Source organism: Lytechinus variegatus, chromosome 3 (assembly GCF_018143015.1).
Source record: "Lytechinus variegatus isolate NC3 chromosome 3, Lvar_3.0, whole genome shotgun sequence".
NCBI lineage: Eukaryota > Metazoa > Echinodermata > Echinoidea > Temnopleuroida > Toxopneustidae > Lytechinus > Lytechinus variegatus.
In genome coordinates, this window is record NC_054742.1 from 35,779,284 (window position 1) to 35,848,206 (window position 68,923).

General features: G+C 35.1%; 1 protein-coding gene across 1 annotated transcript; it reads right to left on the reverse strand.

Annotated features, from left to right (window-relative positions):
* Window positions 1–519: 519 nt before the first annotated feature.
* On the reverse strand, window positions 520–31,496 carry LOC121410886 (motor neuron and pancreas homeobox protein 1-like). The gene is made up of 3 exons (XM_041603244.1): window positions 30,366–31,496; window positions 5,321–5,481; window positions 520–2,311 (listed from the first exon to the last, which is right to left on the reverse strand). Exons 1-3 carry the CDS (start codon window positions 30,943–30,945, stop codon window positions 1,898–1,900), a joined length of 1,155 nt encoding a protein of 384 aa, XP_041459178.1. The 5' UTR covers window positions 30,946–31,496; the 3' UTR covers window positions 520–1,897.
* Window positions 31,497–68,923: the final 37,427 nt, after the last annotated feature.

A 68,923-nucleotide genomic window follows, 5' to 3' on the forward strand; every position in this document is an offset into this window, starting at 1 on the left:
ATCGTACACTCTTCAAATGTTGGGCAACAATATAAAATTGGTTAAAACTTTATCCAATTCTGGTTAGTTTTAAACCAATATGTGCTTTGGGTGAAAACTACACAGTATTGGTTGAAAACTACCCAGAATGTTGAATATTTTTTAACCAATTGTTGTGTGGACAGCCCAACATTTTAAGAGTGTAAATCTGTATTAAATGATTTTAAAAAATGTACGAACGAGAAAAAAGGAAAAAAAGGACAGAAAATGAAAGAAAATAGTAAAATAGGAAATGATCTACTGGATCATGTGAATATTTGTGATTAAATCCGTCACAAAATATTATTTTCATAAAAAAGGGTCAAGTTTTGGCTCACTCGTGATTTAAAATAGTTCCCATGTACTTCATGTTCTGCCCCTGACTATCCACATAATTGCCCAAAAGATTAATAAACATGTTTTTATAACAGCAGTAACCAAATGATATCAGTATTACTTACATAAGTCAAGACACGTGAAATCATGAGCAAATGATTAACGTTGATTGCCACTTTAATTGTCTTTCATAATAGATAATACACCATCACATTTGTTTCATAACAACGAATATATACAATACTTTTACTACCATAAATAGCTCATTCAATTCGTATTATATACAGAAAATTGATACTTATATCAAAGCACACAATAAACAGTGTTTTAACACTAACTTTACATACCTATGAGAAAGTCATAAAACAGCAGAAAAATGACAATGCCTCATGAACGCACCAAGCGTTGAGAATAGTTACATGTATTAAAATCTAACTTCAAAATTATTAACTTGTCTCACGAAAATATTCTATTGTGTTTTAATATTTATTTCTATAGTGTACCATCCGGATATAATATAGGCCTAATAACATAGCGACAGGCCTTTTCGTATTTCTGTTTTAACACCTTCTTTCAATGCCCAGTTGTGGTATTTGACAATGGAGTGAAAAATATTTGCAGTTGTAAACTAATTTAGCGACTTGAAAAAGGATTTCTTGTTGTACATGGACATAAAACACAAGATGCGAAACGAATGAAATGTAAGAGTGTGCATTAAGTCAGAGAATATTACTAATTGCACATAACTAATTACATTGGTGATTATTACACATGTGCATCCAATTCAATTTTTATAAATAATCTTCCACGATAGCACAAAAATAACATTTCCAATGTTTTGTAAACAAGTCATAACACATGTAAAATAAATCACGATGCAGATTTAAAAAGGGATGGCACCTCCATGATTTAAAACTCAAATCAAAACAGTTTCAATGTGTATTCTTTTATAAACGTCCATTCATGAAAACAGTTTCAAATTGACTTAAATTTATCAATCAAGTTCGATTCAGTGGGAATCAAAGTGGATATATAACCCAAATCATGTAATTTGTATTTTATCTTTTCCATTTCCATTTATATTTCATTATTGTTTGTCTACCGGAATAAGGAAAACATTTATCGCAATGAACATGAATGAACAATGAGAAAGCGAAATGATATTAATAAGAAAGAAAAAAATGGAAAAAAAAGAGAAAGGCAAGAATGCAATGAGAGAAACTGAGGGGGGGGGGGGCGTTACTTTTACCACCTTTCCTATGCCAAGATGACTGACTAGTTGAGTTCTAGATACACATTTAAAAATTTGTACGGAGAACCAATAATTGAATTCTAAATTCTGCTCTTCGTAGTTGCTTTCAGTAAACACCATCGACGGCAAATGATCCTTTTGGGGGTTTACTCCATAAAAATGAATATAGCAGAGGGGCCTTAATTGTCAGTTCATAACTTCAGACGTCAGAGTCTTTAAATATAAATACTTAATGTCATAATTCTTCCAGCAGCTTTTTTTGCTTGTAAACATTGAAGTGTTCCATGTATATTAACGAACTATTTCTAGCAAATGACCGTTGACAAGTCTCGGCGGCGATGACGTCATATGGTCTGACGCAAACACATTATGCGACAATTCTCGAGGTTCACACATCCCCGCTATTTTCATGTCATTGCCCAGGTCGTCATCTTCGTCGTCTTCGTCAGCATCTCCCATGCCAAGATCATCTTCATCATCGTATTCTAATTCCTCTCTGTCAATGTCGTGTAAGCGATCACTTTTAAGCAAAACGTTCGAATCAACGTCTGTCGGAGATGGTTCGGCTTTTATCGTAGACAGTTCGGATGACTTAGGGAGTGAATCGGTTGTGTCTTTGACGGCGTTACGGTCTTGTTGTGGCTGGTCCTTAGCCTTCTTGCTTCGCTTCCATTTCATTCTGCGGTTCTGGAACCAAATCTTGACCTATAATCACAAACAAAATGTATATAAAAACATTTATTATGTCACATTTACAGTCCTTTTGAAGATGTCTAATACGGCATGCAATGAATTGAATTATGTTGCCAAGTTGGTTTTCATAAATGCCTAAAATTTGATGGTTTGGTGAAAAAAATATCAAAGCACAATGACTCGTTTATATTTGCTACGATCGTCATACGGAAAATGAGCCCTACTTTCTTTTGGATGGCATCGTATACGTAGACCCTAAGATAATCTTATATCAGAAAAAAAGCGTACCACTCTAAGGAGTTTGTACGATTAGCAGGGTTGGTCATACGATCACACTACGGGCATGCTATCAGATGATCGTAAAGCAAAACAGTTGGTACGTTGATGTTGTGTTTTTTTCTTCGTGTTCCTGTCTGTTGTTTTTTTTTTCTCTCTTTCTCTCCTATTATGTGCATGGTGTTTTTCTGTCTATTTCTTTTGTTTGTTGGTGTTGGTATGTTAGTTTTATTTCATCTTCGGGGTCTGATATAGGAGGGGGGAGGGGGACTCATGGGGCGGGAAAATGCTCAATATACATTCATTCTTTCAGTTTGCGTAGCTGTTACGTAATATTTTTTACTTCCTTAACTGCATATATTACTTGTTAAAATGTTATCTTTGCATGATTTCAGATTATGTCTCTGTTCTGATTTATTTTGTCTGCTATGTCTATTTCTGAAATTTGTGAAATACACAAATCAAATTACACTGAATCAGTGTAATTTGATTTGTGTATTCACAGCTGCAATTATCATTTTGTTTTATATTTTCTTGATCATGTATGTATGAAATTTATTTGAATGAACAATAAAGATTACTACAAAACAAAAATAAAAACAGAAAATAAGCTTGAGTTATGAAATTTCAACATTTTCAGTTTGTGGCGTCACATGCAAGCAGCACACCTATTTTAAAAAATCGATTTATTGTTATTTTCATTTTTTATGGTAGTCTCCAAGAAAATTATGGAAAATAATGTAATTATGAACCAATGGGTAACACTATACGATGACAAACAAACTTGTAGTACCTGGGGTTTTTTTCAGAGTTTCCTATACATATGTGTTTGCTGAATAAAAATGAATTCATTTTAGAATCAATGGATATCTCATTTAGTTGCAAATAAGAAGATAAATCCCTGACTTCCTTTCTTGTCTTAAATCTTGTCAAATTTGTTCAGTCAATTACGAATTAGCAAAGTCAATTTCAAACATTAGTTTTGTGAAAACAAGACGCATGTTTTTAAGAAAGCTGCCTGTTCCCTTGTGATAACTATTAAAAGTGATGGGAAAAGGAAAGTCAATATCAGGCTCGTAAGAGCTATATCGATTTGAAATGGATTGTGAAATACCATATACTTTTGAGAAATCTTAAACCAAATAACACTTTCGCGAATTTGAGGGTTCATTTAAAATAATCAGCGGGCATATCGTTGTCAATTTCGACGAGATAACCAAATAAGTTGGGATAACCTGGGGCAAATTTCATCATCCTCCAAAAGCTGTTAAAGCTTCATCTCTTTCCTTCTTCAAATTGCCCCTTCAAACAAGGAAAAGAACCTCCTAAAATGTCCCCGGCATCTAACACCCAATCAAGTTCCAATATTAGATCTCATCTTTTCGCAGCTAATAATATTTTCTGGGGGAAGCGAACGAGCAATGATTTAATTTCTCCACTGCCAAAGTGAGAGGAAACAATAATAATCAAATTAACAGCTGTCCGCTGGAGGCTAGTGCTTCACCTCCATTTCAAAATTCTTCTATCTATCCATCACTTCCATCACAGTCATGACTTTCTTTATCTTTCTTCTTCTTCTTCTTGGTATTCGTTCCATTTGAGTATCCCACTATCTATTTTTCACAACATAATCATCGTAATGTAGGTTTTTTTTGTTTTATTTCGTCAAGGCAAGTACAACTGATATAATTTTCAAATGATTTTTTTCTCCCCATTTGTTTAAGCAGAGTCATTTCTTACTTCGTTGTATGATTATCTCTCTCCCGACATAAATATAACTGACTGAAAAGAAGAGTAATAATTGATAGTCTCCTGATGGCAAAGAGGGCCAAGCAATTTTGCTAAAGGATATTTGGACTCTCGCCCCCACAATAAATATAATTTTTATCCTCATGATGGTAAATCGGATTTGAGATTTCATAGGAAGCTTCGTTTGACGGGTAGGGATAAGGCGTAATCAGAAAAGGAGAATCGGCGCAATAAACGTTCATTACATCCGGTATCATTTAGATTATTAGTTTCATCAGTGCAAACGGATACAAAAACAGACACCAACGGCGAAAAGGGGAGTTATGCAAACGGAGACAAAAACATACATCACTGACCAGCGAAAAGGGTTTTTTTTTAACAATAACCCCTTTTTTTCGCTGGTGATGTCTATTTAATTTTTTTTTATAATTACCCCTCTTTTTCGCTGGTGATGTATATGTTTTAGTCTCCGTTTAACCCCCTTTTTCGCTGGTGGAAAAACTGGGTTATGCAAACGGAGACAAAAACAGACATCACCAGCGAAAAAAAGGGGGGTGAAAAACCCTTTTTTCCGTTGATGGGTTAAAAAGAACCTCTTTTCGCTGGTGATGTCTTTTTATTGTCTCCGTTTGCATTCAGTTCATGAAACTAATACCGGATGTAATGAACGTTTTTTTGCGCCAATTCTCTTTTTCTGATTACACCTTACCCCTACCCGTCAAACGAAGCTTCCTATGATATCTCAAATCCGATTTACCACCATGAGGATAGAATTATACAACTTAAAACATCGCATGAGACAATTTGTCGTAAAACCTGCTAGAGATTGCAAAGAATACGTGTGTTGCTATCATTTTAGAACTGTCTGTAGATTTGCTACATCGTGTATATGTTTTCGACCATGTGGTTATGGCAATAACTGTTTGGAGACTTCATTACAATGAATTACCCACCACATTTAATAAGTCTAGACCATTGATGTCAATGCTTTCTCACCTGAGTTTCTGTCAACATAAGGGATGTAGCCACTTCGAATCGCTTAGGTCTTGACAGATATTTATTCTTCCGAAACTGTTGCTCCAGTTCGAGGAGTTGTTGACTTGTGAAGGCCGTACGAGGGCGTCGTGTCTTTCCAAGGACTGTAGGAGGGTTTGGACCTACATTGAGGGGAAGAAAAATAAGAATTTTATTAGACTAAAAAAGATGATTTAATAAACATTGAAAACGTGATACTAATGTCTTTTAATGATATATTATCATCCATTAACAGGATTGAGACAATAGAGTAAAACATTCTAACAAATATGGAAATATGACAAGAAGAAATCAACGGAAGATCCTAGGGAGATTAAAAGATTTCAGAGATTGCCGGTGATATATTGTGCGAACGTACTTTTTTTCATTTTGATGACTGAAGATGCTACCATGAATACCGTGTAAGATCATTAGATTCAGACCACAGTACTCTATTGTAAATAATCATAACTCTTAACCTGAATAATATTTGATCTTTGATCAAGACTAAGAAAGTGAGAGGGAGAGAGATGGGGAGCAATAAAGAGAAACATAAATGGCGAAAAAACCGAGAAATTAGAGAGTGCGAGAAAGAGGAGGTGATAACAAGTGAAAGGAAAGTGAATAGAATTTAGATGCAATGATTTCAGATATTCATGACCACAATACATCGCATTCAATTTAACAATTACATGGTGATTTGAGTATTCTATTCCAGTTGCACGTGGAATGGATTAACGTGTCTTTGCGCGTCCTCCAATCTCTCCCCGGTGACCAAGGGCGTCACTCCCCGCCTCATGCATTCTCCCCCGTGAACATAACCAATCGTCGTTTAACCTCAGAACCTCATCCAACCAACAATAAGCGAACTGGTAGGCACCCGTCATCCGTAGACAGACGTACCAGGCGTACCCGCTGTTCATACACCGACCAAAGTTCGCATTATCTTACTTTTCAAAGATAGAGGATGCGCAGTGTTTTAATCCTCAGAGCGCCTATATGAACCTGCTGTAACCGCGTAACACAACACCGTGCACCTCCTCCTTTCAATATAAAAATCGTCAAAGATCACAAATATCAATCATGCATGGAGTTTGAAGTGATTAGGAAAATTGTAATTGATTTTATTTTATTGAATTAATCGAGAAGTTAACCTTTACTCGAGAGTGATCGAAATAGGATATAGTAAGGCATATTCTTCAAAGACAAGGGATTTATATGGGAAAATCTAGACCAAGTATGGTGACGGATTATACAAATAAAGGTCTTTGAGATCATTTTCATAGGCCCTCTTTCTTACTGCGTGGCTAGCTTGGTTTTTTTTAATCCAAACTTCAACAGTTTTTTAATGCTGAAGCCGGTGCATCGTAAATCAAAATATCAAATTTATGCGATGTTATATTCCAATCTTCGGCTTAACACACTTTTAGGTCTTTATGCGTGCCTATCCTCCCAACCTAATAAATTAGCCCCATTATTGAAAAACCTTGACACACTTCCCAGGGCCCCTCCTTAAAAAACAATAGAAATAAAAGATTAACTTTTGATTCAGAGAGATCCATTCAATCCAAAATCTTAACATGACTCACTTCTTCTTTTACTCTAAGTTATCTATCTTCATTATTAAGTTTTCGTAAAATAGTAAAAAATGAAATAAAGTTTAAGTATCAAATATATCGATTGGTCCCCAACTATACAGTCAAGTTTGATTTATTTTAAATCCATGCAATTTATGCTGTATAGGGTATAATTGCATTCTATAACTTAACTTTAAAGACTTTTTCTTTTTAATAACATCCCTTAACTTCATAAAGAACCATGACAACCGGGCAAAAAAATCGCGGTGTTTAATCTTTAATTGCATGTTTTTTACGCCTCTTTCCAAGGATTCAATTTCATTTAGCCATTCAAACGCTAAATTGAGGCTGAAATCAAGGGCCATTTCGAATATCAGATAATACCTTAGAGTCCCCTTCAACTTGCAGCTTATTAGCTCATTATTAGTCTTTTTCAAGTAGTCTGTTTACCCGTCTTTTATTTGGAAAGTAAAAAGATGCTCGTTCTGGGACGAGTTAACTCGACGGAGTCCCAGGGCTATTAGTCGGATTTCCTCCCCGATGAGTAGCGGGGATGGTCTTCAGGAGAGTGCTGGTGGTAATAGGTTCCGTTCAGGGGTGTCGTGAGTCGAACCGAACTGAAAATAATTTCCGCTCGACAGCGAATTTGGGTCTTCATATTTCAAATTCTGTGCGTCACTTTCCTTATATATTCAAATAGTGTAATAAGCTTGTTAATCAAATCTCTGTCTGAAATGTTCAAATCGGGCATGTATGCTCCAAAATAACAGCACTCACAATAAAACTGGGATCAATAATAAACTACCGTGAATAATGAATTTGATAAGTTTTTTCTTTCTGTTTTTTTTTGTCTTATACCATTAATGAAATATCAATGATTTTTTATGTATCATACTTTATTTTGTTGTGATCATTATGATTGCTCAAGAAAATTGTGAAGGAACTCTGAAAACAATTGAAATTGGTATAGCTTCGAAATTACGTCTATTGTTTTGTTTCTTTTTCGTTATACCTATAACTTTCATTGATAATAGCTGATGGCGCAAACTAATATCAAATAGGGCAATGATTATGCCTGCGACAAGTTTGACTTAATGCAGCCTATTCCTTCCTCCACTAAATCAAATCAGGAATACATTATCCCTTCTAACTATCCCATCCCATTAAGTCTAGAAATGAGAACAATCTTAACAAAGTCACGATGTCCTGCCGTCCAATCACGATGATTGAAAGCAAGCGGGGTTAAAGTTTCTCTCCCCCTTTCGAGAAGTTGTGATTTGACAAAACTCCGCACGTTTTTGGTGTGCTTCGGGAATAGAGTCCAACAGCTCTGTCAACTCGAGAGACGGGTCACGTGACTTCACACGTTTGTCACCAATCACTAATAAAACAATCAATGAAAGTAAAGAGTTTCTCGCTGGTATACAACCCACCCTCCAATACAAGCGTGACGTTGAAAGAGATCCGGCGACCCATAAAGCTTACTGTGTTATTAGTTCAGTAATAGTATCCGCGTATTTTTACTACTCATTTTGTTCTCACCAAAATGTTCAATAATGCTTGAGGAAAGTTATGATGAAAAATTTCATTGTCCAAATATTCGGAAGCTTTGGCGACATGAGTATTGCAAAATAAATATTGACAAACAGGGGAAATCTCGCACCTTGTGAGAACTTTAGACTGAAAGTAGATACCCTTAAACGATCTCTTGTGAGATAGATCTCGTATCAAATCAAACAATAGTCATTATTTTCTTCATAAATCAATGGCTATTCAGGAGGAGAGAACGATAATTGATACCATTTGGAAAATATCTTTGTTTTAAGTCTCTAAAATTATTTCATTCATAAAGGAGCTGAACGTTTGCTTTTGGAAAAAGGGGTATACGATGGGCATGGTCTGTTTGCCAGTGAATCTCGTATCCAACCCATCCCGATCTCAGAATCTGCGTTGAATTTAATTTACTACGGGATTTAATTCGCAATCCAATCCCATACTCCATCGGGAATTCCGCTCCCAAATCTAATATCCGCATTCAGAGCTAAGCACGATTTACTTAGATTTCGTGGTCGTCTTTGGATAGAGGAGTCTTCGTTGATTTACCTTCCAATGGTGCCTTCGCACGTACCGTGCGCCTAACCTATCTCTGGCGCACCTAATTAGAGAGGTTAAAAGCCGACGAATAGTCACCTTATATCTGGGTTCTCTCTCTCACTCGGTGATTAGGACCCCACTCGCAGGACCCGATTATTACATTTCTTCTATTTTACGGCAGCGATGATACAATTTTCTACGACGGTGGACATTTTTCAGCACCACTTAGAATCCAATCCAATCAACTAATGCGCTCCGATGTGGCGGTTGGATGCCTGGCCGAGGCATGTAAACCGTTTACCCTCTTGCTCCGTCATTTTTTAGTGTGGCTACATAGGCGTGTCAGCGCACCGTTAGAGCCCCTCTGTTATGACTGATGGGGCTTGTAATCTACCCCTCCAGAAACCAGCTCCTAAATCTCCGCTTGCTCTTTTTGTCGCCTTTCCCGCAGCCCAATTAGTCCCCCAATACCTTCCCGCAAATCGTCGGAGACATTTCAAATTATTGATATTATCGCCACAAGCAAATCTATTGAAGACTTTAATGGATTTAAATCTTCAGCCGCATAATTTATATTTCACTTTCAGTGCCCACCTGAAATGCGTCAGAAAAGATGGCGTCGGGTTGCTTCCACATTCCCTTCTACAAACTGTCTTTTACAACTTGCTTGAGAAAGCACATAGCAACGACTGCATATTAGAAGCGAAGGTCGGTAGGCACGTCTGACTTGTTGGTCTTTTTCACTAGACGCGCGTTAAGTTGAGAGGTGTTTGTAATTAGGAAGCCCAAGCCATTTTCATTAACGTAATTCTATTTGATGGGCCATGGAAAGGAATGGATACCACTCAGACAAGGTTTCCTCACCGTGCCTCTTGTGAGATGGGGCAATGGCAAAATGTGCTCCTAATCTTATTATCCTACCATCTAACATGTTTGTAGCGGATCAAATCATGGGGAAGCTTTATTCCCGCCCACTTTCTCTCAGGTCGCATCAACATTGTCGACTTTTCCTTGCTTAAATCCTAGCTTAAGCCTCTCCTTGGTGATTATAAATTTATTTAACTTTCTATCACCATCAAGAATTAATCATGTTTCAATGAAAAGATTCCCTGCCTGCCCTTTTGATATAATTGCATGTTTCCATCATTTTGAATGATCACGCTCTTTGATTAAATGAAATTATTTTTTTAGGGATCTTTCCACTCTTTCAACTTTCCTGTTTAAAAAAAGATGAATAAAAGGGGATACATCGATTTTAAGCCACATAAGCCATTTGATCAATATTAGTATTTTCAGTGTATCATTAGAATCGCACTGCATACTGTAAATATGAATTTAATTATATTACCAGATTATTCATTTGAATTAAGGTTTATGGTTTCATATTGGCACTGAGTGATGATTTGCTTGGTATTTAAACTAAGTTAAGTAGAACAAACCCAGCTTCAAACAAGCTGTATTTTGAAAAAGTTTCATTGTATATCAAGTTGTGAGATGATGCGTTTAATATAAGATCCTAATACCTTGGTCACATTTGTTCTACCATGTCTACGGCGGCCGTACGGCGAGTCGAAAACAGCCGTTTTATTCATCTTTACTAAAACCACCTTATGTAGCTTGTACAAACAAATGTTAAAAAGGCTGTTTTCGACTCGCCGTACGGCCGCCGTAGAACAAAATGTGACCAAGGTATTAGCCGTTGATGCATTTTCAAAGTGACGTCTCATGCATGCATGGATTTAACTCCTCCCTCTAACGTGCAGCGAGACACGTACAGAAAATGGGTGTACGAGATTTAACGACAAAATAATGAGGTGGTTTTTGTCATTGACAAGATTGTGTATTCAAGATAGTCAGTAAAAATTTTGATCAAAGTCTTCTCAGTAGTTATATGAAGTATAAAATTGTGATAAAAGTTGGAAATAAACTTTTTATTTATGTATGTAAAATCATAAAACAAAAATATACGTTGAGGTTTACAACTTCAGAGTACATGGGACGAATGAGTTGCAGAAAATGTTGCAAATATCGAGATGACGAACTTGTTTTTCAACCTCTGCCGAAGCGCTTTAGGACTCATTTTCTAAGATGTGTTTGAACAAAATTCTTTTCTGCAAAGTGACAGATCCAACATTTCAACACATCTAAAATTCCCTCTTTTCTTTTTTAATTATTGAGGTGCGTAGAGTAGCTCACTAACAATTAATAAATCTCATATGAAAACAGCAAAAAGTATATTTTGATGCTTTCATGCACGAAATGCATTCATTTAAAATGAAGGCTTGATTTTAGCAAAGCATATTCCTAAATCTCTTCTTCTTCATTTTAAATAGATTTGCTCGCACGTGTTGTGTGTCTTGAGTCAATGGTCTTAAAACACTCGTTACATCATAGGGCCAGATAAAGAGAGAAGAAAAGAAGTCAATCGTATTTACCAATCTCATCGTAAAATCATATGGCAATGGCTCAGTTATAGCAGTTAAACAGAGTTAAACAGAACTGGCACGCAGTTCATCGTCTATAATTTCACCTCTATTTGCTGTTCCGTCTCAACTATTGGTTCCATCTATACAAGTTTATGGAGAAGCGATGAACAGAAACTCCCTTAGTGGGACTGCATCATTACCAGTAATTGTGACGTCTTATAGGAGTTATTCAATCATTTATTGATAGAATGAGATCATGGACTATTTCCAGAGAGTGTATTTCTTAAGGGGAGAGTAAGACTCAAAATGACTGATACAAAATATGAGACGAGACAACAATTAAAAGATATATATAATCCGTGAGAATAGAATTAATATTCATGGATAGAAAATACGACATGGATGTTTTTTAACTGAAATAAACAAGATTAAACAAAATTGTATAACCCTAAATGTAGGTGGAAATGGCGAATGAATAAGCCAACAACTGTGAAAATTTGCGAAGAGGACGAAGCATGGCGATGACGATTAGATTAAAATGATGAAAAATAAAAAAGAGACAGAAATACAAAAAAAGTGAAAATGTGGATAAAGCAAAAGACCAGCTTCGTTTGAATTTCGTGCCGATGGAGAAAAAGAAATTAATGGCGGTGATCATCAGATGATTTTCTATTGTTCGGCCAAGATTTTTAATAAACGATTTGAGAAGAAAGGAGAGGAAACGGTTGGTCTCAAATCGCGCGGGGTTGTGTGCCGATGGGAAGCTGATTATTCCGCCAGTGGGCTTTTTGCTTGTCTGAGAAATTATTGGCGGGAAACGGCGGGGGTATAGCCATCACATCGTCTGCATCAAACTGCGTGGTCTTACAGCAAACGTGAGTTTGCTCATTTTCCGCCAAATCGAGTACACAGAGCCTTTGATTGCTTTTGAAAACCTGTTTCTACACAACTTATAGATTTCTCAGTTGCACAGCGAAACTGACATGCCCAACCAAATAGCAATTAAAATCTATAACGGAGTTGAAGACCTGACTTATTAAACATATTGGTGAAGCAATTCACTTGGCATCTACCTGCTTTCTGTGTACATGCAGGTAATATCTATCTGCGCATGCGCAGTTGAGATTTGTTAAGAAACAAAATTGTATCGAGTTTAGTGGGTTTTTTTTATTCTTATAGATGTACTGGCTCTGGGACATTAAGGAACAGTAAACAAAATAATGTTCTTATTTTAACATATTTGATTTATCTAAAAGGTAATAATGATGCAATGTGTCTTACAAATTCAGTTTGGTTGTTCAATTTATTAGAATGGGTGCATAAAACTTCATAACACTCTTAATGATGAACTTTCCAGATTTCGCCAATATAACAGAGAAATAATAGATTGACGTAAAATCCAAGGTTGTTACAGCTATTGCCAATATTACTTTTTCATAAGAATGAACAAACAAGATTGTTTGGCTATTAAATCTCAGACTACATTTCCTACAGAAAGTTTCCTTTTTCCCCCTCTTTACCACTTTGAGAGTCGAGGGCAATTGATTTTATTTTACAAGCCGTTGGTCTCCGAGGCGCTCAGTTAAATTTCGATCGAAACCGCTGCAATAAAGCAATTTTTTTAAGTCATGAACAAAAAAAACTTGATGTCCTCGCTGATTTAACCATCTCTGAAAGGCGATAATGCGAGGAGGGGATGATGTAAAATCAAAGCCAATCAAAGCCATCATACTACGTCAAAAGGCGAATAATATTGAGCAATTTGCTCCAAGAGTGTACCCTTTATGTTGCTCATTTCATGAAATACATGTGCGCTATTTAGGCATGTAGAAGAAAATGCACGCGCGCTTCATTCAAAAATGAAATTTGGCGATTAAATTTACATTCGACGTTCGTTTGTCGTGGAAAAGGTAGGTAATGTGGCAAACAAATCGATAATACGAGGACATCATTGTATTGTGTTCAGCCAATACTTGCATCCTTTGTTTCGCACTCTTATTCATCACAACCATTTCCTCTCTCTCTCCTAGACTCAAGATCCTATATCGTTTTTTTTTATTCTTTCTCCACCGAAAGCAAGAATAAATCCGCATTTATTGGCTATTGCCGCTAATTTTGCGGCTGCGCTTCACGCCTTCGATGAGGAGTGGGCATTGATCCCTTTGAGAAGACGATAGACGAGGGAAGTTTTACCAGCACGCATACTGCTGAGATGTCTTGTGTCGTAGCTTTCATTGATCAATACTCATTCGACATGGTTAAAGTCAAAAGACTAGATGAAAATCCTTCATATTTCAATATTTTTTTTGAGAACGAAGAAGAGGAAAATGGGGAAGAGGGAGAGAAAAATGAAGCTATAAAAGAGATATTTTGTAAAGATGAATACGGAAAATCTCTTTTATAAATGACAAAGATTTCATTTTTGAAAACCATCGTGCAACACACGCTTAATGTAACAATGAAATACCGTTAAAATGAAAGAATCTGTTAAGATGATAGATTGATAGAAAAAAAACACAAGTATGACATGATGAAATGAATAAAAGTTGTAAGTAGAGGGAGTGAACTGTGAATAATTGTATTCTTTTACAAGTGTTAAAAAAGGATTTCAGGATCGTTAAGTGCTGAAATTACGGTCTGTTGAATGGACATCTTTATTGCAATGCACCTTTACAACTAAAGTGTGTATTGAAAGTTTGAGAAATATCTCGAATATCTGACTGGTACTCCTTCAAGAATCCTCCTGCATATTTCTAAATTAAAATCAAACTTGTGAACGAATGATTTCTTACTGACAAATAAAACTGGAAATCACCGCAAAACGATGTTAAAAAGAGAAAAATGGGGGACTAATGCACGAACGATTCGTTTTTACCTCTCATCACTTCCTTCATTTTTTTTTTATTTCAGTCAATATTATTTGCAATATAACATGGACTTCTTCTACTTATATTTCGATTGCATTTGTTAAGCCTAATTATGAAGGATAGGCCCAAACGATCTATCCATCTAACGATGTCTTTATTTATCTTCTTATCTAATTATCAATTTATCTATCTATCTATCTATCTATCTATATATCTATCTATCTATATATCTATCTATCTATCTATCTACAAGATCCGTCTATCTTTTCTTTACATTCATCCCGCCATCTATCCGTGCGTGAAGGCTATCTGTCTGACTTCATTTTTAAAAAGGGTTGCTTTCTCTCTGGCTTTGTTCCTTTTCTGTTGCTTTTCCAATTCCTTTCTTTCTTCTCCAATCTCTTCTTCGTATTCTTGTCCGATGGTCATAGTGACATGCTGCAGTGAGAGTGAGGGAGGGGGGGGGGGGGGGTTGGAGATGCGCAAGGGAGTAGTAGTTCCGTATAGTATACGGTCCGTCCGTTATTTAGTCTCCCTGGGCATATCTCTCGTGTGGGATCAGAGCTGAAATCCGATCAGCCTCAATTTGTAAAATTAAAACTGTCTCCCCGTGTCATCACTATTCTCTAACCTAGTATCGGAATGGCTGACAATGTTATTAGGCTGTATTCTAACTATCACCACCCTCTTCTCTCAGAGGGCATTTACGCCCCTGCCGCGAGCGATAACAACCATTATGATTGCTGTGTGCGCGGCCCTTCCGCCAAAGCATGCAGTAATCAAACCATTTAGAGAGAGTGTATGAGTTGATTAAGGCTCTAATAATCCTTACTAAGTTTACAAGTATCGCTTACAATCACCCTTAAGTCGGAACCCCTAGTCTCTCTCGCGTAGGCGCCCTCGTCGTCCGACGCCATGAAAGCAAGTCTCTTTTCCTTGCTAAACTCTAGAATCAAATTAAGTAAATGGGTTTTTCTTCTGTGTCATGTTTCATGATAATCTATCTTAATCGAGGGTGAGAGATGACTCCGATGCTCTTTTTGGGCTTTGACAGAAGGGCACAAATTATGGGAAAACGGAACTCGTTTAAGTTTATCGAAGGTAGTGCAATCCGCCATCGCAAGGGAAAATATGATCCCTTTAATTTTATTGAGTTTGGTCGGGGCCCCGCGCATTTAGCGGACCAATACTTATAAATTACATTCCACTCGAAACCTCTTAGAGTTCTCTCTTCAAAGCAATATGCACCAGCTAAAAACTAGTAATCTAATAAATTGTAAACTTACCACATTTAACCTCTCCATTATTTGAAATATTCCCCGTAATCCGGCACTAAGGAAGGGCTTCGTTTCACCAGTAAAACGTACACGACCAAGTTGAAGCCCTATCTGTCTAAATGAATTAATCAATCTAGAGGATATACTCTTTTATTTCCCTGATCAACAAATTTATAGTGAATTTGCTTTGGGCTATGGATCTATTTCTTGGGAAATAGTTTCATTAAATGTTTCCATTAAGATGCGTGCAGCTCTCTCTGCACATATTTTTCCGCTGAAATTGTTATTCCTATTCCCCATTAATATTAAGGAAAACAATTCCGTAACATATAAGTGCTGCTCGTCATGTTGGTACTTAATTAATAGCATGTCAATAATTAGTACTATCGAAGTGATCAAAACAATTACTTTCGAGGAAAAATATGAAATAATCTTTATCTGAAAATAAAACAATCAAGATACTTCTAGTACTTCTGAGTCAAAGCAACCTATTCAAGATTTTGCAGCGGAACATGCCATATCCATTAACCGACATTTTGGCAAAGGTGGAAGCATTATAATCATAACAAGCCTCGGATCATATCTAGAAAGTTTAAAGAAATTATTGTTAACGAAAAGGCATATACTGGACCTATTATAAACGAGAATAAACAAATCGTTAGTTCGATAGACGCGCTGGTCTGTGTTTCATCTCTGTCAAATAAACAGAGAAAATTAATTGAGTAATTGAAGAACGTCTAATATCCAAGGCAATGACATTCGAACCCACAAATTGGATATGATTCTCGTTATGCGGTTCTTCCCCCCCCCCTTCAAACCATAGGAGATGTTCCCCCTTTGGAATCTAACAGATGGATGCTGGCAAGCTCTTCATCACAGATTCTCTCTCAGACTTTCTTGAAAATTTATCACCCACCGTCCAGATTGAATCAGCTAATTGGTAGTTATCACAGAAACAATATATCTCCCCGTCCGGGCCAATGAGAAGTAATTAGGACAATGAGAAGAGTCACACTTTCCCCTTATCCATCCTATAAACGACTGAGGAGGAATCGGTGTGGCGGGACAATGTATTTTGAACATACAGGAAAGAAGGGAGGAATTGGTGGACGATAATACCCAAAACATTCACAACTCATTAACCAAATTTAGAAGATCACTATTCATTTAACCACAATTTTCTTGTGTTCTGCAAACGATGATTTATGGAAATATGATCAAAGTAATATAGGGCAACATTAACTTTAGTATAACTTGATAATTATTGATGACATGATGACCTATTCTGGTATTCTTAAAAACAATGCGTTTTTAATTATTAATTAAATTCATACTGCATATGTTTTGGAAGTAAGGTCTGACAGAAGTCTTAAAGGCATCCAATTTTTTTTTATTTCTTGTTATTTATCGAGGTAATGCAAAATATGCTAAAATTTGGTGGCCATCTCATCGTCAAGGTAATCAAGTACTAATATTTGAATATTTGTTTCCCTCTCATCGGCCGGAAGTTTTGAGTTGAATTGGGGGTGATAGATTATGTTTAATACTAAATGGATGTTGAGCCCACTGACTCTGTTCATATCTGGTATAGATCACATTCATTTGATTTTTTTTTCAATTTCAGAAAAATTACCATCTAATCTATTTCAATTTGTTTTCATTGTTTATTTTGCACCAAAATGTTTTTTGTTAAAGATTATGAGAAAGACTTACAGTTCAACACTGTCTTTTACGTTTAATTAAAACAAAAGGAAATTAATTCATTATTTTAACCAAATCATTAAAAAGTCATTAGAATGTGTGAAAGACGATCTTCTTTAAAAACATAGAATACATATGTTTAAAAAAAAATAACGATGAAATTGTAATCTATAATGAGATGTAACATTTGTCTCTCCAGATAAAAACTGTTTTACATTCATACATGGAGTGAAAAATAGGACTTTGCACACTGGTAGCAATAAAACAATATTATTCTTGAACAAAATGCATTTGAAATCTAAATACATTTTAATACCATACTGAATATTTGATTTGATAAAAAAAAATCGTCTTTTGATTGGCATGAATGCATGGATAGTCGAATGGTATGCCTTTTCACGTAACTTATACAAGCACACCCACCCACACAAGGCAGAGTGACGACCAAACAAAAATAATCATGGTCCTGTATTGACTCTGGGGCAATTAGGTAATTAATGAGGAGAAATTAATTGAGTATAATTTGATTTGAACGTTATTGCTATCTTCATATTAAGTGTTTATCCAATTGCATTGCAACGAAGCCCATGAATGCCTAATTGCATTAAATCACTCGTATAACCTTGTCTCATGGACCATGCGCAAGACTTCGGCTTGGACGACCGGTTTAACCCTTCCAGATACTGTTCCCATTCTTGTTTGACAATAATTATTTTAAAATGATTTTCAATTTTTGTAATTAAAGTACGGGAAAGGGGTGCTATTTGTATTGTCTCCTGCACGTGGGTCTCTGTCGCTTAACGCATGCTCTTGCTTTTCCACAACTGATGTCACCCCCTTTCACCCTGTTTGATCTTACGAATAACATTGCATCAAGTTTTACCAGTCACTCGAACTGAAAGGCTTAAAGTGCTGTCAGAGTCTCCCATGACCGAGGGTTAGCGCTTGTCCCTATTATAGCACCCGTACCACGCCCAGGGGACCTCTACCAACTCATATGAATATCGTAGTTGGCCTTAATGCTATTATATCAAGTGCTCCTGCTAACAAAGGGCATGTACCGCCACACGTTGGCTCGGGGCTGAGTAGCGGGTACCAACTGTCAAGCGCGTGTAGAGGGCAAGGGGGTTTGGAAGGTATAACCTTCTAACACTTCAACACATTCATGGCACTTCAGCGTATTAACCCAATAGTAGAAACTAGTTTTACTTACTATTTTGGTTTGGTTATATTCATATAAGCCACATTTTATATATGTTTATTTATAAACATTTACCAAGTTTATCTTAAGTGAAATGCTAATAATGAAGATAAAATTTCGATGATGATGAAAAGAATTAGATAGATGGTATATAATAAGGATACTCAGTATTATGATAACTAATAACTACTAATTCCAACAGTAGCAGCAACAACAATAACAACAACATTAATGATAATAGTAATGATGATGATTATGATGATGACAATAATAATGATATTATTAATAATGATAATAATAATAGTAATAAAAATAATGATATTAATAATAAGAAGAAGACGAAGAGGAAAAGAAGAAGAAGAAGAAAAAAAATAATAAAAATAATAATAAGAAGAAGCAGAAGAAGAAGAAAAAGAAGAAGAATAAAAAGAAAGAAGAAGGAGAAGAAAGAGAAAAATTAAGAATTAAGAAAAAGAATACTATGATCTAAGGATAAAAGTAGTGATAATTATTACGTCTTATATTAAATGGAATTTCATTCAACTTCTACACACTGCACAAGAGAAAAAGTATTACCTTAAAGAAAAACTACTTTCGATGATAATATTTTATTTTACATGGTTTTGAGGCCGAAACACAAACCATCTTCACTATCTATTTCATAGCAAGTGAAACCGTCACCACCATCGTCATCTCCATCAGCAACGAGGAGAAGACATCTTGGTCCTGGCAAGATGAGTGGTACCAAACCAGAAAATTGAACATAACGCATCTGATCAACCAGACTCCGACCAGACATTGACCATAATATTATTACTACAGTTCCTTTGTCTTGGCTTAGGCAATCATCGTAATTAAAATCTTCTGGCCACCATACACGTTTCGACGTCGACGGGGTTAATAGAATTATACCGAGAGAGGAGGGGTAATACATGGACCCCCTACGTGCTCATGAGGGGTATTACACATGATACGATTCGCATTCGTTTTGTTTAACTGGTTTCAACTGATGTCCCTTGGTTTTCATAGATCAGAAATTAATTCAACTACAATGGTCTTCAAAAGATGATTTCATTTTCTTGTAATTGACTCCGAGCGATAGTCAAGGAAAATTAAGAGTTTATAATTTAATTAACATGACCAACATCCGGATTATCCGAAGAAAGATCGATACACGTTTTGATTTAATAATAAGTATATATTCATTTGTTATCAAAGCAATCTTTCCAACAAAAACAATTAGGTTATAGAGTAATAAGTATGGAGTTGGAGCTTTTAATGAATTATCAACGTATATACTCAATTATTTATTTTTACCTTAATAAAGGGATTATTATTTTTTGAATAAAATTTCTAAATAAGAGCATGAAGAAAAATGGAAAATGATGACATCCGTTTTGTTGCACATCTGTAAAATTACCGGTGATCTTGCAAACCAAGCGATTGGTTAGCCCATGTGGGGAACTGCACGTAAATCTTACAATAAAACGATAAAATGTCATCATTCTCTCATCATCTTGTAAATAGAACCTACTAAATAATATTATTGTTTATCTCCCTAATCATATTCATAAAAAATTATGTAAACGGCAATTAAATTGATAGAATTTATTTGCACTTAAAAGTCATCATTCAAGTTGTCTTTTTATAGGCATGATATTCAATATTTCAAAGTCCGAACTAAAATTTTCCATTTGAAAGAGACCTAAAGACTACACCAAAGACACGAATTATACACTGCTGAATACGAAATTGTTAATTTATGTAATTTTTCTGATTATGAATACTTGTGTACATACTTGTATTTTAGAATTAAATTTTGATGAATTTATATAAATCACTCTAACCAAAATTGCTTATAAGATAAGGAAGGTTTGATGCCTGGCAAGTAGAGGGTTAACTTCAAAATATGGCAAAATAAAAAGCTAACACACTCAAGATAAATGAGAGACGTAAGTGCTTTTTGCAAACTACTATCGAAACAAAGTGAATCAAAACGTTTACATTTTAACGGAGCGACTACATGTATTAACAAAAAATTAAACGTATACATTCGCTTAGGTGTTTTTAGGTTAATCTCATCACTCTAAATGCAGAATTAAAATCGACACACACGAACCATATATCGATAGCCAAATGCAATACGAGAGCTTGCGTGGCCAAAGTCAACCTGCGTTACTATATTACCTTTGTAATAACTTTTATAACTCTTATCGATATAAACGTTCACCCACTCACGGCAAGCTCCTATATTAAATGATTATAGAATTGAGATCAGACGCGATGAAATGGTAATGATATGGACAAATTGAATTTCTAGATCAAGTTACAAGTCCTCTAACCACTCTCTCATCGAGTTGCCCATCTACTAAGGACCGTGATTGGAATTTTGTTCGTCGCCTTGATATAAGAAAAGGTGTTTATCCCCGCCCTCTCATTCATTCCTTAATTCAACGCCATTCTCTTTTTTGGGGGGAAGGTTTATCATCTCCCTGAGTCGAGCTACCACTATTCAATCATCACCCCAAATATCATTAATTGACGTAATGCAAGCAAGGGATTCACACTCGCTCCGTTTTCCATCCGATTTGGGCGATAGTGAGTTGGCAAGCAATCCAATAATTGCACAAGTACTTATAAAAACACGCAAAGTGTGAGAAGCTGCGTGATGGGACAAGACATTTTTAAACTTCCATTTCTTTCTCGATGTGCGGATCACATCCGTTTTCTTGTACCATTCGTTTCAATTTTTATAGGTTTTGTTTATTCTTATTTTTTTTTTTCTATCGTTAAGGGAAAGATTTTTTTAAAGATTTAATATTACCCCCTTTTTAAACATCGATGGTCTAAGTGAACTTCCATTTTACAAAATGTACATTATTTATTAAGACTATTTTCTGGTCTCATTTTGTTGTAGGTACATTTTATTTATTATCACATGAAATATATTGGTAATAAAAACTAGGGAGGAATTGTCAAAATGCTGCTCATTTACAACCATTAATGTCAAGCTTTTCCACCAACCCCCATCTTCTTGAAATGTGATACTCGATTTAACCTGAACGAATTCTAAAACTAATAAGACGAGGGAATTAAGATCGTAAAAGGCATATAAAGAATCACCAAAATACCTTTAATATCTTGTCGACGTGGTTACTCTCAGTAATCGATATATAACAGCCCTTTTTGTAATAAAAAAGTTGTAAAATTCATATCGTTCCAGATAACTTGAAGCTGCTTCATAATTTCGTCCGCCTTCATAAAACCTCTCTGCAAACAATTAAACAGTTTATAACAAACCGGTGATTGATATATGATCGGTATTACGATTGTTTGCTGAACAATTAATTCAAGTTCTTTGCTGATATTATTCGATCTGTCTGGGGCATGCCAAAATGTACATAAGAAACTATAGATGCACAAATTAATTATTAGACATCTTTGCTTCTAACTGTAAATGCTTTGGCCTCGATGCTATATTTAATGACTTAATGGTCATGTTTCAGATCACAATACTTTATTATCTTACTTTTCTCCAAACATTGATAGGTTTAAAGAGACTTTTGTCCTTGAAAGTTGTATTCTTATAGAGCAATAATTTTTTTTGTAATCGTTGATTTACTAGATAAGTGTTGATATGAAATACGCTAACAGTTAGTATGAAGAAATATATGAATAACACGCCCCAGAAATGTAAACTATAAAAATAAAAAAGACCTAGTTATCGACTATTCAAATTCACGTCATCAACCGTTGAGTTTTCTACCTATACGGTGTTTAACCTAGTTGAGTAATTTTGAGAAACTGGTAAATTACAAGCTTATGTCAGAAATCTAGTATAGAGATGAGGTGTTATACTGAAAAATATTCACATACCTTTGTTTTCATTTGTTTAAATAGAAATTTCAAGTTTAACTTTCATTTTTTTAACCATTAAAGTAGTAACATGTATGATTTTTTTTTTTGGGGGGGCACGACACTAGAATATAAAGAATTGCAACACAAATATCTGAGCGATGTGCGGATATCAATAACTGATTATAAGAAAAATAAATTTGATGACTTTTGAATAGATATTTTTGTTATATTTCTGTAGCATGTTTAATACAAATTCAGTCAATGTATAATTGTCTTACAGAAGTATTACTTTTTGACAAATCAACAGTAAACTCACTTCTTTATCCAACGATATTATCAAAATATTGCACGGCATCAAATCCAATTTTTTTTGGTAAATATCCGAAGCAAAACTTATTTTTATCAACTGGGAACAAAAACTTGTGTGGGAGATTTGCTTTTTTTGAAAAACCTCTTCATAATGTATACTTGCACAAAACGACTCATTCTGGGTATTTTCCCCTTAAAAATCAAACTTTGATCTTGGCTTGGGACGAAATTGATTGTTGAAGATTTTGAGGACTCCTATACAAAAAAGAAATGATTCATGGATATCAAAATGGTAATACACTCTTACATTTACCTGAATGCAGTAAAATGCACAAGTGAAATGGGAAACGAGGAGGGTGTGATAACGAAAATTTGATCATTACTATAAAACAAGTCTAAGTATTCAAAAATTATACTTTTAACCCTTCTACCTATGCCAGTAACCGCCCCCATACAATACACTGCAAAGACGCTGTTTAAAATTTTAAGGACGTTGTTTAAGCCTGTCACTCTAACAACTACTGTTTAAACTTTTTGAAAAGCTGTTTAAACCTTTTAAACAGTTATTTAAACTTTTTAAACAGTTGTTTAATCTTTTTAAACAAGTTGTTTAAAAAGTTTAAGCAATTACAAAAAAGTCTGAACAACCTGTTGTTAAAGTGACAGGCTTAAACAACCTGCTATTTTTTTAACTGTGTATACTAAGCATTAAAAAGGAGCGCCCGGGTTGTAATCATTAAGTGAATGTCGTTCTATTCTTATACTGATTTTTATTTGTTTAATTCACCTTCCTCACACCTGTATGTCGAATCAATTACCCCCAGACCGATCGGCAACATCAAACGTTCCACTTTACAACACTGCCCAATGTTGTGACTATCAAATAGTAGCACATACCAGGTCAGTAATTATACTTGCATTGAGAGTCCAGTCTGTTTGGATGCTAGGCATGATGGGAAATGAAATGAAAGAATGAAATAAAAGGAGAGGTTGGAATAGGCGGTCGGATGGTATGGACAGAGTGGCATTTACTGGCCATGTGTACACGGGTGAAGTGGTCAGTTAAGATAAGTAAACACACCGGTCAGTATACCTTGCTCTTATTTCAACATCTCATTCACACATTTGTTGCTGTGAGATGAATTGGTGAGTAGGGAATGTTGTCTTCTATATCAGTTAAAAAACACTAATCTAAACCTCCACTTTTATTCCATGGTGTGAATGTTACCGATGTTCCAGTTAGCACCACAAGAATGAACCCCCGATCGTCCCACATGTCTTATGATTCTGCAATTTTTAATTAACACTCAAGTGTGGACACTTAAATGACATGCACCCCTGGAATCGACAGTTTCGGGAAGTGTCCTCACAATGCAATAGGGGTTATAACGCATACATGTTCAGTACACCAGTGACTGATGTTGTCTTTCTTTTTATTTCTTGAAAAGGAGAAGAATTTGTGAACGAACAAAATCATCTATTACGAGAGATTGCGCAAGCACTATAAGTAGACATAGTGACATATTATAATGATTTGAATTTTCCTGAACTATACGTGCCTTAATGTCTGATTTCTAATGAAAAGAAAGTGATCATGAATAACGACTTCGGAATAAATTTTATAAATCTTGAACAATTCGAATGCAACTGTCTGAATGTCAACTTCTATTATAGATTCACGTTGCAGATAAAGGCATGAGGATGACCGGTCATTGTGTAAATTGGTTACAGAAATTCGTTCATTTATCAACTAAAGAGCCCACACAAAACAAGATTACATTTGAATCTAAACCATTGTAGTCATCATTATATCATTGTCACGGTGCATTTGGACTTCTAATCCCTCACTAATCACGCTTAATACCTGTTTAATCAACCCACCGATAGGTTTAGTTTACCCGAACGAATTCCCCCACCAATATTTTGATGTTATTTCAGTCATTACAGATTAAAGGTGTGATAACGCGTGTTTTGTTTAGTCTGAAGTTCTCCTTGTTGGGTTGGGGTGCCCGAGTTACCCTGTTGGTTTGAATGACAAATCATGTTTGATTAACAGATACATTCTCAATTTACCGTCGACTGTTAGTTCATATGTTCACACCCCTCTTCCACTCTTTACACAGTAAAACAAATTCAGCGCATATTTGACAGACCAAATCCTGGTAAAACCATATTGATTTGAAAATGACCGTAACCAACATGATAAAAGAAATTATAATGAAATAATTAATTTCTTCAGAATTTGATTATCAATTTGGTTCTGAAATTATCACATATAAAACAAATTGAAAGTTATACCGAAGTTTCTCCGGGAATACGTCCATGTGGTCGGACGTGCATTTATAGGCTTGGTTATTACAGAATGTAAAAATTGTGCAAGTTTTGAAGGAAGTCCGTATTTTGACATTCATTTTGGAAAAGGAATTTCTTGCTCAACTTGTGACTGATCAAACTTTCAGTTTGTTGGTCGTTGAATTTTGCCTTTTTATGTTGATATCATGATTTCCATCCCCGTCTTATTTACCCCTTTAAATATTATAATCAAACATGCTAAAACTCAAAGTGAAACATCACAATCAAGATAAGAGATAATTATGTTAACAAGAGACTGTTAAGTGAGGTTTTATCTGATTAATTACTGAAGGATTACCAGCCTGATTATCAGAGTTAAAAATGAAGGATACCATTGCACCATAGATCAAAATTAAACATACCCCTGTCCAAGGTCTGTATATTGCTCTGTGTTTCTCTCCCATATACATAAAAAGAATTATATTTTTTTGGTGGGCTATCATTTTGAATCAACATAAAAAGTAAACTTTTGGAATTCTTCAACTCGAAACTTTGGGCCATTGAGCGCAATTTACGATATGAAATTATCGTTGGTATCTAACGGCATGAACAGGGCAGGCGAAGTATGGATGCTGTAAACAACCACAAAAGTACTCCGACCTCTTTAAAAAGTACACATTGTCTAGAAGCCCACTAATGACATAGTTATGCTAATTGATATGATCAATACACGCGATGATTTTTTAACTCCGCATGTTCGTTCATCATATGCCGCGCTAATGGTTTTGCGTATCGATCGCTGACAAGGTTGGCTATCGATAAAGTTATAGATACTGCGACCGTCTGCATGCGCTAATAGCCACAAAATGTCGTTTAACTTATGCTTAGGGTTCGATACACTTATCGTTTGGTGTACTTTTATTTCGAGCATTCCTCTTCTGACACACGATCGTCATCGGTAAGTTTAAAGTGAGTTCGAATGCAAGGTAAGTGATATTAAACTGAGAAATAGTGTGTGACATCACTGATATTTTCGCTGTCATCTTCTAATTGGTGTCTATGCATACAACATGAACATTAGAAAAAAATAAATCATAAAAAAATGATTAATAAACAACCCATTTAGGAGTGAAGATGAAATTTCAAATAATTTCAAATGGGAAAATATTATTTGAAGTATTGAATCCGAAATATTTTTGATTTATGATGAAGAATACAATTTCCCAATGTTATCATGGTTATACCGATTAGTGTTACATGAAGTCACTGACTTGATGGAAGAGAGAGAGAAAGGAGACAAAGAAAGAGTGGAAGAAAGAGATGGAGGGGGAGTGAGGGATAAAAAAGAGAGTGTGTGTGATAGAAGAGAGTGGGAGAGTGAACAAGACTACTGCATGCTTTTTAATTCAATTCAAAAGCAAACGATTGAACAGAGCTTGAAAATATTTAGATGAATGTCAATGACAATATAAAATAAAACGATCAAACAAATCTCAAAAACCAAGATATCGTAGATATTCAGATAAGACAAAAAGGTCATTAAATAAAAAAGGAAAGAACTCAGCCATAAACGGCCTATAATTTTAAAGCATTCAAAATCGATACAAAATGGTTTGAGAATCGCGCCTCTTATTTATATTGACAACGCCTCTTCATAACTACACGCTATGATATTCATAATATTGAACAAATTGTGTCACCCGAGAGAGCATTTTTTCATGAATAAATTAACACCTTGTTCGCCTTATGTACTTTATCTCTTTACAAGGGCGTCTGTATCTACATTACAACATAATTTCTTTAACAAGCAACGAATTTAATAATGAAAGGACTGTTGTTCGGTCCTAACACTGCTTTACTTTCCAAAATAATCAATGTTCGACAAACATCCCAGTTGATGTCATTCTGTAGGTGAAACTTTATAAAATTATATCAGTATGACACAATTGTGTTCTGCAATGAACAAATAAACTACAGTTTTAAAATACGAACATTTGATTTGATTTGATTTGATTTGATTTTATTGATTGATTTCCGTTTCACAACATAAGAATGATAAATATAACATGATAAGGTCGAAAATACTGCAAAACATAATAGATATATATAACATAATCTTAGACTTAAGGAACATGATTTAACAAATAAAAAAAAAACCTAATATGACATTTGTATTTGAAAGTAAAACGGAGGGTCTTGCCGAAAAAAGCCAAGCTTGTACAAAAGGCAAGACCCTAAATAAACTTAGTTTCATTACACACAAAAAACACTGAGTCGTAATGATATGTAGAGCTTTTGTTTACAAATAAATACAAACAGCATTAAGGTGGAAGGGGGGGGGGGGTAGGGGAAGAAGAGGGGAGGGATAGAGAAGTGCAGTGCACATGACGTAGAAAGAAAGCGGGCAGCAGGAGCAGGTACTTTGGCTAATTACGATTAGAAAGAAAAAAGCAATAACAAATTATACATGTATATGTATATAATATGAAAGCATACAATACACATATACATTGACGCCGAGAATATAAAGAAAGAAAAAAAAAACAGTTATTCAGCATGACCTGCTTGCAACGAGTATTGCAAAATTAACATTTTTTTCAGTTTGCGTTTAAAAATATGTATATTAGGGGATTCTTTAAAATCTTGAGGCAGAGAGTTCCAGTAGGCAGGCCCGGAGAAGACAAATGAATTCTTTGCAAATAAAGTTCTTGTTAAAGGAAGGTGATAATATTGTCGTTGCCGTGTTGGGTAGCAGTGTACTGATGCATTTTTTTGGAACATATTTGAGAAAATAGTGGGGAGATCCTCCTTGCTTAATTTGAACATAAATTGGCTAAGTTCAAAGAGATATATGTCACTTACTTTGAGAATGTTGTTTTCAAAAAATAAGGTATCAGTATGCGATCTAAAGTGTGTTTGAAAAATTATTCTTAGAGATTTTTTCTGGAGAAGTAGTATTCTATTTAGTTGTGTTTGTATTGCACATCCCCAGGCAATTATTCCGTAATTAATATATGGTAGAATAAGGGTGTAGTATAATGTTAATAAAGTTCGAGAAGGGAGAAAATTTTTTAGTTTATTAATAATTCCAATGTTTCTGGAAATTGTTTTACATATACTATCAATATGAGGCTTCCAAGATAATTTGTTGTCAATAAGGACACCCAAGAATCTGGTAGTGGAAACATTATTAAGAACAAAATTATCGAAGAAAATACTGTCTGGTAGAGTATTAATTTTATTGCTAAAAAGCATGTAGTTTGTCTTCTGGTGATTAAGTGAAAGTTTGTTGGCCTTGATCCAATCTGTAACATTAAACAAACAAAACAAAAAAACAACAACACAAACAAATAAATTGATTGAAAAGTCTATTGATATATGAGCATGCACCTTGTTTGAGAATGAAACAGAATATGATGTCTCAAATGATATTATAAACTTTATGAAATAAATGTTAATATAAAAATAAATTTTTCATCGCCACTGGTCAAGAATCTAATTGAATAATCTATTATAAATAAGAGTAAGTCTTGTTGCTCATGATTTTTTTAATCAGATAGTAGTATCCATTATGCTATGAACATCGAACACAAGCGAACAAATATTTTATTGTGCAAATTGCAATTATTTTCCACGCGTAAACTTCCCATTACTCTGTAAAAATTGAAGTGCTGATTCATCACTTATCTGTCTATTATATCTCAATGGTGTAAAAATTATAAATTCATAGGAAAGTAAGAATGAATGCATGTCTATGAATTTATGGAGATAATAATGGAAAAGTCTATAATTTGTCCCTAACTGTATAACGTGTATTCTAAATTGCAGGGATTTAAAATAAACGCAGATGTACAGTATAAAAAACAGTCGAATTTGGGATTTACTTTTAATCTTGAAAATTTATTTCACAATCTCAAGGGATTTGAAGAATACTTTGAGATTTAAAAATCAATCTTTAGGATTAAAACTGAATCCCAAATTCGATTAGTCCTTAACTGCAGCCCACCTGGATTTATTTTAAATCTCCGCAATTTAGAGAGTGAAGATTCCCTTATTTGTGTAATTAAGTGAATACATTAATGCATAGATACTCATATCGATTTACTTATCTGTTTTGGAATGGGAGATCCTGATTTGAATAATTCTACTTGTTTAATAACACAAGAGAAAAAGTGTAATGTGTAATGAACGATACATTTTTGCGAAACTTTCTTCATATAAGAGGATAATTTTTGCACGATCATCAGTTAATAAAAGTTAAGGAAAGTTTCTAAAATTTCATCGACACCGCCTCAATAACAATAAAGAAAAATCATCAAATGCGGAAGAAGAATCATAATTGAAAAGAATGTCCCTAAGCTACCAATGAACTTATTTCTCTCTTTGTTTTATTTTACTTGGATTGAAAAAAAAATACACTTAATACACTTAATACATTTTATTGTGATAAAGATTTAAACGTACACTAAAGTTTTAGTAGTTACATTATCACGGGTATACTTAACTTATTCTAGAAATGAATTATTTCTTGATAAAATAGGGGACAGCAAATGAACTCTATTCTGAAGCTTTACCCATCTAACAAAGATGTTTAGCTCAATATACGCGAGGCCGATCCGGGCGTCACTGGTAAGCCATTCTTGTTCTCTTATTTTCTGTCCTAATCATAATGATAATTATGCTCGTTGGGTGTCGTATTCAATATCATGTTGTTCTTATTCATTTGCAGTTTTATTCAAGCTGGCTAGAATCATCAGTTTACATACTGCATGCATGCTGGAACAATGTTTGTATGTTGAGTTTGGAGAATATTTTAAGCCTATAATTTTGTCGCGAAATTCGTACTCGTAGGTCTGAAACAAATTGATAATATTGGTTTGAGATGTGACTGTTTTGCACTTTATTTCCTTGAAGCAGAGTGATTCTAATAACATAAAAGACAAACACATTGAACCGAAAAAAACAACAACGCTCACTTATACAAACAAAAAAGGTTTAAATTACATTGTATACAATAGAGTCTTTCGATCATAACTGTAATCACACAAGAATAAATAATAAAAGACGAGTGTATTTTCACACAAAACAAGACCAAAACAATGAAGGATAATAATAAATGTCAGCTGTAATCAAACAGTACTACTGAAAGTATATGAAACGTCAGTGACGAAATATGTTTTAATGTGAGAAATATAGAACACGATTTTCTTCCAAATCTTCCGACCATGATTAATAAACTTTTTCATGTACTGCTGGCAATAATTCCAAAGCAATTAAGCTCTTCTTGAATAGCTTTTAACTCATTTTCTATTAATCTCGTTAAAGTGATATTCTCTCCTGAAATCTCATAATGATAAGTTTGGATAAAAACACAAATTTTAATGATTTCTTGTACGATACTTAGTTCGGGGGGAAATTAACTCACCAAAACCTCCTGTAAAGTCTCCGAATCTGGGCAGCATGACGCCGTTACGAAACCAGTCGACAGAGAACGATGATAGCGGGTGGCCACTCCGTACTCCATGTTCACCGACCGCTGCTGCTGCGGCGGCTCGAAAAGCACTGAGATGATGTGCAGCTTGTGCGTGATGCTGGCCGCCAAACAGTCCGGCGTACAAGGGGTGCGAATAGATGGCGGGAACCACGGAGGCGTTCGGCGCCATCCCGGAAACAGGTGGATGAAAGCCAAGGAGTCCTGGTTTGGGGACCAAACTTCCACTGTGCATCCCTCTTGCTTGAAGGGTGTGGTGATTTCCACCCCCACAACCACCACCACCTCCTCCCGATGGGTGCGATAAGGGTGTGGCCCCAAGTGCACGGTCCATTATAGATAAACGGGATGGGTGCGGTTGAACTGGAAGAGGACTAAGAGGACTGCTTCTATCCATGGGTGGAGGAGAGTTGGTAGGGGATTTTGCCTTCAAACCTGTCGAAGCCTCCTTTGAAAGGAGCGCATCAATGGTGAATGCCTTAGAAGATTCCATCGTAAAAATTCGCTCTTTCATTAAAGAATACAATTCTCTTTTCAATTTCTATTCGAGATTTGCGATGCATACGACTCGGCGGGAAAAAAGGCGAAAGCAAGGTTACAGAAAATCGATTGCTTCGTTTTCAAAATGACAACTGCTTTTAAATTCAGAAGATACGCTTTTTAGAAATTATTTTCAGAAAAGGAGAAGAAGCGCTAAAAAGTGAGTGAATGAGTAACGGAAACAGAAATGGGTCGGAGAGAGCGAGTGATTGTAGTGAGGCGATCATGAAGGTAATACCGCTTCGGAATGCATCAGTGACAATGATTGGAGGTCCTCTTAAACCAATTGACTCCACCTTCAAGTAGCTGTAATCGTCATCATGAGATCGAGACACACTATATCCGGAACCACGTGTAATACTAGGCCGTTAAGACAGGCGGTCATGGAGGCAAGCGATGCTCATCCCTCTTCTTCTTTCTCAAATCATCGATACCACGGCGCCATGTATGACGCTCTCGTCCTATTACAGTTCACCTCTCAAAATCAATCAGTCCCAACTCTTTCAAGACACGACCGCTCTGATTGGTTGCTTCGACCTCTCCTCAAAAGTATTACCTCTGCCCTCAAAATCAGACGAAGCGAGCGCTTAATCTGTGCTTGATAGCTCTCGAGTAATTAGGCGTTTTAATTACGTGTTGACATGGCACTAATAAAACCACAAGGCTTCATTGATCTTGGGGTTAATAATGGTATTTATTTTATTGGAGGCCGAACCTCAGTGCAAACAGAGCGGATTTGCAACCGTTTGGTTACCTCTCCGTTTGTCTTCACGATAGCCACGGGTGACTGGAAGAGATGTGCTTTTTATCCTTTCTCATTCTTGTGTACATATTGTCCAATCATATACAAAGCACTGTGTCTAATCGAACAAGCTGTCCTCTTCAGATTCACCCTGAGCCAGTGCAGCGAATAATAATAATTAACAATACTCCATAAGTTAAAATTTCCCTGTCAATTTAGTACAAGTGAGCAAACAAGCTAGTAATCTGTCTATCATTTGTCGATTCCGAGCAGTAATCGCTCAAGTAACCTTTTGAGATATCGAATTTCATGTTTTTCAGATTTTCATTTTCATTTTGCGGGTATAAAAAGGATCTATTTATTTACCCTTTGTTGAAAAAAAGTTTTTTTAATAATGAAATATGTTTGTTTTTTTAATTTGTAATTGATTCTGTCTATAAGTTCCTTTTAATGATGGTAACGAACTGTAATGTAATACAATATGAAGTAAGTTTTAAATGACTTTCATCATATCAAATGGGAGTCAGTACCACATTGTTTTTATAACGCATGTCGCACTATAGTGAAAAAATGAATAACAATGGATACGATTAATATGAATATTTTTTTCTAATATAAAACTATCATTATTTATTAATAGTGTACATTGCCTTCTCTAATTTTATTTGTTATACAACATTACTCATTTTAATTTCTAGTTTTTTTTTCTCTTCTGTCACTTTCAAACAATGTTATTACTTATATTCACCTCAAATTAATTTAGTGATTTATCTTCCTTTAATTATCAACAATAACATCAGTATTCGTAGTAATGACAAAACCGCTCAAAATAATGATGATGATAATGATGGTGATGATGATGATACTACTACTACTACTACTACTACTACTACTACTATACTACTACTACTACTACTAATAATAATAATTTAAATAATGATTATAACAATAATTATAATGATAATGATAATAACAATAATAATAATAATAAAAATGATAATAATAATGATAATAATAATTATAATAATAATAATGATAATTATAATGAGAAGAAGAAGATGATGATGATGAAGAAGAATATGAAAATGAAAGTAAGGGAGGAAGGGGCTAGTGTGAATTAAAAGCAGGAGATTAACAAGAATAGTCTTATTTACCATGTTTACCGAATGAATCCGCGCAGTGTTATTGCAGATCTCTGGTGGACATGCATTTCAAAGCGTTTAATTTGTAGCATTCTCCAAGCTATAAGCCTATATTGAGGTTCAGCTTTATTTGTCTTTGGTTCACCTTTGATAATACGTTCAATTTTATGTATATGAATGTTTGAATAACGTTGAAATAATCCTCTATTTTTGCAATGTTTATTATTGATGTCTTCGCAATTCAGCTTTTTATTGCATTGTTTGCATATGTTATGTTATTTTGAATGTTTATTTTTCTGTAAATATTATCTGTTATTGCATTCTTGTGTATAGGGGCCCCATGGGAGATCAACTGTTGTTGAATGGGCTACCCCTTATTAAATAAACAATACACCTCTGTCGAGATTCGAATCCCGACCTCCTGTTCATGGGATTGACTCTCTACTATTGCGAAACCATGTCTAGAATTTGAGTTAATTGGAAGAGCATTTATCAATGTAAAATACATTAAGATGTAACTTCACCTTTCCCCAATTATGTATACCATGTTTACACGCTTCATCGGATTGCGGTGCAGACCCGAGATCGGGTGCAGACTCGCCTTTTTTATGCGTGTAAACGCGATAAACTTGCACCGGCTCGCCGCGCGGTGCAGACACGGCAATTTTGTTCCGCCAAAATAGTAGGAGCAGGGGAGCGTTTCATCAACATTTTCGTCCGACAAGTTTTCAGATCTAAAAACATTCCTTGATACTATGGTAACTGTCGGATAAAACGTCCGACAAGTCCTTTCATGAAATGTTCCCCTAAAGTGCGAGCCGTTGCAGACACGGCAAATTTCTCCGTCGTGTCCGTGTAATCACGAAAGCGAGTCTGCACCGTACCGGCAATTATAGCGCGCGTTTCATGATGTAAATTTAATCCACTGATCTGTGTTTTGCCCTGCGAGCTAGGGCAGCGTGTAAACGCAAAGCAGGATAATCTGCGAGCCGATGCAGCGTATAAACACAGTATAACGGTCTTGTAAATCTATGCTACTTGGTTTCTTTCATTTTGTTAATAGAAAGATAATAAAAAATAATAATTAAAGGTCAAGTCCACTCCCGAAAAATGTTGACTTGAATAGATAGAAAAAAAAATCAAACTAGTATAACGCTGAAAAATACATCAGATCACAATCGGATGTAAAATATTTATGACAAAATTTCGCTTATTTTTTTTATAAAACAGTGATATACACAACTCAGTGACGTGCAAATGAGATAGACGATGATGTCCCTCACTCACTAATTCTTCTGTTTTTTTATTGTTTGAATTATACAATATTTTAGTTTTTCCAGATTTGACAATAAGGACCAACTTGACTGAACCATATAGTATCAAACAATGTTAATTCCACATGTTCAATGTGGAATTAATGATTGTTTCACTTGACAATGATGAGAAAATTAGAATACAAAAGAAATAGAGAGTGGATGACGTCAACAGTCTCCTCATTTGCATACTACCAGGATGTGCATAATAACTGTTTTGTGAAATTAACTTTCTTATTTTTTCATCCGATTTTGATTGAAGTTTTCAGTGTTATGCTTATTGGATTTTTTTTCTCTTTTAAGTCAATTCAACTTTTTGTTAGAATGGATTGTCTTTAAGGAATCTTTTATTATAGTTACATTTATTGACACTAGTATAATACAATTGTATAACTTGGAAGGGGGATGCCACTCAAACATATGCCGGCTATTAATTAAAACTGAATCATGAAAGACATGAAAAAATTTAGGCTTAATATTGAAGTGCTTCGTGAAAATATTGTTAGGGTCATGATGATCGGCTTTCTTTTATTGTTTATAATTCACTTTGGACTGAAGAATATATCTAATACCAATAAAATTAGTTATTTAGTTTTTCCATATGGTAACAAATACTCTTCAAATTTTTCAGCATGATCAGGTCACCAGATTAGTTTGATATATTTGTCATATTTTTTGTGAGGAGCGAGCGCTTACATCCAAGTAGTTGTCATAGTTGGTGTTGTCCTATGGCATCAGTTTCTAACAGTAATTGATTCAACATACGTAATTTCTCTACTATATAAATCACGACCATTCTAATTATCTGTATAACCATCAATCTATCAATTAAATACAACTTTCATTAATCTATAGTTCAGCGCAAAATGCGACTAATCTAACACAAATTTTGGTAACTCAATATTGTTATACCACCGTCCATTACGGAGGTAGTTCAATTTTCAACAGATCCGTGAAAGAGGAATATGATTTTTCACAAAGAGAGCAATTCAGCGTGCCTTGGGGTAGGATTAAAACTGAGGACTGTAGAGAAATTAGGGTAAAACCTTCCTTGCACCCATGGGCTTTGTAAAATAATGCAATTTGTCATGGAGTTGTGGTTAGAATACTTCATTTCTGCAACAAAAACTGTGAAAGTAATTAACTAATTGTTGCATCGATATGTATAAGAAAGAACAATGGTATTGTTGTATAAATACATTTGACAGGCCATCAGTCATGATTATTGCCTCGAATCAACCATGTCGTATTTCTTTGAGTTCCAATTCTCAGAGGATTATGGAAACATCTTGTTTTCTTCTGATGATCTCAACCGTCGATTGATGTGAAATGTAGTTCATATGATGAGCATGAGTGAACTAAGAAGATTTAAGCAACTTATGAGTGGTTTGATTACTTTAAATGCAATGGAACGTGTCTTTTAAACTCAATTGAGATAAGTCTTGATAGTTGAAAAAATATATAAATAAAACGCTATTGTAATTACAAATATAGCTTCTTTGTTGACATAGATTGTTATAAATTTCATTTTACTATAAATTTACATATGATATATGGCTAGAGGGATTCTTCATAGTTTTAACTGCTTCAATGGCAATATAGTTTGACATAGATAGATGGAATAAGATGACATCAATAATGTTGCTCGTAACATTCATTGCACCTTTTTATCACCACGTCGTAGCTTGAAAATGTCTGATTTATTTAGAAAACACACAATCAGCCAATTCAGCTCCCATTTTGTTATATCAATAAATGCAGGTATTAAAATGAGATATCAATCACAAGGACACTGCAAGAAATGATATAATAATGTATTATCTTAGAAGATCCAAACATAATAGGCCTATTAGGAGCAATATTGCCCAGATCCTAACAATTACGACTCTAGATTTATACGCCAATGAAGACTGTTCAAATATCATTCAATGCCGTTTATCGGTCGAAAGCTGATTTTAACGACATATTAATGACCTGCCGCCTCAAATTCAACCATCAAAATTCAACTACCGAATACACATAAAACATTGCGATTTCTCACCTGTGTGACAACTTTATCAGACAAAACTAAATTCAGGCCAACTTTAAAGAATCTCCTTTGATTTAAGTTTGTTTTACCAACTCTCCGGCAGTCTATTTTAGTCAAATCAAAAGAAAATCTTCATTTTTATTGAACCACTTGCCATGCGAAATGCCGCATTTTCAACACTTCTTCATTGTCAAATATTGAAGTGTCAAATACTTATCCGATTTTCGAAATTATTTTGTTTTGAAGTCGAAACTAAGGAATGGTTGATGGGGAGACATATTGGGGTTTGATTTGTTTTTGTCGGCACTTCTTTGATCTTTTCTAGTGATTTGAAGAATGTTGAGATCTGTTCTGGTTTTGACAAAAGAGCAAGATTCATAAACCACTGGCATACACGACCAAGAAAATAAATGGTAAGAAACGGAAAATGTGAAGGGTGAAATTAGATATTATATTCTGAATATTATATAAAAATTTATTACAAAATTTGACCCTTTTTTTTCATAAAAATATCGAAATTTTTGGTCGCTCGCTTCGCTGGCTTGCATTTTGTTTTTCCCGACATGACATATGTGGCCCCCTCAAAATTGTTGGCTCAATATGCCACTTTAATGAACATTTCATTACTTCCGATGAAATTGATTATTTTTTTTACATTGTGACACTGTGCAGATAGTGCCTACAAACGGACTTTACATTCCTATTTTTTTTTTTTGGGGGGGGGGGCTCAGATAAGTATCGTTAGGGGCTATGTCAATATTGAAAGTGATAATAATCTTAATTAGAATTGATTACACATGTATCTAACATTCATTTATGAATTAGAAATTACATAATTGGAGTAGTAACCCTTAGCACCGTAAATCCGATTCTGAGCAGGGGTAGGAATAGGAGGACGGGATGATTTTGGAAGACACATCAAAATATTTTGTAAGGGGGTTGGGGTACGTAAATAGCTCCAACTTTTGTAATGACTGTTCAGACTCAACTCGAAATGGTTTCTCGATAGATGTTTCGCTGTGACCTGTGATAAATCATAGTGAATACAAATGCATTACAACTTACAATTAGGTCTGTTGACGCGTGCACATTGACGTGCGACGAGCGAAGCGAACGAGCAATATTACTTTCAGTAGCCTAATTGGAAGATCTCCCTCTTCGACATTTCAATATCTTTGTAGCCACCTCATTACAAATAGTACAGTTTTTATGTTAACCTGAAGTCATTGCTACTGTCTGTTATTAGTTTTATTTGCAGGGAAAATGATATTGAGATAACGGGTAGTATCTTGAGGCCGACTGTTTCCTGTCGTAGGCTATTGATCTTCCATGTCATTGGTTGTTCTTTGTGATCTACCAAAGAAGAATAATTCTCAATGTGATCTGAGGAGTAGGCCTATTATATTGGTTGTCAAAGAATACAGTAAGGAGGTGAGTAATTAATTTACTACTTTTCTAACGAGCGGATAAACATTGCCGTTAAATGCTCATAAAGTGACTCACAAAGAAAGACAACCGCCAACTTTACAGCAACCTAAAATAGAAAAAATATATAACACGGAAGTTATTAAACAACAACATCGTGCAGATCTTTAGCAATTTAGATACTGTATTCAAGAATATAATAAATGACGTTTAAAATTGTCATATATATATATGAATTTTTCTTTTCCAAAACTGAAAGTAAAGTCTTATATTAGAGACTAAGATGACAATGATAATATTGTATAAAATTTTCAATTGCTAGACAGGAAAAGAGAATACCTCAGTCATAGGCGGATCCAGGGGGCCCGAGGGGCCCGTATCCCCTCCCCCATTGGCGGAGCAAAAAAATAAAGAAAAAGGGGGAAAGAAAACAAAAGGAAAAAAGGAAAAGAGATGAGAAAAAAGAAGGGGGGAACATAAGAAAAGGAAGACGAGTGAATAAAATAAGATGAGAGAAATACTAGAAAATATATTTTTTTAATCTTTCATGTCACTATACAAATTTTTTTGCTCGCGCTTCGCGCATGTTAATTCAGATACGCAGCATGTTCCCTATTTAAATCACCATCCAGTTTCAGATCACAATATCAAAAAATTTCTGCTAGCCCTTTGCGGTCGCATTAATGTACGAAGATTTCCAATTATTAATCCATTTCATGATTTATAAAACATGAATAGAGTGTCCGATTTTTAGGTGCGAATCTCGATTTTTTAAGCTCGCATCAATTATTGTTTACAATTTCCATTCTTCAGGAAAAAATATAAAAATTTTCAGCTCGCGTTTGGCGCTCGCATTATTTGATTGTTGAAATATGTAACAGCTTCATGGCTTACTGCAAGCAGCCGTTAACAGGTCATTGTGTTATCAGATCAAAACATTATATTAAACATTTCTGCTAGCGCAAGTTGGATACACATCTCGTTTAGGATCACAAACATTGCCCATAAATTTTACATTTTAATACAAAATTCACGAAATAAAACAAAATAGCTCGCGCTTCGTGCTCGCACTATTTAAATAAGCCTCATGAGCTTATTATATATTTATATTGATTTATAACAATAGAGCTCAGAAGTGACTATTAGGACGATCCCTTCAAAAAAAAAAATCAACTTCGAGCGGCCGATCGGGGAAAATGTGGCTGGCTGGAAAAAAAATTCCGGGCCCCTTATTGGTGAAGGCTGGATCCGCCCCTGTCAGTGTCTATAGCATGTTCAAATTTGTACGTTGGAATATGAACCCGAATTAAAGTTTCTTCAAAACAAGATCGAATGTTACAGGGACATAAAAGTGAATAAAAAAAATCATTCAATTTGGAGGTCAACTGCTATCGTCTCCCCAATATATTTTCAGTTATGCTCGAGAAACATGCGGGAATCATTCATTTTTTATTAGACAATATGTCTTTTCTTCGACAAAATCTCTAATCCTTGACGGTCAAACATCTATACCAGGCTGTAATATCCCTATAATGTTTCAATGATACTAGAATAAAGGTGGAGGGAGTCGAGATTGAATTAATTTCGAAAGATTCTACGGTTGCTATCCTTCGCCTCTTGACTTTATAATAAATCGCTCTCATCCTCTGTTGCTTAGTAACCAATTGATGTTGTTTCAGCGCGTTCCGTCTCGTTTTGCTCCATTTCTTTCTTTTTTCCCCGTCGGATGATGAGCGGCTTTGGATAATATTCGTTCATGAGCAACAAAAATGGGTATTTGTGGATGAACTTTACATCACCAAGTAATGAGACATGCGTATGTTGGATATGAAACTCAATCATAATAGTCATAAATGAATCAATATCGAAGGTATTTGAGAGTGGATTTCCCCCATGTTTATTCATTTATTACTTTAGGATGCAATATGAGAAAGACAATTTAGAAGAAAAAATAAATGATCAAATGGAGATTCGTTTTCTGTATATTCCCTTTGATGTGAATGGTGGATGAATAAAGCAAAAAGTTTACTTTGAATCACATTATTCTTCTTTAAACCTTCTAAAATGCTATTCACAATTTTTTTTAAAGAAAAACGAACAAGATCTGAAATGGGTAAACGATGGATAAGAAAAAAATATTTCACTTTTTTTCATTTTTAATAATATTTGATCATGTTTGATCAGGCTGTACGATCATCATCAGTAATAGAAACAGGATTTACACTCATTGACAATATACCCCCGTCTTTTTATGTTGATTTTATACCCTCCAATAAAATAAAACTAGAACAATAGCCTATATTGATATTACAGAGAATAACAGATACATTGAAATGACGAGCAACTACTACTACTAGGTGGTAAAATTATACAATATTCCACCGTAACCAAGTGAGAAGGAAGAAATAAGTCATGTATAAAAAAATCAAATTGAATTTAGAAATCATATTGATATATACAATGTTGAAATAAAAACCTGATTTTACAGGAAAAAAAAAGATTTTGCAGATATCAATAACAGAATCATTCTGTCAATTCATAAAACAGTAATTTTTCTGCAATTTAATAGAACAGGGTTGTCTAAAAAGGGGAAAAGGGTGTTTAATTTAAGGAAATTTGTAAGGTTCCATACACCAAATACCAATTTCCTATAATTTTACATGATAATGTAAGATTACGCAATCTGGTAAGATTACAGGTGTTCTCGAGACTCTGCTGTAGGAACTTCTTTTATTTTCAAAATAATTTTTCTAACATTGTAGACTGTTTATAATGAAGACACGCGAATTAAATTCACCAATACTTGCATAAAGGACCCAGGGTACCAGGTTTCAATTTAGCTTTGATCCCAGAAATTCAAGTATCCCAATCAGATTCTTTCGGATTCAAAATTGATTACTCGAATCACCCTTATTTTCTATCCTAGATTTAAGATTGCATGAAATCGTTTCCATTTTATCACCTTGTCAATGTGATAAGTTAGCTTTTGGCAAATTAATGACATCTCAACTATAAGACCTCCGATAAAGCGTTGATTTATGGAACATGAAATTCAAGAAGTACCAGAATCATAAGCGCCTAAATCTTCACAATTTAATGAAAATATTTCCGTTGTCAACAAAGTCACCATCAAGTAAATCGACTTTCTATCTGTGCAGTGCCCGTGATTGCCCCACACTTCCACAGCAACCACGATTAAGCACCAGAATTATCGGCTAGAATCAGCTTGATAAACGCTTTGAGATACACTCATCGGTATCTGGGCTTAGGCTCTTTCAATCTCACACTTGGTAATCTTTCAAGAGAATATTTCTCGCTGAACTTGACTCTTTAAGATCAATTGCGTACGCTTAATTTTGAATCAACAAATGTAATATGAGCATCTTGAGGTTTTAATTAAATTCCGAGTGCACATTTGTCAAATTCTTGACAAATCATCGAAGTAGGTTTGATTTTTTATGCCTCTCTTTGTAAACACAGCAAACGGATCATAAGGTATATTTTAGTCATGATCACCCCGGCCATCTGGTCACCCTGTATTGTGATATTTGGATGATTTCAATAACTCATCATTTATTTAATGATACATGTATTTTTGTTTTATCAAGATACTGTCTAAAAATATGTTAATTATAGATTTTGGAGAATAATGAAATGGGTGTACATTTCATCTTCGGAAGGCGTGTGACGTGAATGTATGCACACGATGTCTTGTTTTCAGTCTTCTTTTTAACTCTTAAAGGCGCTGTCACACCTTGGCGTTTTAGACAGCGTATGCCCGACGTATAAAAATTTCTCTAAAACGTCGGCATACGCTGAACTTTGATTTTTTTTTCAACTCTGGGCGTATACTTAGCGTATTAATAACGAGTTGGACGTATACATAACGTATTAGTAACTTATATCGAACGCTTCGTTAACTTACAAGTAACGTATTCCAACGAATGCTTAGCGTATTGCTGGCGTACACAACTTATGCCCTACGATAGCCTAACTTACGCATAGCGCGCGGCAGCGTATCGCTGACGAACACGTGTCGTAGCCTATAAAAAGGCTGCCGCTCGACTATTCAAATCATAACTGCACGATACATCACCGTATCAACACCACCGCCATGCCGAAGAAAACTCCTGTGAACACCACCTTTATATACCTATTCCTATAAACGTTGTCAATACGCCATTATACGGTAGCTGTAAGTTATAAACACGTTCAGTAAGTTTTGTGGTCGTCCGGAGCACGTCTTCATACGTCAATATACGTTGGAGTTAAGTTACACATACGTTTAAAGCACGTTACTCATAGGCTAGAATTAAGTTTTAGGGTACGCTGGACATTATCTCGACGTACATCGACTTATGATTAACTTACGAGTAACGTGTGTCAACGTGTATCAATGATCGCGTAACTTGCCTACAACTTATGGCCCGCGTATGCGGGACGTATGAGCCATACGCTGGCATACGTCGAAAAATTTTGTGCTTGCACAAAATTTTTCGACGACCTCGCAGTATGACGACGTATACCAGCGTGTTTTAGCGTACTCTTAACGTATGCAAAACTTACCCGTAACGTATTCGACGTACGCCAGCGTATTCGCCAAATTCCTCATACGTCAGGCATACGCTGTCTAAAACGCCAAGGTGTGACAGCGCCTTTAACAATTAAGTCAGATTTGAAAAGATTTCCGGTTATTAATCTGGATCTAGTGGCAATAACTACTTACATTACATAGCTTAACACTTTCTTGTATTGGTACCGGCTCAGTTAACATCAATTTAATCAACATCGAATGCAAATAATTTTCCAAAACATATAATAATGACAAAAAATTATGTTAAAAGCACTTAATGACTTGTGTATATCAATTGAATTCAATAATTTTATTTAAATCCGAGTTTGAGGAATGACATCGCAAACGAATAATTTACACGATACATTTTAGTAACAACATTAACAAATACCCGTCATAAAGAAGTGTATGGGTGTAAGCTGTTTAAAATATATTGAATTTATTACTTTCGTGTTGTATTATACTTCATTTATTGGTGGGGGTGGATTGACGTCTTGTAATTTCTTTCCTCAAGTGCAACGTTTTTTTATTCATTTATTCACTTATCTATCTATTCATCTTTTCAGTCATTCATCTATCAAAATTAATGGTAGGTTTTTTTTTTGAGGAATGGAGGATGTGTGACTGCTTTAAAAATAAATAAGTCACCCATAAAACCTTTAAACGAAACATCTGTATTTATCATGTCTCGATCTCATCATAAACCCATGATCTCATGCATCGACAAGTCACAATTTCTCAAGGCGTTTATATAAGCTTGAAGAGCGCCATCCAAGCATGTATTAGGATAAACCACACATTGTTAGTTTCATACATTTATTATTACGCAGTGACGGCGATTTTAATCAACTTAACTGTCTTAACATTATCTTTATATTTTCTGATTTGGAAAGTACCAGCAAAGACGGAATATTGAGCTAAAAAACTAAAACTAATTGTGAATTTGTGATTTCTAACAGAAAACGGTCGTTTATCAAAAAATTATATCAGGAATCAAATACGAAAAGTCAAATATTTAAAGAAAAAAAGACCGAACCATTTTTGGGGTTCATTTTATCGCTTTCTAAAAAAATACCCTTTTCCTATTTTTTCCCTCTGCATAAAGGTAATTTGAGAACCTTTCAGAATTCTTCTGTTACAACTAAGAAAATTAAACACTTAATTGCAATACGTTTTCAATTTTTGCTTTGACGAAACACACAATTGAACACCTAATTTTCTCTTTTGTATTCTCGCATTGACTGAACTTAAAAAATGAGCACTGCCCTCTTCGTCAAGTTTTGTGCATGCTAGCTGAGGGTAGAAAAAATAGAGGAGCAGGAGGAAAAGGAGAAGAAAAAGAAGAACATGAGGAGAGAAAAATGTGCAGGGAGTCATTGTTTCATTTCTGATACAATTAATAAACGGCCATTTTTATGTTTAAAATCTCAAAATCAGTTTACACTCAATATAATTTTCTTCCTTGCCTTTTGTGTTTTCAAATTAGAACAACAAACCTGGTAGTTCCTGGATTAATTTTATAACGAGTAGGGTAAGGTGAGCAGAAATCTATACAAAATGTTAAGAAAATACAGGAAAAAATGTTAAGCATTTATATCCTAAAATTTGGGAAGGTGAGGGAGGACAAAATTTACAAAATTCTGTGAGAAGGCATGTACCGAAAGTGTGATGACGTCACGTCGCGTTAAACTGCTATAATAGAATCGTCTAAAAAAGTCAACATGTTCAATGAATCTGATTAAAAAATCAAATGGAGAATTATTGAAGATAGATGTCTTAATTGTGAGTTGAATGAACGTGATGGATTTATCTGAATGAAAAATTATTCTGTCAACAGCTAACCGTAGATGGCGACCTCAGTGAGTTTCTAATATATGCCATTAATCAATCCCACTCTGGGAAGTTGGTTAATAATGTTCACCGTCGGAGTTAATAGGGTCAGCAGGTTCGTAGCAATCCCCCTTTTTGCGTGGCCTGAATTGTTCACTCGAAAATTGTCTTATTTCATATAAGATCTTTCTCTCGTTGTTATTGATGATTCAAATCTGCAAGCCTGTATTCACTTTCTAGCCAAACTTGTGCAATCAAACTCAGTAAAAATCTCATTATGGTTTCATACTGTATGATGTGAACAGTAAAAATAATCTTGATTTTATTTTACCCCTCAACGAAGGAGAAAAAATGTCCGTTCCAATAAAAATGAACTGATTGGATTTTATCTTTGTAGCCAGGTGAATTTTTTTATTCGTTTGCCTCCTCCGTGATTTTTTAATACTGCTATTTATTTTACAATAAAGTCAATATGAGCATTCATCACGAAAGTTTAGCGCCATCTTAATAGAGCCTATAGGTAAATAAACTTTTTTTAATATCAGACCACGCATTGATTTCGGCAAAAAGGGCACGCCATCCGCATACTTTGCTTACGAAGGCATGTTTCAATTGTATGTAAAATTTTCCATCATTTTGGTGTAAGCCCATGGTATGAGGAAATCTATATCAAATTAATTATTCAAATTATAAAAAAATGATGGATGTGTGTGTTTGGGTGGGTAAGTGTGGGTGTGTGTGTAAGAGAGAGTTTGTAATTACCTACTTTTGTGGCAATTTTCTTAGTTTTTACCAATTAGCCATAAATCAGAGACGTCCCCTGTCCAGAAAACCATACAAAAGAATTTCTCATCTCGTTTCAAAACGTTACATAATCTAGGAAAGGCATGATTTGTTAAAAAGTTCTCGTTCGGCCAATTAAACCAAAGTTTTATGTGCAGGAGTAGAAGCAGTTTCTAAATTATGCTCACGTTATGTTCGATAATGACCCCGGTTAGTAGCCTAGATCAAATAAACAGTAAATAAATAATAAATAGTTTTTGAGAACGGGACTTCCCCACTTTGGCGATAAATAAGTGAATCCACAATAACCAAATTACAAGATCCTGAGTGTGAGCGTGCGTGCGTGTATATGTGTATTGTGTGGGAGAGAGAGAGAGAGAGAGAGAGAGGGGGGGGGGGGGTAAGAAAGGGTGGAGGAAAATACTGAGAAGCTACACGGAAATGGAAATGGAGAAAGATGAGCAATGAACGAGCTAGAGAGGGAGAAAGGGAGGGGGTACAGACAGAAAAGCACATAGAGAAAGAGAGGGGAGGGGTGGAAGGAGTATATTCATATCTAATATAGAAAGGTGTCGAGAAAAATGAAAGAAACTGTTCTTTTTTTCCTTCTCTTGCTTCTTCTCCTTTTTCTTCAGTTTTACCATCTTCTGAATTTCCCCCTTTTCAAATTGTCCCGTAATTGAAGGTATATGGCTAATTAAAGGAAATAAAAAGGAGAACAGGAAGAAGAACAATAATAAGCCAAATAGCAGATAGATGATCAACAACAGAATAAAAGCAGAAAGATTATAAGTAGAAACAGAAAGGCATAATGATAAAAAGAAAATAATTGGAAAATAAAACAAAATTTAAAAAAGAGAAGGCCAAATAAAGAAGCTTTCAATAATCGTGCTAGTCATTATTACCAAACAAATACAATCCTTGTATAATATTAATAATAATGATAACAAATGTGGTTATTTTGGTATATAAAAGGCATAAGCGATTTTGTGCCTCGCCAATTTGTGAAAATAACTAGAATATCGCGTCATAAGACAGTCTTGCACGTAACTTTAATATTGACCTCAAAATGACCTTTGACCTTACCATGAAACTTCCGACTGCAGCATCCCATGCAGGAGTCCTTAGTACATTTACACCACAAATTTGGATGAAAAGTGACATACGGTTGCAGAGAATATGTTTCATAATATTTGTGACGGACGAGGAAGGGCGGATTACATTTCCCTTAAAGCCTCTCACACCTGACCTAATGTAGGCGAACGAAGGGTGACAAATGGGAAACATGCACGAAATGCACGCGAATTCAACAAATTCAAATAAAATTTCCGTCAAATCAGTAACTATTGTAAAATTTCATCAAAGAGCGGTAAGCGAAGGATGTATATATGACATGCGAAGGATATCGATTTTTCGGTTCACCTCTTTGAGTAAATTGCAGCTGAAGGCGAACGAACAGTGAGCAATGGTTTGATATGGCGTGCTAGTAGAAACGAAGACGAGGGAAAAGATCGGGCGTTCTTGTACGTTTTTTGTTTGCACTCCTCATGGAATGCACTCAAAGCGACCAGGTCCGTCCGGATTTCATTACGGCCAGAGAAGTCATCCAAGCAACGTGCCAAATTATTCGTCTGGTCATTCGCTCGCATTCGCAATTCATAGTTTGTTTTAGTATTTCTTAGCCTTGTCTTCGTGTATGTATCGTTATTGAAATTTAGTAAAAGTTAGTATTGGTTTCCCTTCGCATGGGAGTTGGCAATCGAAAATCCGTTTTTTCATAGTATCTCCGTTTCCATGCGCAGCTCATATTTTGCCATCGTGTTGTTTCGTTAAGAGTTCTTTCGAGATCGGTCCACTTTGGCAAAAGTGCGATGAGGGACTACGCGCGACAATAACATCACACGAACGATAAAGTAATGATTACCGCAGACTAAATAAGAGATTCGAATTCAAACAGATGGCCAACGATGTTTCAATTCGTCAGGAAATTTATAACACGTTCAAAATTTCCGTGCGAATTTGAATAATCGCAGCTGTTAATTCAGAGGGCGTACGAGCTCAAACACGAAGGGTAAATATGATTTACTATCAGTTACCATTGAAAACGATTTTTAAGAAAATGCCTTTCGCCAGCCATCACAAGGCATATTTCAGGCAATTCGGTTAGGTTTGAGGGGGCACTTTAAGCCCGGCGCACACTGTGCGATTCGTTGCGATACGGATTTAAAAGAAATTGTAATATTATTTGAGATAAATAAAATCTTAGCCAGAATAGTTCAGAATAATGGCTTGAAATATAGTAAGTGTACAATAGAAGATTAAAAGTAAAAAAATAAGGGGATACAAAGCCAAAGGAGATATGAATTAAATGTACTTGCAGAATCCTAGACAACCACATAAATCTATAAAAAAAATAAAAAATATAAAAAAACACACACACACTGACGAAATAAGAAACAGGAATGAAAAAGCAAATAATCTATCGGAAGAAGCAAATAATAAGAAAAATAGTCGAAAAAAAGAGGGTATAAGAGAGAGGAGGAGCGGGGGGGGGGTGTGTTTTTGTGTAGGAGAGAGAGAGAGAGAGAGAGAAAGACAGAAGGAGGAGGGGAGAGAACAAAAGGCTTACTAATGTATCCCATGAGACTACTTCTTAGAACTCCAAAGATTCGACATCACGGTTAAATAGATGCTGTAATTTGTGATCCTTTGAAAGCAATGATTAATAGCTAGACTTCAAGATGTTTTTAAAATAAACTAAGTTGTGTCCCTTTCTCATGTCCCATCCTGGCTGTCCTCTATTGTGTAAGGATAATATGAGGGGAAAGAATTTTATTTAAGTGCTTGGATTTCGTATTAGTCACGATGTATTGCTCTCTCTTTCCAATCACTTGTCCACAAAAAGGAACAAGAGAGAGAGAGAGACGGGGGGGGGGGCAGTGGCGTATCTACGGGGGAGGGGCATGGGGGCACGTGCCCCCAAATCCGCTGACCACAAGAAAATAAACGGGGAAAGGAGAAAAATAGGGAGAAAGGAAGAGAGACGTATAGTGGGAAAGAGCAAATTAATGTCCATTATAATGTTATAATTATTTATGTTATGTTACATAAGAAACATTTTTTTTCACAACTTTATGAAACATAATTTGCTCAGGGTCTATGTCTTCATTGTTCATAGGCTCGCCTTGTCTGTTTAACGAGATATGTAATCCTGTTGTACTAAAACCTCCCGTTTTCAATTTCCCCGCACTTCGATTTATTATATATTGTTTTATGGACAATAATATGCTTCTTTTTCATGACTACTTAAAATGATTGCCCCATTTTAAGGTCTTAATATAAAACATTTCCTGTCCGTGGATACGTTCGCATTCGTGAGATATGTCTGCTTTCCATGAATTCCTCAAATCAGTCCTTTTAATGTCCTTTTTCTTATCTGAATATTAAACATTTTTTAGCTCGCGCTTCGTGCTCGCATCATTCGGTCAGTGAAATGCGTTATGTTCTTTGTGAATTGTTACAAACATGACAAATAAGCCTTAGAATGCCCCTCTTCATGTCTGAATTTCCAAAATTTTCAGCTCGCGCTTCGCGCTCGCGATATTTGATTAGTGAGATGCGTATGATAGATTACAACGACTACAAAAAGTCAGCAAGAGCTTGCCTCTCGCAATAGATGATTATGGTGAGATACGTATACTCTTAATGGATTCCTAAAATACAGTCCTTAAAATCGCCCTGTTTGGGGACAATTTATACAAAAATTTCAGCTCGCATTGTTTAGTGAGACAGGTACGTATCATGATAACAACAACAATAATAATAATAATAACGTTTTATTTACCACTTCAATAATAAGACTGCTCTTCCAGCGGGCCCTGCATAACATAATATATTATTATTACCCTTCTCCAATCTAGATGCTGAGCGCCAAGCAAGAAGGCAGAAGATCCCATTTTTATAAGTTTTTGGAATGACTCGGCAGGGGATCGAACCCACGACCTCCCGTTCATGAGGCGGACGCTCTACCACTGAGCCACCATGCCCAGTTTGATTATAATGTCCCTTTTTAGGTCTGAATGTCAATTTTCAGCTCGCGCTTCGCTCTCACATTATTTGATCAGTTAAATACATATCCGTTTAATGGCACTGTAATGTCTCTATTAGGTCAGTATACCTGGCAACAATAAGCGCGCTCACTATTTTTTTTTGCTTGTGCTCCCCTAATGCCGTGACCCACGGTATGCCACTGGGGAAAATATACAGGTAAAGTGGGAGGGCGCGATAATAATTATTATGATCGGGAAGAACAGCGGTTTGTTTTCACAATTAAACTGATAAATGTTTGAAATTCATCATCTTTCGCAAAAGTGAATAAATCGATTATTTATATGGTTGATCATACACTCAATTGTAATCAAGTGTTTGGCAGTTATTAAATTAACATAATTATATTCAGTAAGAAAATCCATATCTAATAACGTTCAGTCTAAGCGTGTATTGCTAGTCTAGACTCTTACTTGATCAGAACATATATCTCTATGTCTCATATTATATTTGTAATTTGTTGTAAATATAGTTTAGTTTGTCATAGTCTGAGAAAGTTTAGCTGAACTAGGAACCTGACCAAAATCAATTAATCAATTAACCCGACCAAAATAAATTAATGTAATTATGATTTTTAAAATGTTTTTGTTCGTTTTATGACAAGATTGTATATTATCAGTTATTGTTGTATTAATGTTAAACACTCACTAGCTGATTATTTTTGTACATTGACTATGAAAGCAAATGTAAACTAAAGCTTTATTGAATAAAACCCCTAAAAAAATCAAGACTATATTCCTTTGCCAGAATAGAAATTTTCAAGTAGAAATATTACTGTTTTTATTCTATATAGTGATTATCTACATGTTTACTAAGTATTTATATTATAGTAATTCTAAATATTACTGTTTTATTCTATATAGTGATTATCTACATGTTTACTAAGTATTTCTATTGTAGTAATTCTAAATATTACTGTTTTATTCTATATAGTGATTATCTACATGTTTACTAAGTATTTCTATTATAGTAATTCTGTATATTACTGTTTTATTCTATATAGTGATTATCTACATGTTTACTAAGTATTTCTATTATAGTAATTCTAAATATTACTGTTTTATTCTATATAGTGATTATCTACATGTTTACTAAGTATTTCTATTATAGTAATTCTAAATATTACTGTTTTATTCTATATAGTGATTATCTACATGTTTACTAAGTATTTCTATTATAGTAATTCTAAATATTACTGTTTTATTCTATATAGTGATTATCTACATGTTTACTAAGTATTTCTATTATAGTAATTCTAAATATTACTGTTTTTGTCTCACCTGCGAAGCAAAGTGAGACTATAGGCGCCGCTTTTCCGACGGCGGCGGCGTCAACATCAAATCTTAACCTGAGGTTAAGTTTTTGAAATGACGTCATAACTTAGAAAGTATATGGACCTAGTTAATAAAACTTGGCCATAAGGTTAATCAAGTATTACTGAACATCCTATTAGAGTTTCATGTCACATGACCAAGGTCAAAGGTCATTTAGGGTCAATGAACTTAGACCATGTTGGAGGAATCAACATCGAAATCTTAACCTGAGGTTAAGTTTTTGAAATGTCATCATAACTTAGAAAATATATGGACCTAGTTCATGAAACTTGAACATAAGGTTAATCAAGTATCACTGAACATCCTGCATGAGTTTCACGTCACATGACCAAGGTCAAAGGTCATTTAGGGTCAATGAACTTTGCCCGAATTGGGGATATCTGTTGAATTCCCATCATAACTTTGAAAGTTTATGGATCTGATTCATGAAACTTGGACATAATAGTAATCAAGCATCACTGAAAATTTTGTGCAAGTTTCAGGTCTCATGAATAAGGTCAAAGGTCATTTAGGGTCAATGAACTTTGGCCGAATCGGGGTATCTGTTGAATTACCATCATAACTTTGAAATTTTATTGGTCTAGTTCATTAAACTTGGACATTAGAGTAATCAAGTATCACTGAACATCCTGTGCGCGTTTCAGGTCACATGACCAAGGTCAAAGGTCATTGAACTTTGGCCGAATTGGGTGTATCTGTTGAATTACCATCATAACTTTGAAAGTTTATGGATCTGATTCATGAAACTTGTACATAAGAGTAATCAAGTATCACTGAACATCCTGTTCGAGTTTCAGGTCACATGATCAAGGTCAAAGGTCATGTAAGGTCAATGAACTTTGGCCATGTTGGGGTTTTTTGTTGAATAACCATCATATCTCTGTAAGTTTATTGGTCTAGTTCATAAAAAGTGGACATAGAGTAACCATGTATCACTGAACATCTTGTGCGAGTTAGAGTAGTATTCAAAGTCAGCACTGCTGCTATATTGAACCGCGTGATGCAGGTGAGACGGCCAGAGGCATTCCACTTGTTATTCTATATAGTGATTATCCACATGTTTACTAAGTATTTCTATCATAGTAATTCTAAATATTACTGTTTTATTCTATATAGTGATTATCTACATGTTTACTAAGTATTTCTATTATAGTAATTCTAAATATTACTGTTTTATTCTATATAGTGATTATCTACATGTTTACTAAGTATTTCTATTATAGTAATTCTAAATATTACTGTTTTATTCTATATAGTGATTATATACATGTTTACTAAGTATTTCTATTATAGTAATTCTGTATATTACTGTTTTATTCTATATAGTGATTATCTACATGTTTACTAAGTATTCCTATTATAGTAATTCTAAATATTACTGTTTTATTCTATATAGTGATTATCTACATGTTTACTAAGTATTTCTATTATAGTAATTCTAAATATTACTGTTTTATTCTATATAGTGATTATCTACATGTTTACTAAGTATTTCTATTATAGTAATTCTAAATATTACTGTTTTATTCTATATAGTGATTATCTACATGTTTACTAAGTATTTCTATTATAGTAATTCTAAATATTACTGTTTTTATTCTATATAGTGATTATCTACATGTTTACTAAAGAGTTGCATTTTTACCGTCTGAAGATATTTGTTAGCCTTGAAAAACAAGCGATGTATTTGTAACCTTTTAAAAATATCTAACGCCCGTATTCTTGAAACCCTAATGTTAATACCCTGCTGTGGAATGATTTTAATTTTCATTATTTTTCAACTAACCAGCTTTGGGGGAACTCTTTTGAGCCTGTCACGTGTACACGTGTGTCTCCCTCACTCACATTGGCGACGTACGCATATCACGCGCATATTAAATTCTTACTGGTTCACATCCTAATGATTTCGCCTAAATCATATCCATTCTTTGAAAGAAGAAGGGAAAATGGGTTTTCGCTCGAAGCATGTAAATGCGATCACAATTGTGACAAAGAATGAAAACAATAGCACTGATGAGTTGTCTGTTTTGTCGCTTTTGGCGTCAGCAGAGCTGAATAAATGAATTCAACGCTTACGATGACGGAGTTAATCGTGATTTCTGTCCATGTAGAATGAATCACCTGTTGTGCGACTGGTTGCTAACAAGCTGTGAAATAACGTATCAGACAGTGCATAATGGATATTCATTTTGCATAGGCGCTCATTCAGGGCCGCTAGCTTCAAAATTTGATAGGGGGAGAAGGGGAGAAAACAAAGGAGGGGCATTAGAGAGGGAGAGAGAGGGGGAATGGGTGGGAGAGGAAGAGGAAGAGAGAGGAAATGTTGGGATATCGTATCTCTTTAATGAATGGATAACTCTTCAGATTTTAACATTATTTCAAGGTAAGCAAAAAAGAAGAGGTGATTCATGTTTTGTTTTAAATAAGAAAGAATTTGTCAATACACTCTTGTTGGTGCTTATTATTTTGACAAGCGTTGTTACTGCGTTTTCGTAAAATATGTTTCGAGGACTTTGTTCATATTTATCAGTTTGAGCTCCACTATACTGTAAAATCTAAAAGATGAAAAAAAAAATAATGAAATAGAAAACGGCGACGAAAATTATTTGTAAAACTTCATGACAGCACCTTTTACAATGACCCACTGGAGCACCTTTTACATGTGACATTCCGATCTGAAATAGTACAAGTAAGTAATGCACTGTTTTCTACATAGTGTAATAATTTTTTGTACCTTTCAAAAGTGCAGACTTGAACGTTTTTTTTTCTCATTAAGGGGAAGAGTATTTATAGGTGTATGCATTAAACTGCTATATAACTTCCGGGATATGACTAATTTCATTTCTTTCTATTTGTTATTCATCAAATAACTAATACTTAGTCAATCTTCAACCACTATCAAGAAGCTGATATCAAGTGTTTTTGGTTTTCCTGATAGAAAATGACAATTTTTATTGTACAAAAGTTTTACGTTAATTGATTTTGCCACTTTAGATTAATCAACAATGTTTAAAGGAGTAACCTGAATCAATTTCACTACTTTCTCCTTGCCTATTTAAAATGTTTGACTTTCATTGTAATGTTATAAAGTCCCACGAACGTTAAAAGTGTTTATGTGCCTATTATAATGCAGAGCAAGAGGTCCTAATTGGTCGGGACTTCAAACGTAGCATTTCTGGTTTCCACGATTGAGTTTTAAACCATCGTAATGGAAACTATCGATTATCTGCGATAGAGAGAGACCTGTAGACTCATTATGCGATTAAAAGTCAAGCTATGCTTTATTTCTTACAGCTGTCTGCCTTGTTGGACCATGGATTGGACTAACGATTGCTATCAGAAATTGGACCACCATTATCGTCATAGAGAAAGACCAAGAAGGAATTGATAGTTAAGGAGGAGGTCATACCTCCACTTAAAAGACTTTAAAAAGCATTGACTATCATTAATTGAACGACTATATTATAAGAAAGATAAAAAACACATTGTTCCTGATGTATTATTATTTAGAACGTTCTCCAATTAAAATCAATGTTTGTACATAGACCCTAAGATGAGGTGCTATATCATATATGATATACAGCTACTTGACTAAAAATAGAAAGAAAAAAAAAGAATAAAAAATAGCAAGAGATCTACGAGATGGCTATTTTACAGTGATTTTACGCGTCTATTAGATTATAACGTTAAAGGCCGGTCAAAGATGTAAAATAATCATATCAAACACGTCAGTAAATTATCAAAAACGCAATCCTCACACACCCACCCACATACCGATAATGCTTTTTTGCTTATCTTTTACAATTAATATCAAGCAGCATAATGAAAAAGTTAAAGATTCCACAATACAATTGTCCAACAATTTACGATGGCTAAGCATATATATTTTTTTCCAATTCAGATCCACTAGATGTTAAACTAAAATCAAGAGAGTGCATCTACTAAGAGTGAACACATTTAATTACGTGATCGTTATACTCTACAGCCCTCGATGATATTTTCAATATCATAACTTTGATTAAATTGTCATTAAAGTTTTCATTACAATCATTTTAATATTTGATCGATTAAACCTCCTTTCAAAGCTGTTTTTGGTATCATTTATCTTATAAAAAGACAAACCACCTAGTGAATATATGCATAATTCAATGTTTAGCTACTTCGGAAGGGGGGGGGGGGTCCATTAATTGCTTCGCCTGTTCTCATTTTTGGATATATTGGATATCTTAAATTGCACTTGAAAATTATTACTTCACGCCTTTTTATTGTTATGAAATGCTGCGTGCAAATTTTCCGTTAAGTTTAACTGGGCGTTGTGTCGTGCGCCTGTAATCCAACCTATGTGGGGGAAGTTCAAATTGATGCAGAGGTTCGAGCCCTGGTCACGTCTTTCGGATGGTGACGTTAAAGGTCGATCCAGACGTAAATAATCACATATGCTTGATACACGTCTGACAAAACTCAAATACACACACACACACCAATATGTTTACAAACAATCTCTGAACTACTACAGCATGCCTATGTATTTTTTTTGTCACTGTGCAAGGAAAATTAAATTGAGCTCAATCGAATACTGTATAGCCACCCATGTTTTAGTTCATTTACCGGTATACTACTGTTTTAATAGATTCTTCTTGATATTTCTTTCCATTGTAATGTCCATGAAATCACTATCACGCCAGCAATAATTCCAAAGTTTACATAAAACATTGCATTACATACAAGTTCCGGAAATTGTAATTAGCATAATTTGATGTTTTCATCGTAATTTTCTCGCAATGCCAAATAAAATCGAACTATTACGTCGATTACATACCGTTTTCCACAGGCACGAATGAAATAATCGACATGCATTATCTTGTGCATTTTGGCCTAAATTACAGTTTAATTTTGGGAAGCTTTAGATACTTCATCAATGAAGTCATTACATCCAAAGCAAAACTGAAATTGGTGGTATATAATTTGGGACAATCTATGTCTGATGACACATAATTGGGCTCTTTTCTCTGTACGATGATTCTTAAAATGCCCTCTTTACAGAAATCCTATGGGGGCCCTGTATACTGTGGCTTGGTGGTTATGGATGGACGTTTAAAAAAACAGGTTTTCATATGATCGGAATTATTCCATCAGATCAATTCCTGAAGAGCAGTTTAGCTGACCTGGAATCAGTGATGACTTGGATACTGGAATACCATCGAAAAATAGTAGAAATGTATAATGGATTAATGATCGGATCGGATAAATTCAATTTTCTATGTTTATCACGGATTACATTTTCATGGAGAAAACACAACAACAAAAGTGGTTGCGCCTTTTTTTTTACATGTGCGGCAGTGGAGAAATATTACGAAAATGTTTCAAGGTAATATTTGTAAGAACTAATTTCTGATTCTTTTGTTTGGCGTAATAATTTCATGACAGATCAATGAGCATATCAATAATAAATTCAAATAAAAATGACTTGACAAACATTAGACAATATACTAAATTTCTTTCTAAGACTAGATCCCAAAACATTGCAGTAAAGGAAAATATCAGAGCAGGATAAACATATTCGAATACTAGAATTGATTTGTAATATATTCATCTCCATTCAATGAAATCCAATGAGTTTGTTGTATCCCGTGAAATACACTTACAACTATTTTGTATAATAAAATGTTTCTGTTGTCACCTTATCAAGTGTGACTTAAAAATCGAAAATCATTTAGAATCACACTAGGAACTAAGTTTAGGTAGGTTTCTGCAATTAAAAATGCAAACTTTTATTACTCAAAAAAAAGAAGGGGGTCCATTCGATTGAAGTAAGGGATTTACAAGATTTGTGTATCTATTAAATACTTTTGCGAGTTTTGAAATTCAATTATTTTAAGATCTTCTAACCATTAATCAAACGACTTGTTATGTTGTGTTTTAAAGATAATATATCCACTAAGTCGAAAAAAATATATTGAAACCTAAAAAAGTCGTTTAAAAAATGCGCCTTTAGTAAATATTTTATTTTCATGCTTTTTTAAGAATGGAACCTTTATCATATTCTGAAATTAAGAAAACTATCACAACAAAATATTGAATTTTATATAGTATAAGTATAAAAACATAATTTTTTTCTTCTTTTAAACAAAATATTATTCATCATTATCGCCCTTTTATGCATAATACCATTGTCTTCTTCAGAAAAAATGTATGTATCTATTTCATCATATGGAAATATTATAGAGGTAAAATATCGATGCCTATATATTCTGCTGATATTTTGTTGAAATAACACTTACATTATTCTTTTCAACTCAGATAATTATGATAGAACAGTACTGCGGGTGTGAAAATGAATTGCTCAAGCACGAGTGCTTGAACCATACGGCCGTGGTAACGCGTGTAATTACGTGACTATTGTATTTCTGGAATATAACGTCGTGTAAAGACAATCAAAATCAGACAAGTTTATTCATAATCAGTGAAGATCCAAGGATGGCAGGGACGAAGGAGAGAAAGAGTGTGAGATAAAGAGGTGAGAGAGTATGTGTGAGAGAGGGAGAGTGGGGATGGGAAGGGATAAAAAGTATCTGTTAATCATAAAAATGTCAGAGATGTATATTTCGCTTGATTTAACATCAAATAATTCTAAAGAATAAGTCATTTTACGAGCAAATTAATGCTAGAGACCGAAAATTATTAGCTTCAATCAGTAATGCTGTTAAATGACAAATTTCCTTTTCCAACTTCTATGTAATTACATTTTTTAAGATAACATTCTTCGCGTTTGTTGACTATTCTATCCGTTTTTGCACTCGTAAGCCTATTTTTGTCAGGGTCGCTGTGATTCAATCCGAGTGAATGTATGTGAGAGAAGAGTGGGAACTACACCATTTTAATCCAAAGGTTTACACTGTAACACCTACCTATAATGGATAATACCACAATGAATTAATTGAAATGAGCCTTGTAAACGTCTCATACGAAATAATAAAGAGAAGAAGAAATGTCGGCATGCGTTTGAGATGAGCTTTATAGCAGGAATGTGGATTTAAACCAACAAAAACATAGTAGTAGCGTTGAGAAACGGGTTCACAAAGCTACGAGGAGAGAAGATTACTACCCGATGAAGGACGAATCTTTGGTCCACTTCAGTCCTAATTGAGGACAAAGGTTCACAGAGATCAACAATTTGAAGGAGAACATTTTACTATTCATATTATAACTTGTCCAGTTTCAATTCTTCCCGCCAATTTAGTGTTTTTTTTATCATACAACGATGGCAACCTTAACACAATTTCATATTCCACATAATAACTTAAAATCTACTGTACGATTGCTCAAGAAATAAGGGTTGTTTTATAATTCAAGGTATCGCTATGCAGTTATCTGACTTATATCCAAGTTTCATGAACTAGATACGTAAACTTTCGAAGTTATGACGACATTGAGAATACCCCAAACAAGGTCAAAGTTCATTAACCCTAAATGACTTTTGACCTTAATCGTGTGACCTAAAATGCATGTATGCAAGATAATTGGTGATACCTGATTATAATTATGCCCTAGTTTCATGAATCAGATTCACAAGCTTTCAAAGTTATGATGACATTTAAAACAAAAATACCAGCAATATTGTCAAAGTTTCAAATCAAACTTAAATTTAATTAAGATTCGGCTGCCGTCTTTGGAAGAGAAATAAAAATAAACTTGTCTGTGACTTTGCGGGGTTTTAAGTGAAAAAGATATGGCATTTCAACAATCAATTCCGATTAGTGAAATAATTCCTCATGAAAATGAATGATATTGACGCCAGGACTGGAAATTGAAAAAAATTGAAACACTGAGTAATTTTGGCCCTAAAATGCCAGATATGGTCAATTTCGAAGAATACGCGTATTTCAATAATTCATTCCTCTTGCACATGCTCTAAAATAGTGCCCCAAGCGTGTCATCCAAGATTTGCGTTTACAATTCACATTTCCTTTTTTATGATTGACAGATAGCACTATTTGAAAGAATACCCTGATTGTACGAAATAATAGTTTCTCATCCGTTACAAAGTGTACACAACCCTTCATTTTATCCGAATAAGTTACGTTGTTGGGCGGTAACCTGACACATGCTCCGGCGACGATTGCTCTGGTGACAAATGCTCCCCAAAATGCGACATTTGCTCCGCGACATTAGCTCCTCGACATTTGCTCCGCCGACATTTGCTCCGCCGACATTTGCTCCCCCGATATTTGCTCCGCCGACTGTTGCTCCGCCGACAGTTGCTCCGCCGAAATTTGCTCCGCATGTAGGGACAAATGCTCCGCTGATAATACCTCCGCCGAAAATGCCATCCACCGAAAAATTATTTTTTTTTTGGTAAAACTAACAACGCTTCTTCTCCAAAGCTGTATGGTCATTATCATTATTTTATATATAACATAATAACATATTTAACATTCCTAATTGAATTGCTCCCATCAGCGCTTTTATCTAGATTATTTCTCCCTTTCTTTCCTTGAAAACCACCTTCTCCCCCGTCCCTCTCTCCTCCTGTTTTATTTTTTTTCTCTCTCTCTGCATTCATAGTAACTTCTGTTCCTATTTCTTTTACAACCTCTCCCTTCTTCTCCTATCTCTTTCTTCTCGCTCTAATGCTATTTTGGTCTGTTTTTACTGTTTATTCTTCTAACTTTTTCCTACCCCCTCTAATGGAATTGAAAACTAATAAAGTTTTACAATCTTGTTAGAAAGGTGTTTCCTGTCACTTTCACTCCATTTTCTTTTATTATTTTTCCCTTCAATACGTGCAGTGTGAAAATTACTCTCCTCTTAAAGGACATGTCCACCACAAGAAAAAGTTGATTTGAATAAAAAGAGAAAAATAAAACAAGCGTAACACTGAAAATTTCATCGAAATCGGATGTAAAATAAAAAAGTTATGATATTTTTAAATTTCGCTTAATTTCACAAAATAGTTATATGTACATCCTGGTCGGTATGCAAACGAGAGAACTGATGACATCACTCACTCACTATTTCTTTTGTATTTTATTTTAAGAAATATACAATATTCAAATTTTCTCCTCATTTTCCTGTGAAAAGTGTTTTATTTCTCCCTGAACATGTGGAATTATCATTGTTTAACATTTCTTTTAAGGGTAGTCCTAATAGTCACTCCTTAGCTTTATTCATAAATCAACATAGATATATGATATCATAATCCTTATTTGAATAATGCAATCGCGAGCGCGAACATTTTTTTTAACTTGTGTTTTGTCCTAAAATTTGAACTTTCTGGATAATGTTATCATGAAAATATGTGTATGCAACTGGATAAATCTACAAATGCGAAGCGCGAGCAGAATTGTTAATACACGCTTTGAACTGATCAGAAAGGTACTATTAAGGTTTGCCTGCAGTTAGCCTTCAAATAGTTATATATTTTAACAATCAAATAATGCGAGCGCGAAGCGCGTGCTGATTTTTTTTGACATTTCTAAAAAATGGAAATTCTTAGCACTTTTTGTGATTTCAACAGGATAGGTATACAACTAAACAATTGATGCGAGCGCGAAGCGCGAGCGGAAAATTTCGATATTGAGACCTAAAACGAGATACTCTGTTCACATTTTGTAAATTATGTTAAGGATGAGTAATTGGGGATCTTCCTAACACTAATAATACGAGCGCAAAGCGCGAGCAAATTTTGTTTATATCCGTTTGAACTGATCGAAAAGGTACCTGTTCAGGACTGCTTGCAGTTAGCTATGAAGACTCTATATATTTCAGCAATCAAATAATGCGAGCGCGAGCTGAACATTTTACCTTTCTTCATAAAGAATGAAAAAATTCAATAAATTTCTTTAATCTTGAATAGGATAGCTATATAAATTAAAGATTGATGCGAGCGCGAAGCGCGAGCGACAAAATTCGAAATTTAGTCCTAAGAACGGGACACTCTATTCATGTTTTGTAAATCATGAATAGGATGAGTAATAGGGGATCTTCCTATATTAATAATGCAAGAACGGAGCACGAGCAGAAAATTGGTGATATTGTAATCTGAAACTGGATAATGATTTAAATAGAGAACAAGTTGCGTATCTGATGAAACATGCTCGCGTGTGTTTTTTATATTTAGACCTTGAAACTAGGCATTCTAAATATATCTTTCATCATGAAAATCAATAAAAAAAGAGTGTATTTCAGCTCTAGTTTAAGCAATTAAAATTTTGTAGGAAAATTGTGAGGTGAATATAGATGATACTGATACTGAAACAGCTAATATTTTTCATTATTATTACTTCAGGTTTTGACAAGAGACCGGGACATGATTAGGATAAGTCATCACATGATCTTCCTATTCCTCTTGCTAAGTGCGAGATGAAACAAAAGGGACAATTTTATCATGAAATTATTTATCTTATTTATTAAGCTAATATGCCTAAGTAGGGCACGAAATCATGGCCTGAAAACTGGACATTTCAAGAACTTTGGTAATTATATATAAGATGCACGAGTAAATACATTTTTAACAATTTATAATGCAAGCGCAAATCGCGAGCCGAAACTGTCACGAAATGTGGATTTTAAGAAGTTTGTTGTGTAATCAATATTGAGACATACATTACTTGCCAATCAAAATACGAGCGTGCAGCACTGTCTAGCTGATACGTTTTGACAATCAGATCTACAAAGGAATATTTTGAAAACTTTATGGAATACACGAAAATAATAAAGGTAACTGATAAGTTAACATTTGCAAGCGTGCAGCACGAGCGGAAAATATTAATGTTCAGATTGTAAAACTAACATTTTTAAAAATCCCTTTAAACAATCAATTTGTAAATCAAACAAAATAATGAAAGTTCGATTTCCGCGGCGAGATATCTTTTTCATATTGACTTCCAAACTAGGTATTTCAGTTCCATATTGAACAAGATATGGAAATCAACTAACAGGCAATGCGAGCACGTGAAATATGAAAGATTCTTTTTATTTTCCAAGTATTTCACTTGTCCTCTTTTTTCTCTCTTTTCCCTGTTTTTCCCCTTTTTTTTGCTCCGCCAATAGGGGGGACCCGGGCCCCTCGCCCCCCCTGGATCCGCCTATGATATAAAGTGGCACAACAACTTGAATGGTAAAACAAAACAATACAAAAAAGTATGTAACGCAAAAAATGAAGGATGTAACAAATATTTTCGTCAGAGCAAGTGTATTGTCTTCCTTTAGGCCTAGTAACTGTCGATAGAGCAATCGTGAGCATGGGCAATTGTTATTCGAGAAGCATTTGTCGCAGGTATTTTATTTAGGTCTTTTTTTAAGCAACATGCCGATAAACTGTCGATGGAGCAATTGTAGACGGAGCAATTATTGGCGGAGCATTTGTCCCTACATGCGGAGCAAATGTCGGTGTAGCAACTGTCCCTACATGCGGAGCAAATATTGGCGGAGCATGTCTCGTTCGGGTAGCATTTGTCGCTAAATGTGGAGCAATTGTCGGTGGAGCAACTGTCGGCGGAGTAACTGTCGGCGGAGCAACTGTCGGCGGAGCAATAGTCGGCGGAGCAAATTTCGGCGGAGCAATAGTCGGCGGAGCAAATTTCGGCGGAGCAAATGCCGGCGGAGCAAATGTCGGCGGAGCAAATGTCGAGGAGCAAATGTCGCGGAGCAAATGTCGCATTTTGGGGAGCATTTGTCACCGGAGCAACCGTCGCCGGAGCATGTGTCATGGATTCTGTTGGGCGGCTCAGATATAAATCCACCATCTGTTGAAGTACTTCCCAGCCCCTTCACCTGGTGGGTGTTTCATGAAAGTTGTCAGTACTGACTAAATTGTCAGTGCTGACTATTTTCGGGAAATCCTTGGTTTTAATTGGCTGAGAGACACTGGTCTCTGACTGTTACTATGGTAACAGTCGGAGAAAGACAACTTTTCAGTGCTGATAACTTTCATGAAACAGTCCCCTGGAGCACATGGCATAAATCTTAAACTTTGAGATTGGTTGTATCATTTACAATCGGTTGCAGAAACTATTTGTGAGGAATGAAAGTTTCTTGATCTGTTTGCCAATCTCCGATCCATGTTTGAACTGTGTATAAACTTATATCCCCTTTACATCAGATGAAGTTCCCGCTATACGTTCTTGAAATTCAGAAGTCAACCTAGGACGTGGCTTCAACTTCGGTTGATTTCCTAGAAAGATGTGAAATATTCACGTTCGTGCTACGTCCGCGCCACGTCATGGTGAAATTTATGTTGCGTGTGCGGTGTTCCCACTAAGTTCATTTTGCGCGCAGAAGCGGCCCATGCTGTGTCCGAACGGTTCCCGCTACGTTCTAACTACATCCAGCATATTACGCGACTTGTTGTTCCTCGTCTATTTGGACTTAGCGTCAACTGATACCCCCATTATACTAACGTTACTTCCATGCAGGTCTCGCTGCGTCAAAGAAAAATCACAGTGACATATTGGGAACTGCTTCAGCGAAGTGAGAGCGTAGCGAGAACTGGGGCGTAGTCTGCATGATCTCCGGATCACAATCTATTTATTTATTTATCAATCTATTTAAACATAAACAGGTTCACAAGATCAGAGATAAAATTAATGTTTTGCATCTTGGTCCTGGTTTATAAATACATAGTAAAATAAAAAATTATAATGATAAGGTAAATATAAAAAACAGGGTAGGACATATAAAAATATCAATGTAATAAAAAATATGGAAACATTATTGATCACCTTACTATTGACTGTAAAAAAAATTAAATAGGCCTATAATTAACTTAAGTATTCGTATAACCTTATCAAATTATAAAAAGATAGCAAAAACAAGTAGAGGATGACAGCAAACCCAGTTGGCGCTCCGCCCCAAAATGGACGAAGATATAAACAAGTTGGGCAAGTGCTCGATATAGTCAGAACGTAGCGCGAACCGTTTCGACGCAGCATGGACCGATTATGCGCGCAAGAGCAAGATAAACTTCGTGAGGAATTCACAAGGACTTGGCGCCGACGAAGCATGCACTTGATAATTTCACCTTTTTTTTTGGGGGGGGGGAACAAATGAAGTTAGCACCTCGTCCTAGGTTTTCTTCTGAATTTCAACAACGTAGCGGGAACTTCATCTGGGGTTTAGGACGTAGCAACAACTGAATATGCGTGGCGGCCGCGCCGCGGAGTAGACATAGAGTTATTGCTCGTTCTTTCCGTTCCGCCACGTCTATGCTACGTCGATGGACATGATGGAGCTGTTACTAGAAGGAGGTCCCAATGAGGTCCTTACTGCGTCATTAATACGCACTGTTCAGACGGCGCTCCTCCTACGTTGACTTTGGACAATTCAAAGTCCACGTATCGGAAAATTGATCTTAGGAGATCATGCAGACTATACCACGTCAATAACAGTTCTCGCTATGCCCAAGGTACGCTGTAGCAGTTCCTACTGCGCCATGGCCATATTCATTGACGTAGCGAAAACTGAATGGACGTAGCGTTGGTGAAAGGGGGTATGAGGTAAAAGTGCGTTGTCCTGTGCACTATCGTATCCGTAGTACGCAATTAAATAATTTTAATAGGCTTGCATCGCCAATGAGTGCACTTAAAGCAACAAGCGCACACCCGAGAGAATTGAAATTTAATCTTTTTGAAATTTTAACCACTTTCAACCAGTATGTAGGAGTCTTTTGCCGTTTTGTGTCGTAAAAGGTTGCAAAGCCAAACAAGACAGCATTGAAAAAAACAAGCAGTTTTATTTTCTTTCGATTTTGCAAAATCCACACGGATGAATGGAAGTATTATACGTATGTTTTACATCCATCCCAATATTCTGCAATTTAGCTGTTTAGAGCTTAGCGCAATACATAAACAGTTTCAGGTCAACCTCAAATCTCAAAACAGGGGCCACGGAACCGGGGGGGGGGGGGGGGGGGCTCAAGCCCCCCTCCACTCCACTCCAAAACCGTGTAAAAAAACATAAAATTGACCATAATTTTAGGATTGTGATTTTTAGCATGGTCCCCCCCACTTTGAAAACCGTTCCGCGGCCCCTGTTAAAATATTTACAGCCGACATGGTCAAGCGACAAATAAATGCCTATGTTGATCATGTTAATGGGGCGACAATGTGATAAATGTTTCAACGGACCATGAGTTAATAGTTTTTTAATTAAGACTGGACTGCCATTAACCTTCCACACTATGCAAATGATATGCCATTCTGGGATAAACATGATAAATGTTTAAAGCAGAATTGGGTTGATACTTTGAAACTTGTATTTTGTAAAGGATGAGATCAGAAGTGAATGAACTTAAAATATGCCCTCTCAGTTACTCCTCAATCAAAGAATTTACATTGTCACACCTCCCTACAATGGATAATGCCATAATTAATTAAGTGAAATGGACCTTGTAAATGCATGAAATGAAAACGGAAAAATAAGATGCCGGCTCCGTTTGAGATCAGCTTAAAAGCAAATATGTTGATTTAGGTCTTACAAAACATAGTCCCATAATTGGGGATAGAGCATAACCCGCTCTGAATATTGATTGTATTGGTCTCATTCGTGCGGAAAACCCCCAAAAGCATTAGGATACCAATCGGTGATAGAAACAGACTGTTTGCAATAAAATGTCATTTTGGGCTATCTTTAATGAACACAAATGATGTGATTTCAGAAATCTTTTAATCCCCCTAGTTTGATCTATGCTTTGTGGGAACCTGACGGGACACCATTCTAGATAGATTTTCATCTGATTGAATGCAATTTGAAGGTCGGATGAATCACATGTCATTTCTTACTCTCATCTCAGTGGTGGGTCGAAGAATTAGCAAATGGATAGTTGGGAGTGTCTCTTTTCTTTTTCAGGCATTCCCTAAATAAGATGATAGATTAAAAGAAAGAGATACAAATAAATGGAACAAATCGACATCAACGATGAACAGCAACAATACAAAATTCCAGCCCACTTTCGATGCCTTTTGTTTGAGTATAAGAAATGAGAATAGTGTTTTAGGGTCATAAAACATTTTTGTTAGTAATTAGGTATGCAATATTGGAATTTTCCCAAAAGTCCAATAACAAACAAAAAGAGACAGCAAAACGAAAATGAATAGACAAAACAGAAACAAAATGAGTTTTGTGCCTTCGAATTCCATAACCAAAAGTAGATTTTATATTCACCAGATTTAGATGAAGAAAAAAATAAAATCCCCGTATAATCAATTAGATTTCAGTAAAAAAAAAGAAGAAGTATATACATGCGATAACTAAATGTGATCAATGCTGACAGAACACAAGGATTATTTGGGCAGATAAACATAACGTCCATTAAATATTTAAAGTGCACTCAATGAAGTTAGGCCGCATTTTGTTTGTCGATCTTTTAAGAAATAAATATAGCATGTTGTCTTTCTCTAGTCTTACAGTTGTTGTTGAAAAGGTAGTGTAAAATGGATAAAAATAATGGGGAAAAGAGAGGGAATAAAAGATGTACGGTCTAAGGTATGTTTTTATCCGTCCACGCCGGCGACTAACTGTCTTCATTAATCATTCTTTCGCATTGATATAACTATTGTAATGGTCATTGAGCTCGGAGATAGCCGATTGTAAAGTATTGTGTCCGCAGCGAATGATTAAACCAAGAATGCCATACGGGTACATTGAAAGCAATAAATCACATCTCTGCTTTATGGAGACAAAACGATGCGCTCACACATCGTTCCGAATCAGATTTTGCGCTTTCCTTTCACATTTTTGAAGGACAAAGATTTTTTTTATCTCTCTTGCTTTGAACAGCTCCCTATTTATACGAGAGTTTTTTAATTTGATTTGTAGACGACATGATCTGATTTTGAATGGACAGGGACTTAAGTTAGGACCACCTCGGGTGGGAACATTTTAAACAATTTGTCACGTGATTCGAATAAACACATTTGACCCAAAGCGATTTTTTTTAATAAAAAAGTAAATATAAAAATTGGTTTCATATAAGCTTTTATTGATTCAAGAGGATTTCCTTAATATTGGAATATCATATCTGAAGAAAATTTCTTAATAGATTTTAGTTTCTTGAATAAAAATTAACAAAAATTAATACCACGATTTGTACTCATCTGCATAGTGTATGTCTTGCTTCAGGGCGTGGTGGCACGGGAAACGAATAATATACACAGACCAATCATAGTACTCTAGGTTGAAATATGCAGACAATGACTGGCTGCGCTAAATTAATCTATTATAGGCATAACCCAACTCACTCCCTCCCATAGATCGCTATAACACCAATCAATCAATATCAGCAACGTTGTTCCCACTTTAAATTTTAAGAGCTCTCACGTCATGGTGCCACATAATACAGAAGTATATGTCAAGATCTAATGAAGATACGACAGTTTCTCATTTCTCATTTGTAATGATCAAATGAGTCCTTTTCGGTTAATCATGTCACAATAATAATGAAATATTGTCCAAAATGTATGATAAGACCTTTGATGAGCCAGGTCCTCCTGAGAGGAGTCAATGCCATCGGACGTCATGATGCCGAATTCCAAACGGTTTCGCTCTGTTAATTGTCAAAACCAAAACAGTCCCAACATGTTTATCATGCAGATTGTGGACTGTGTGTAGGGGTTATTCTTGCATTCCATCAATTATTCTTTCTCTTTGGGTTTACTGGTTAATAGAGCGGCATCTCAAGCTTCATTTACCTCTATTTTAGGTCCATTCTGTTGTAATCCTCTCTCTATACGGATAATACGCCCTTGACAATCAATATCCCTTTGGAGTGTTAACATGGTTAAGCGGACCTTAAGGAGAATAGTTTAATTCCAAAAGGAGCTATATCCAATATTGTTAAAAAAAATGTTTACCATACTTTTAAAATTTGGAACAGGAAATGGTAATGAAGAGATGTACATTATATGTACATTATACTCATGATATTCATGATATTTATCTACTTTATTCTTTCGAAATCAAGGTTACTGATGTTCAAAAAGAGGTGTGCGAAGTGAAAAGTGATCCAAATCTATGGCTCAGTTTTGTATACAAAACAGTTTAATGTGCTCAAGAATAAACACTTCAAGTGAACGGACCCCCCCCCCCCCGAAACCCACACTTTCCCTTTATAATGTAGTTGCAAATGATAAATGTGCTTAAGAAACGGGTATGGTATGTGCCGTTCCATTGGGACAATACTTATCATTTATCATTAACTTAATTAATATTAACGATGGGTCAAAAATGATAATACTGCGATTTGCACTATTTCTGAAGATTTGACACAGGGAGAAAAGAGCGAGCAAATAGGTCACATGTAAATTGGTTCTGATTCGGTTTAGCAAAAAAAAGGGGGGGAGAATACGCCGGATATACATCTTATTATTTATCATGTTGAAAGTATATAAACCTTTATTCGATTTCTATTTGTCTGTTTTATTATAATTATCATCGTTTTTTTTAAGAAATCCATTTTTAAGGGGAACCTGTCCACAAGAGCGTCTGTGCAAAGGAGTAGAGCTGAACAGTAAATGAAATAGTAACAGTTCAGTGACAATGTTATCATTATCTTAAGTTTGTTATGAATAATGTGCTCATTATCTATATATATTTTTGTGTTTTGCACATTTTGTTCATCACTTTGGTCTTTAAACGAAGAGAATGTCAATGTTATTATACATTGACTAATGGAGTTGCATTAAAAAATCGTAAATACAATTTAAGTTAAGGAGTTATGAAGCCATTGCTTTATAGTATTTTCATTATGTCATGCACCGTCACGTCATATTACTCAGGTCAAACTCCTTCCAATGAATGGACTAAGACCACAATGATAAATATTTGTTTTCTATATGAAAGATATAAATTTCGACCGATCATTCATCAACTATACCTCCGATGACAAGTGAATTCTTATTTGTAACCCCCACTGTAATATATGAAGTCTAAAAATATGCGAATAAAGTGAAACAACCCATGAAAGAATTAATTTTATCACTGACATGATCTTACATGCATCGAGTCTATTAATTATTCCCCAAACTATCAATTAAAGAGTGAGTGGCGAATGAGTATGGGCATTGCCCGGGGGTTACGGGGTAACAAGTGGCGCTTTGGCGATCAATCTCGGAAACCCGGTAAATGCGTCGTCGCTAACTGTCCTAGGCCTGCGAGCCGGCGACACGTTTGACGGCGGCATGCCTGCAAGATAAGTGGGCGAGATAATGAGCTAGTTCTGAAAGGAAGGACTTTATTTCGTTAACAATGTATTGAATAACCGATATATGTTTATTGGTCTGAAAAATATAGATTTTTTTTCAATAAGTCACAAAGTCACTCTAACCTTTTCACGAGATATTCCCAAGACAAAATTTTCCAAGAAACCTGTCATTAAAATTGAAAATCACAAAGGTCATAAAATATTTTAACCTCATCAATATATATATATATATATATATATATATATATATATATATATATATATATATATATATATATATATATATATATATATATATATATATATATATATATATATATATATATATATATATATATATATATGTATATATATACATACATATATATATATGTATATGTTCCCAGTGATGGATTTCGATTCTCGGACTGACGCCTTTCCTTCAGTCTCATGATACATGCGAGATCTTATTCAAGTAATCGTGCCATGATTTTTT

Coding starts and splice junctions, on each gene's coding strand:
- LOC121410886 (XM_041603244.1), bottom strand. CDS start 30,945: ATGAAAGAGCGAATTTTTACGATGGAATCTTCTAAGGCATTCACCATT. Junction 5,482..30,365: donor AGACTTTACAGGAGGTTTTG/GTGAGTTAATTT, acceptor CCCTCAATGTAG/GTCCAAACCCTCCTACAGTC. Junction 2,312..5,320: donor TTATGTTGACAGAAACTCAG/GTGAGAAAGCAT, acceptor TTGTGATTATAG/GTCAAGATTTGGTTCCAGAA.